Consider the following 67,931-nt stretch of genomic DNA (forward strand, 5'->3'; position numbering starts at 1 on the left):
AGCAGGCAGGGGACAGCAGGCAGGGACAGCAGGCGGGGGACAGCAGGTGGGGGACAGCAGGCAGGGACAGCAGGCAGGGGACAGCAGGCAGGGACAGCAGGCGGGGGACAGCAGGCGGGGGACAGCAGGCAGGGACAGCAGGCAGGGGACAGCAGGCAGGGACAGCAGGCGGGGGACAGCAGGCGGGGGACAGCAGGCAGGGACAGCAGGCAGGGGACAGCAGGCAGCTCTGTGTGAAGGGACAATGGCTGAAGTACTCCTCGGAACCATTGCACACATTCTGTTCTCCTGAGCAGTATGTAACGACACTGCAGTGTATCTACAAGTCTTCTGTGGGCAATGAAATGGGAGTGAGTGCAAGCCAGTGTTATGTGTTTGTGTGTGCACATATGTGCCTGTGAGTGTGTGCATGCATGTGTGTGTCCATGCATGTATGTGCATGTGTGTGTGCATGTGTGTGAGTGTATGCATGCATATGTGGGTCCATGCTTGTGTGTGCATGTGTGTATAAGTGTGTGCATGTGTGCATGTGTGTATGAGTGTGTGCATGTATGTGTGTGCATGTGTGTCCATGCTTGTGTGTGTATGTGTGTGTGCATGTATGTGTGTCTATGAGTGTATATGTGTGCATTCATGTGTGTGTCCCTGCTTGTGTGTGTCTGTGTGTGCATGTGTGTGTGCATGCATGTGTGTGTGCATGTGTGTGTATGTGTGTGTGCATGCATGTGTGTGAGTGTGTGCATGCTTGTGTGTATGAGTGTGTGTGCATGTGTGTGTGCATGCATGTATGTGAATGTGTGAGTGTGTGTATGTGCATGTGTGTGTCCGTGCTTGTGTATGTGTGCATGTGTGTCTGCATATGTGTGTGTTAGCTCACTTCCTTGTATCTGCCATTACAGCTAGCTTGGTGTGAGATGCTGGCTGCTCCATCACCCTGGACCACTGAGTATGGGTAAGACAGATGCTGAGCAAAGCTCTACCCAACCTACCATAGACTGGGACATGAATCAGAAGTCACCTGTGTTGTTTAGAATCCCTGAGATCTGGAGCTGCTACTGTAGCCTGGCATAGATGACACAAAGAGGGACCTCATCACTGAACTCTACTGCCACTTTCTCTTTTTCCCTCGGAATGCTCACCCTCACCAGGACTCTGGTGCAGTAGCTTCTATGAGTACGATTGTAAGGTCCAGCCTTCGTGAGAAGTGAGCATGCTGTTGCATAGCAATATGTTTATTATCCTTCAAGCGCGGTCACCTACTGGCTGCCTGTGAGAAGATGCTCTCTCCTGCCCTTGGACTTCAGCCCTCCTCACAAACAAGCTACTTTGGTTGAAGAACAAAAAGTGTAATTAGCACATTCAGAGGAAGCTGCCAGGCAGGACATCTTCACTGACTTGGACAGGCCTCGATGTTCACGTTGAAAGCCTTGTTCCCACACACCTGCAGAACCCCCTCTCGCCTTCCGCATCCACGCTCTGTCAGTTGTGATAGCTTCGCGATTCTTGGTTTCCAAAATTCCCATGGCATGATGTCCTTCCCTTTCTGACTCCACATCTCAAAGGCCAGTCAGCCTTTCTTCTTCCAAAACTCCAAACTCTCTGTCTCTTCTTCAATGTTTTCTAAATTTGCAGACATAGTTTGGCCTCCCTCCCCTTGTAGGGGGCCCTTCTCTGGGTTTGGTTTTTCCACTTTGTCCTATTTTAGGGTTCTGTGGTGGTACTCCTCCCCTGTGGTCACATACAAGTCTCTGTTTGAACTAGGACACTATTGACGACTGCTGCAGAGGGCCTGGTGGAGGAAAATGGGGCAGGTGTATGTGTGTGTGCGAGTGTGTGCATGAGTGTGTGAGTGTGTGCGTGTGTGTGCGAGTGTGTGAGAGTATGTAAGAGTGTGTGCATGAGTATGTGAGAGTGTGTGAGAGTGTGAGTATGTGTGAGAGTGTGTGAGAGTGTGAGTATGTGTGTGTGTGTGCATTTGGTCTGTTACACAGTATCATACACAATGGTCCACACAGATCTGGAGATAACACAAGTCACAATCTAAAGAGATAGTGGCTGCAGGTGGGATCCAGAGGTGGCACCCCAGGAGAAACTGCCCTCAGACAGAGCCTGATTGAGGTGATAGAAAACATATGGAAATGGGGTTATGCCTATTGGAGTTATGAAAAATATACACATGAGCATGCCATGGTGCCAAACGATGTTAACAAAAGGTAAAAGACACAGGGAACTGACATTCTAATACGAGTTGGCCTTTAACGAGCATTTCATATGTACCAAGCAGTGTGAGCCTGCTCTGGTGAGTTAACCCCTCCAGTGTTTGTTGTCTACAAAGTGACAATAGCCTCACACCTAGCTATGTGATGAGGAAGCAGGGGCTCAGAGGGCTTAGGCAGTTGCCCTGAGGTAGCACAGCAATTCAGAAGAGAGGCTGGACAGGCCCCAGGCAGCTCCAGTACCTCTCCTTATACCCAATATATGACTTCATGCCTTGTTCTGGCCAAGTGGCTGTCCCTGGCTTGTGCCAGTGCTTGAAATGATCCCTTGTGAAGAGTCACCAGAGCCAGATTCCTTCCACCCCACCTAGCTGGGACTTGCTTCCTGCTGTGATCCGCTACAAGGTTTCTTCTCACAATGCAAACTGGAAAACCCCATTTGAACTCTTTTGCTGCTGGCCCTGAGAGCCTGGGGAACAGCCCACAGATCCCGGGAAGGGCTTGCTGGAACCAAGGGGAGGAGAGGAAGGGAGAGAGAGTTTATAGCCCAGGCTGCAGGCATCTTGCCTGCTTGGATGGTCTTGCCTTCCTGAGTAGGGGGTGGGAACTGAATTATTATTGCATCAACTCCCTTGACTCTCTGGAAACCATAGCTTCCCTCACTCCTTCCTCTGTGGCTCTTCTCTGTAAAATAAAAAGCAGATCCCTGGCTGACCCTGGAGGCTGTGAGCGAGCTGACACTGGAGGTGTGCGGAACAAGAGTAGGCCCCCGCCATCTGTTTCTCATTGACTTCAATGGGGTGTGTTGCTCAGACAATGGAGTAGTGTGCTGACTGCTCAGGCACAGCCCTGCCCCGTGACCTGCAGCCTGCTGGCAGCAGGCTGGGAGAGGCCCTCCTCCACTGTGCAGCTGGCCAGGGGCTGGGGAGCTGCTTCCTAGAGCGTGGGGGTGGCTCTCCTCACCATCAGCTCTTCTTCCTAGAAAGATGGGCTTCAGCTGTTTCCCCAAGACTCCTGGTAACCTCCCTAAGTGTAATTTACGGTTAGTGAAGAAAACCAGGGGTAACGAGACACCCCCCCTCAACTGCTCCCTGCCACCCCCATCCCACCACTGCTCCCCCCACGCCCCAGAGTTTTAGTGTGCGCTCTGCAAGTCTTTTATAGCCTTCCTTTAAAAACACAATAACAAGCTGCAGCACAATTCTGAGTCAGGGAGGCAACTAAGTGCTGCATCAGATGACCTCAGGCTGAGCGTTCAGTATGACAAGGTAAGTGCTTTGTTTGAAGCTTTTTCATACATTAAGATGTCTCTGTTGGAAAGGCCAGAGGGACTAGGACAGGGGCAGCTGGGTGACTCCAGTTCCACAGCTGGCTCCTGCTCTGCCCACTGTGGGTGGAGCACCATGTGCTCCTGCCCTGGTTTGACACACCAGTCACCAGGCCATTGCCACGCTCTAAGAACTGCATGGGCCCTGTGAATAGGCTTACTTGAAGCTATTTAGCAAATCGCCTGACTTCTGATTGTTCCCAGTTTTGCCATGAGAATCCTGAGATTCGTTCAGTGCAAACATCCTAAAGTCCACCTCCCATGAGGTGCTGGTCGTGGAATTTCTGAGTGGTGGGCATGCACACTTGAAAGAGTAATCAACTGCCTTCTAGAGTGACTGTCCTCCAGGCACCGCTGGGCGCTGCAACTCTTTGGCCACCTTTGAGTGCTTTGAGAGAGAAGAATTTGTTCATACACTCATTGTCAATTTTCTTAACCCTCCTTAAATTCACTCTTTCTGTTCTAGCTAGGTGATTATTACATAATTCATTTAAAACTGGTTTCCAATAAGGACATTGTTCCCGTGCTCCTGTTTTGCAACAGTGTGTCTCAGTTTGCCATTTGCATTTTTGTCTTTGTTTGGCTTTTGTATTTTATGAGCTAAAGGTTTAGATTCAGTCAGTAGGAAGCAGGCTCAGTGGTGTGAACCTGGAGGTGTGCTGATCTCATTTCAGGCCACAGCCAAGTCGCTGGCCACAGCGGTGTTGCTGGCCACAGCCAAGTCGCTGGCCCACCGTCCTTCTCGTGATGCTTTCTTCTCTCACATTCTCATTCTTGTTACTTTCTTTCCATCTCTACCTGGATATTAAGCAAACATTAGTATAGTGTGTAGACATTACACTCAAAGTCAAAATTATTATCTAAGTATAACTTGAATATTATTTATGTTTAGTTTGAGTCTAGGTTTTCAAACTTAAAAGAAAACCTTAACCACTACTTATGCAATTAATGGAATTCATGGGTGTAAAAATAGAAGTGTACAATTCTCCTCATAGTTACCATCTTACGACTTTAAACATTTTCAGCAGAGGTAGAACTTGGCCTGGTATCTGATGTTTGAAGTTAAGCTATAAAGCTATACACTACAACAGAACCTAGCATCTTGGCCACACCTCGTCCTCCCAGTCTCCACCCCAGAATCCCCATGCCTTCTCTATTCTATCCCACAGGAAGAAACAGAACCTGAGAGGTAAGTAAAATCTGGACTAGATTCTGCCTTGTTGGACCTTTAAGGATAACATGATGTTGTCTGTGTTTATTGAAGGAAATTTACAAAGCAGAAAGGAGTGTGCATCCATGAACAGCCTCCAAGCTGCTGGGAATACAGGCGCTGCGGGCGGTCCAGCTGTGCCTTTCCTGGGTGCTTTCTTCTCTCTCTCTGATCTTGTTCAGAAACACACACACAGAGACACACACACATGTACACACATACACATGTACGCACACATGTATACACACATACACACACCACACACATACATACCCACACGCACACTACACACACATGCACATCCAAATGCACACTACACACACACACATACACCCCACACACCCCACACACATACATACCCCATACACATATACACACAGAGACCACAGATACATACTCCCACACACACCACACCTATATGCACACAGACACACACACATACCACACATATATACACACACATGTACACACATGTACATACACATGTACACCCATGCATACACCACACACATACATAACCATCTGCACATTACACACATACACATACATACATACACACCCATGTACACACACACTAAACTCAACCAGCAAATCAGCAACCAGAAGTGAGAAACACTGTTCCTTTTGGACTATATAGACCACAGCATCTGGGGTCACAGAACCAGGAAGACATCAGCAAGGGAGAGATCAGGGGTGAACAGGAGGTAGCAGGATAAAGAAAAACAAAGAACGTTGCTGTCCACCACCTAGAGGGAGTGCTTGTGTGCAATTCCTCGAGGACATTTTGGGCAGCCTCTCTTGCTTGTGGCTGGAGCATACCACAGTTGCTTTTTAAAGCACAGTTAACCACAATGTACTTGGAAGTCCCAAACAAAAGCCATTCTACAGGGCTCAGGCTACAGCTCCATGGGAAAGTGCTTGCCTGGCAGCATGAGGCCCTGGGGTTCATCTCAGCCTCCAGCACAAGCAAACAGAAAGCCATGTGAAAACTGGCATAATGACAAATAATTGTACCCAAATGTTTCAGTGATTGTCTTAGTCCACCCTCAGAACTCAGAGGCAGTGAGGTTTGGGGTTTGTTTCGCTTTTAAGCAGAAATTTTCTACTTGAGTTTCTTGAAAGGCAAATGATCTTGTTTTTACATTATACTCCCAGCTCTTCTTTGGCAGTTAAAATTAGGATTGTGGGTGTTGTTTCATTTTCAAACTCTCAATATGTAGCCTTGGCTGGCCTGGAGCATGCTGTGTATATCAGATTGGCTTCCAACTCAGAGAGATTCACCTAATTCTACCCTCCATCCAAGTGTGGGTAAAAGGTGTGTACAACTGTACCCCGGTCAATTACTTTTTAAAATTGTCATATCCTGGATCCAAAGATCAGGAAAAGCAAATGAGTGCTGATGTAATGCTGTGGCACCTTCCTCTGAGTCTAGGCATCACGAATCGACTCCCGTCCTTCTTGCCAGGTAGGCGAGATGTAGCTCAGAATCCTGCTGACTGTAATACTATCATATTCGGTAACTGGTACACATGGAGACCTATCACCACTTGTTTAGGTTTGTCGGTCGTTGGGAAGGGACCAACAGTTCACAGTAGTTTAGACAACATTGGTCATAGCTGGTGAGCACCCTCAACTGTGGAGAGAAAGATCTGCAACAAGAGATGCATTTCTTGGTCTTGCTGAAATATTCAAGCTACGGAACAGCTGAGAGAAACAGCAAACGTACAGTTGTGGAATTTCCGACGCAATTTAACTGGATGTCTGAACTGGGATCTCTGTGCCTTTTTGGAAGACCTTCATGTCGATAACACTCATTATCACATTCTTAAGGCTGAATACCTCAGTAACCAGAGGAAGCCTGCTCTGAGTCCTTACAAGTCTGGAGGCCATAGACTGATCTACATTCAACCTCCTCTCTTCAGAACCTAACGACACATGCATGCCGGAAGTGATGGCTCACGCCCGCAATCTCAGCCAATGGGAGGCTAAGGCTGGAGAACTGCCATGCATTTGAGACCCTGCAGATCTTCCCTATAAAGTGCCAAAGAGCAAGTCCAAAGCTAACCAAGTGGGTGTTGTTGTTATTGTTGTTGTTGTTATTGTTTTTGTTGTAGGAATAGTTTTCCTCCACAGTGATATTGGTAACTTGGTCTTGCAGTATTTTTTCAGATGTGTTTTAATGAGAGCTCTTGTGCTTCAGGTCCCCAGGGCCATCGTTTAGAAATTCACTCAATGTCTCACCAAACACAGTGTCAAGTACGCTCAGCCAAAACTCACCGTAGCTATGTCACAAGGATGTTTGTACAGGCAGCTTGAAGGCTTTCTCCTGGGACCTGTGGGCTTCCTGTGTTCTCCTTCCCACGCATGCTCAGACAAAGCTACCCTTTATCAGGAAAATGGAGTAAAGTGATGCATTTGCATATTACCACCCACTAGGGCCTCTCTACATTGGTCTTTGTCCTTGAGGTTTGATCAGGTAGGGATTCTATGTCCCAATGCTTCACGCTCTCAGAAGGAAAAACAAATGCTCAACAGTTGAGGCACTGTGACCCACCATAATTTAGGTACAGTCCTATAAAATAATAAAGAAATCCTACCAGCCAAAATCTCGGGCCCCAGAGAGCAGGCTTTGCCAGGGACGGTGGTCTCAGGCCTGGTCGGATAGCCACCTTCCAATTCACTTTATCTGGAATACTCCGCGCCATTTCAATGTGCACACCAGCAAAACTATGACATTACTCATTTGAGATTGCTTTTGTCCCAGCTTCTCAGACTCTTGCCTCTAGACGTTCTGTATCTTGAATGTGACTGGGTGGAGGATGGGAGAGGGGCCTGAGTCTCCTCCCTCTTCCTGGTACGTCACTTCCGCTCTCATCTGCTCTTTCCAAGCCTCGTGCTGGTCCTCATAGCTCACACACTTGGCTCCTTGTTGGCTGCCTAGGTATTTCTCTGCTCCCGTGAATAAAGGTGCAAAAGCAACTTAGCTGAGGAAGAGTTTATTCTGGTTCGTGGTTCGAGGGTGTAGTCTGTCATGTCAGGGAAGCCACGGCGGCAGAAGAAGAAGGCAGCTGGGGGCTTTGCGTCCATAGGCAGGAGGCGGACAGGGATGATCATCCACAGGCAGGAGGCGGACAGGGATGAAGGCAGATGCTCAGTTCACTTTCTTCTTCTCATTCTGCTCACGATGGAGCCAATAAGATGATGTCACACACAGTTAAGATGGGTCTTCCCACCTCATTTAACTGAATCTAGATACTCCCCCATGGGTGTATGATCAGAGGCTGGCCTCTAGGTAATTCATGAGCCTGTCCTCTTGACAGTACTAATCAGACATGGGCCTCCCGGGTTTCCGTTGTCGTATTTTGTTAAAACCCTCCTTTTTGTTGCAAGCCCCAGAACATTTTCAGAATTCCACCATGGTTTTTCTTCTTGCTGTACCCTTACTACCATTTACTCTCAAAGAGTTGGGGCGCTACCAAGACACGTTAATTCCCAGAGAAGTGCCTCTCCCTATGAGATGCCTCTGGAGCCATGGGTGTCTGTTAAGATCTGTTAGGTTGTGGTGGTGTACAGCTTAGAGCCCTGTTCCTGGTACCCAAAGATTTTAACTTAGTAACTGTCTATTAAACTGTTCTATCCTTTACCTCAATATCCTGTTCTGTAGTGAGCTAAAGAAAAGGTATGTTGGAGCTGGGGTCTCTCTCTCTCTCTCTCTCTCTCTCTCTCTCTCTCTCTCTCTCTCTTTCTCAGTGGAGTTTCTCACCTGGTATTTCCTTGAATACTGATTCTAATCCACAGAAATAGCTGTTAACTTCCTGCGTCATAGTCTTCGGTCTCATGAGATATACTAGGGGACCATTAATAAAGCATTATTTTAGAATCAAAGTCCTAAAGATATACTAGGGGGCCATTAATAAAGCATCATTTTAGAATCAAAGTCCTAAAGATCCTGAAGGGACTTTGGGACCATAAAGAATAACACACCTTAGGCAATCGAGGGAGATTAGAGTCCTCTAGAATCTCACTGGGGAAGGACAGACAGACATATGGATACTAACAAGGCCAGGTAGTGGTTACATAGGCTTACCGAGAATGAAGAATGCCGGGAATCAGAAGCTTGACTTCCGGGTCCTGACTCTGGGATAGACTTGCTGTGTGATCTTGGACAAAGCAGGGCTCTTGCTTTGTTTACAAATATGGGGATTGGTCTGGAAAGTTTCCAGCATGCCTCCTGCCCCAACATTCATCTTTGTTGTTGGGTGTTGTGATTCAGTGGGAATGCTTCAGAAAGAGGGCTGACCTCGGGCTGACTGATCAGCTCGGGCAGCCAAAGGAACAGAAGGAGCGCATACCTCTCAAGCCTGGCCTCGGTGCCAGGGCTGTCGCTTCTGCTGTTGTCCGGCTTCTCCAGCTCATCTCTTTGCCTCTTGGAATCCCTCAGAGCCAGAGGGCCTGTGTGCTGGTTGACCACGTAGTTTACTGAGCTTTCAGTCAGTCAGTTTATATCACTCTGTGTGTGTGTATGCACATCAGATGGAACAGGGGGGAAAAAAGCATGTCAGGCTCCCTCTGAAGTGAAGTCTGTTCTTCCTTTCAGGACTGAATCATGGCTAAGCCTCCACAGTCGGACATTGCCTCATTTTGGCAGTGAGACACCAGCCTTCTGTCAGGCCAAGTTTAGACAAGAGCTCTAAGGCACAAGTGAGTAATTTCTGATGGATCAAGGCTTGCAGTGCTTCCTCAGCCTCACCAGCCTGGCCCAAGGCCTCCCCTGCTCTTCAAGTGGATTTTTTCCCCTTGTATTCAGATTCTGAATCTACCCTCTGACAGGCAGAGGTGAGTCAGTGCCCCTGGGAGAAAGCAGGCTGGCACCCTAATGCCTCGTGGATCTGAACTCAGGTGTGAATTCCCTTTGTGCAGTGACTTGAAGATTTAAGATCTCCAAGGACTTCTGAGCCATCCCCTCTGGAGGAACAGGTGACAGGTCATTCTCCTGACCACTCTGCGGGTAGGAGGCTAGCTACCCTGTATTGTCTTCAGACATCTTTTTACTCCCAACCATGATAGGACCATGAACATATTTAGTAGATTATGAGACACCACTGAAACCAGATATTCAGGTTAATACAAAATCCCTTCTATGGGCGTAAATAATCTAATTAGCTGTTAATACACAAACAGGACGGTCACAGCTCTCAAGAGGACTGGGAGTTCTACCTCACATCCCTTTCAAGACAAGCCACCCCATCCCTCTCTGTGATAAACATCAGGAAAAGGCAAGAGTGTGGGGACCCCTGCATCATCCACGTCCTGAGATGTTTCAAGAGGGAAAGTACACATGTCTTAAAGGATTCTTGTCTGTGGCTCTTACTAACCTCACTGTCTGGACCTCTTGGGCCACCCCAAAAGGTGGTACACACAGCACAATGTGTCCTGCACAAATCTATAGGCTGACCAGACCGTTTTCCCGCATTGCCGTGTACATCTCTCTAAACTCGCAGAGCTGAAGAAGCGTATGGACTCACTACTTCCGACAGAATGGACGCTCCGTGGCCAGCTTGAATCTGGGGAAATATGTTGCATTAACCTTGCTAATGTACTCAATGGAACAGGTCTGAGGAGACAGGTCAGAGCTGTTAGCATAAACAGCCTGTGTGTTCAGTCTATGCAACTGATAAATATTTATTGGACGGTACAGGGTATGAGGTGTCCCTCTGTACACTGGAAGCATAGAGATAAGCAAGGAATAAGATGACTTCCCACAGAAGTTTACACATAGTGGGGATTACACACGTAATCAACAGACAACAAAACAAACAGTACAGCCATTCAGACATAACAATTTGACAGGGGCTGCATGGAATCTGGCTTCTTCAAAGTAAGTTCTAAATAACGAGAGAGAGAGAGAGAGAGAGAGAGAGAGAGAGAGAGAGCGAACGAGGGGGAGGGGGGGGGAGGGCATGAGTGGCTGGTGCAATGTTGGAGAGCAGCTGGGACCAGATCCCACATATGACTGTAAACGCACTGGGTGTCACTGAGGTGCTCTGGGAAGGGGCAGGGTAAAACTGTTCTTGGAGGTGTTTTAAGAAGAGCCCTTGGGTAAAACTGTTCTTGGAGGCATTTTAAGAAGAGCCCTTGGTAACCGGGCTCCGTTCTTCCTGTGTGGAGATCCCTACGTGTCCACCCGCCTGCCATATTCCAGGGAAGAGGGATGACTTTCGAAGGCATCTGGCTTGCTCAGCTGTTTGGTTGTTTGTGTGAACCTTCAGGGGAGAGAGAACTGTTCTCATAACAGAGCGGGTTCCTTGAGGAAAGAAGCCACACACTTGGCATTGACCAACTTCTCAGCCAAGAGTCTTTCAGTTGGGAGTAACAAACACAGTACAGTTAGGGGAAGTCAAAGGGCATTTGTTGGCATTGGTCATTACAGGGGTAAATCTTGCTTCAGAGACTGTCAAGACACTCTCTGTCCCTGATGCCTCCCTATTCTGAAGCCTTTGTATTGGTTTTATTCTCTCTTTTCCTAGGAGACTCTTCTCCCAAGTGGAGTCACTTGCCCTTGCCTTTGGAAGTCCCACACCATGGCTGATTATTACTGCAATCTGAACAGGGTCCCCCAAGCCAAGGCCTCAAATGAGCCGAGTCCTCACCTCTCCAGCATGGGACATCTTCGTGGGGTTCACTGCTATGCCTAGTAAGTTCTATCCAGGGTCACCCAGATGCTCTGAGGAACTTCAAGGTACACCTTTATGAGTTTTCCTGAGACCCTGGGATTCAACCTCAGCAGACTTCCAGGAAGACTGGCCTGCCGAAGGTCTCCCCGGTAGGCTGGTGTGGTGTTTCTCTCCCGGACCTCATGGACTCAGAATGGTGCTGGCATGCTAGCGCAGGATCTTCTTAGCTCCCACCTGGTAGGAAGAGCGTCAGCCCTGAGCTATACCATCTGTGGAGGCCCAGACATCACTCCCCACCTCTGAGTTCTGATTGTGTTAGGCACTATTGTCAAGTTCTGTTCTAAACTGTGCCTGGCTCCGCCAAAGGCTCCAGATCATTGCCACAGAAGGCCAACAGGCCATTCCAACTCCTGATTGACGTCCTTTCCGGCTCATGACTGATGTGCTGGCTTTGTGTCCTCATTCCAGATGGGTGACGTTCTGAATGACTGTGCTCTGGCCCCATCTCGCTCACGTGGATGAAGCTCACGGCCACTTGCCTCTTTCTGCTGGATTGTCACTTGTCTTCCCTCCCTCTGCCACCCTCACAGTGTGACAAGCCTTATAAGCTCACACTAGCTAGTTCCTTTTTAAGGAGGTGCCATTGAAAGAAACCATCCATCTACTCAGATGGACTTCAAATAACTCTGGTATTTTACTGTTGCTCCTTGAGAATTAGAAGAGGGGTCTGGGTCTATGCGCACACTCAAGCAGTTAGCTGACAGTTGTGTGCTTCAGTTTGCATGCCTCTGGAAGGCTTAACCTCTCCAAAGCGGCCCTTAACCTACGAGGCACATGGCTTGGCTTCATTTCTGCTTCTTCCTCCTAGAATTTACAGTCTGTGTTTTTGATAAAATGTAAAACCTTCCAGAAATGCATGGGTGGTAGTGCCTGGAGTATAACTTGTCTAATTTGTATGATTTTAAATACTTGACATGAAAAAGAAAAGAACTGAAGACTGGATAATATTTTTTAAAAAAAATAATTTATATTGAAGTAATATTTTAAATGTACTGGCTTCAATTAAATATATAGTTAGGACTAAATGTCACCCATTTCTTTTTTTATTTTGTGACCTGGCTGCTAAGAGTACCAGGGTGGAGCTTGGCATGTGTGATGGAGGATCCTATACCCAGCACCAGAGGGGAGGGGAGGGCAGGGGAGGGGAGGAAGGGGAGAGGAGGGGATGTCAGAGAGGAGAGAATGGGAGGAGGGGGAGGGAGGAAAACTCGCTTTTACACACAGAGCTTATAGTGTAGTTATAAGGTGTAATGCTGGCCAGGTCAGTGAAGTCGCTCTTTGCTCTGATTGATGTGATTTCCAGCTCATGAATTCCCCCTTACTCCTTCCTCTGCCGTTCTCTAACCCTGCTAGTTTTCCTTTAGAAACACAGTCGTTCTGGTCGCAGGCCTGGAAGAAATGAGACTCCTCAGGTGAGTATGTCACCAACGTGTGTCACACCACACACGTTGAGTAGCACTTGGATTAAAGTACAATATTTTAACAACTGATTTTGTCTTGGTTGAAATCACCACCATAAAGCTTTTCTACACACAAAACAAGACAGAACTGGGGTGTGGGGAGAGGGTTATTTTCTTCCCTCTGAATCTCTGGCAAGTCCAGATTTGACTCCATGGTTCTTTTTCGTTGATGAGGAAGCCCACACTCACGTCTTACTTGACACAACTCATTCGAGACCTTAGCAGTGAAGAGTGACTTCCTACCGTGTTCTCTTTGCTTTGATAAATTACGTTCCAATCCACCATCACCAACGTCCTATAATGCTCTCCCTTATCGGATAGTCTTTTGAATCTGGTGTGTGTGTGTGTGTGTGTGTGTGTGTGTGTGTGTGATCTAAAAGCCATGCATGCTGATAGCTAGCAGGAGGCAAATGTCTAAGCCGCCCCATGTGTGCACTGAACGAGTGTGTTGGAGACAGCCTGTGGTTCGTGGGCGAAGGAGGATTTTGAGATGGGTGGTCATCTTCCAAGGCTAACAGGGTTGAGATTTACTCTGGGTGTTTTCTAGTCAAAGATTTAAAAACAACGTACATCATCAACACTTGGGTTTCAATACGAGAAATGAACTTGAGAAAAGCTTCCTCCAATCTCCAGTGAAATTGGAGGACAGGAGCCCTCTCTCTCTGTGAGGACTTTCTGTCTGTAATGCCTTGCTTTGCACATGAGAACACACACTCACATGTAAGTGTGTACTAGTCTTTTCTGAAACATACTACAGCACATGCTTCGGACAATTGCTTGGTCATGTTCGCTGAGGAAGAGGAAGTAGGGTGTTGTGTAATCGAATGGAATCTTGGAAATTAATGCTGATATTTGGGAAGCTGTTTCCTCTTCTCAGTGTGTCCAATTCATGCCTTTCTGAATAAATGTCAAAACTGCAGCTCTCATCAGAAAATGTGTGCGTGTGTGTGTGTGTGTGTGTGTACATGCGCACACACGTGCGTGCACATGTTCGTATGTATGCACACCTATGTGCTTATGCATTTGGATGCCAGTATCTTTTTTTTTTTTTTTAGGTTTTTCGAGACAGGGTTTCTCTGTGTAGCCCTGGCTATCCTGGAACTCACTCTGGCCTCGGGCTGGCCTCGAACTCGGAAATCCGCCTGCCTCTGCCTCCCAAGGGCTGGGATTAAAGGTACGCGCCACCACCACCTGGCAGATGCCGAGTATCTTTATCACCCTCCTTCTTATTTTTTGATATCAATTCTCTCATTGAACCTAGAGATCCCTGAGTGGATAGACTAGTTGGCCTGAAAGCTGCAGAGATACTCCTGTCTGCCTACCTGACCCCCACCAGTGAAGGGGTTGCAGGTGTATTTTGCTATACTCAGCATTTTACCTGGATGCTGGGGATCGGAACTCAGATCCTCAGGCTTGTATGCCGAGCACCACACTGGCCAAGCCATCTCCTTAGGCTTCCTCATCAGAAATTTGAACTCGAACCATCCTCTTCTAAGTTCGTAGTTAGCATTCTTAGAGGCTTATTTTTTGAGTGAGGGATGTTCTTAATGTAGACTTGTCACCACAGCCTCATCTCTGGAATGTGTGGGCATGTGCAAACAGGTTTCTCTGTTTGGCTCAGAAAGCCCCACTTTCTTTTCTCCTTGGGACTGAAGTTTCTGTGGGAGAGTGAGGTTTGAATGGACTGGGAACTACCCAGCCCACTGGAAGCTTCTGTTGAGTTACAGACACAGCCAAAGTTAGAGGCCGTCTATAAGACAGTCTGGCTCCTGCCTGAGGCCAGCTGCACTTGCTATGGAGATCCCAGGCGCAGCCTCAGAGTGCTGGTTATCAGCCAATTGTGACACACGGCTGCATATTCTTAAAGGTCCCCCATGGGCCTCCCAACAGCTTCTGCAGCCTGTTCCAAGCCTAACGCTTGGGAGGTTGGGGGGCTTCCAATCACTTTAGATAAGCTGGCCCTGTTCTAACTGGAGCCTATGGAGTTCTGTCTGAATACTGCACACCCAGGAGAGAAGCAGAGGCCAACTCACTTCTACAAGTTAGAGATCCACTCCCATTGGCTACTGTGCTCCGGAGGAAAGTGCCTCCTCCTCCTCACACCTCTCCAGTGCCTAAGAACTGGGGCTGAGATGCTAATTAGTGAATGGATCCTACCATTCACCTACAACCCACAGGTCCCAAATCTGATCTTCAAGAATTGTCTTGAACATGATCGGTGTGGGTCCGTATGCTAACGTTGTCTTCAGGGTGGCCTGGCACGGCGGTGTTAGGAGTGGGTACCTATTGAAGGAACATGGATGCCAATGATGGTTAGGTGAGGTCCCCTCCCTGTGCTGCTTCTGATGTTAAATATCTGTGTGCTGCCTGGCTTTCTATAAGGGCAAGCAGTGAGATGATTTCCATAATGCGAAGGAAAACAGAGGCGGGCTCTGTCAGAGCCCAGACGCTAGCCTGTGTATTAAAAGGAAGCCAGGCAAAGAGCTTCCTGAGGGAGCTGCAGGCAGTAACTGGAGCGCTGGGGGTGCTTCCTTTGAAGTCTGGTGGTCAGTTTCTGCCAGTTGTGAGGAAAAAAATAAAAACTATCTTACCCCACTGAAGGGTAAAGCTATTATTTAGAAGGGAGAGGCCCACATTCTGTGTTAACTGAAACAACAGGAACTTTTATGTTGCAGGAAGGAGAGCAATTTGCCTAATGTCAGGTTTGCCTACTCCTTTTAGAACAGTGATTTTTAAAGAGCTGTGTCCCCCTCACCCCCATTAAGTCTGTGAATTGAACCCAGGGCCTGGAGCATGTAGTGAACACTCTACCATAACAGCTTTAATGAAACCAGTTAGCATGCTGAGAGGCTAACAGGCCACTTCCTGGTGGTTGTCTCCTCCTCTGCAGAGTGTCAAGGTCTGTCAGGTTCTGCCAGCCTTTCCCAGGCTTCCCAAACAGTGTTAGGTCTGCCTTCCGTCTCGATGAGGTACAGGAGGAGGGGTATCCTCGGCAGCTGCTATGTGCACAGCCGAGCATGGGAGCTTCAGAATCAGCAAGGTCAGCGGGGCTTCACTCTGTCCTTAGGGTCCCCAGTCTAGTGGGAAGGAGGCGACGGCATACGGGCCATGTGAGGAAAAAGCTAGATGTCCGTGAGGGCTCTTAAAGGGCGAGCAAGTTTGGTCCAAGATTGGGAAGGTGGAGGATCAAGGGTGGGTTGTGGGAACTGGAGGCATGAATGAGTCACTCAGCTGGGTTAGAAAGTGGGGGAGTGTTTGAGGGAAATCTAGGGCGGGGAGAGCAAAGGCCACACTGAAAGAAATCTTGCCTTAGGTGGGAAAGGGCTAGAGGCCGCCTGGTGCTCAGGGGCACTGAGATACAGCAGATACGTGGGGGTGGGGCTGCCAAGGTCTGTGGTTCTCAGCCTGGCTGCACACTAGAATCACTTGAGAACTTCCAAACCAAACCAAACCCAACCGTGCCTTCAGGCAGACAAATGATGCATGCTCTCAGGTACATATCAAAGCTAAAATATGGATCTCATGGGAACGGAGAGTAGAACTGTAGTTACCAGAAGCCAGGAGGACCAACCATGAGGAGAAAGGTTTGAGAGAGGAGGGCTAGTAGGTCCAGTGATGGAGTCGGGTGGGAGAGGTGACTTCTACTGTTCTATGACATGGCAGGGTAACTGTTAAGGATAATCTCAAAGTAGCTAGCTAGCAGGGAAGATTTCCTTTAGTGTTACCTGCTGGGCTAGTCAGATTTCGTTATTGTGACAGAATGACCTGGTATAAGCAACAAGTGAGAGAGGACTTATTTGGGATCCTGTTTTTAGGGGTCTCAGTCCAGAGCCCGTGACTGGTGATTCTGAGCCCACAATAAGGCAGAACATAGCATGTGGCAGGAACAAGAGCATGTGGCAGGGACCGACTGGAACATGTGACTGAGGCCATGCCTCGCCTCAGACAGACAAGATGCAGGAGTGGGGAAGGTACTGGGGACCAGATATAACTTTTAAAGCTTGTCTCTTAGGGCCTACTTCCTCCAGTTTGACCTCACCTCCTAAGTTCACACCACCAACTAGGGATCAACCTCTCCATGCAGGAGCCCTTGGGAGATGGGGTTCATATTCAACCCAGAACACCAACACCAAGAAATGATTTATGTTCTAGGTTCTAGATAAGGTAGCCAGCCTTGTCTATCCCATGTTGTATATGTGTCCTGAAATATCACACTGTATCCAGTAAGTGTGCTCAACTGTGCATCTGTTTGGCTCTTAAAGATTCTAGTTCAGTCAGTCCAGAGTTTGTCCAAGTGTGCAGGATATCTTGATGTTCCCAACCACAAGCGACTCTGATATGAACACAAAATGGGTCACCACACATTTATTAAGGATTCCAATTAAAAGGATAGGGTGGCTCCAGAGTGTACCAGAGATGCTACCGTCCTGGGCTGTAGACCGCTGGTGAGAAAGCCTGAGTCTGTGGCCCTGCAGCTGCTAAGTACAATCTCACTGATCTAGAGAAGACACAATGAGAAAACCTTTGGGTATGTCTTGGATGCTGGCTTCAGCGGAGAGAGGACTGTTTCAGTTATATGTGGTTCCAATACTTCAAGGACAGATGGGGACTCTAAAATAGTATACCACCCCCTGACGGGCTATAGGAAGATCTTTCAGGGCATATGTGTAGACCTTACAAGAACCAATTTCCAGATCCTCTGTGGGCATGCCTAGCGCACCCCTATTCACAGGCACATCTTCCCCCATTTCTCTTCTCACCTCAATGAAAGCAAGACTTCCCTGTAAGCAGCACGCCATAATCATTGTGCCAGAATCCCCACCGAAGACAGGGAGACAGCACGGACTCTGAGACCCATGCAAGAAGCAGACAAAGTTTGTGCCTGATTCTGTCGAAGCGGTCTCTAGTAAACATAGACTTGTCTTTCTCCCTGGACCTAGACTAAGGCAGGGAGTGACATGCTCATTTGGATTAAATTGAAGTCCTGCTGTTCTCAACCAAAGAAGTCTAGGCTAGTGTGACAGCACAGGCTGGTGGCACACTGAGATCACGCAATAGTGGCCCACATGTACCAAGCTGTGTGGACCAGTCCTTGTACTGATCCCTGTTCATGTAGCCTATCTGACCCTCCCAGCAGCCTGTAGTTCCATTATTACTTCCGATGACAGAGAACACTCACATACAAGAGAGTGATAGCTCTCCCAAGCCTGGGAAGAGATGGATTTGAAATAGAGCAGAGATCTTTTTCATAATTATATGAACCACATTTACATTTCCAATATTTTGACAAAAAAATAAAGTATGTACACATTCAATATAATGCTCTAACATTTTTAGGCAATGATTTAAATATATAATAAAAAATCTTTACATATAAGCTTTCAAATGTACAAGAAGGTCAGTCCTTTGAGGAGGTTTATAAACAATGTATTTGAAGATTGCTGACTTTGAGCCAAACGGCCCTGGCTAAGACTCTTGGCTCAGTCCCTGTGCAGGGCTGGCCAAGTCCCACCCTTTCTGAGGCTCAGCCCCTCATCTGCAAAAATAAAGACAAGTGTCTTTCAGCAAGGTCGTCAGAAAGATCTGATGAGATATCCCAAGAAGTGGCCTGGCTTGTAGCCCACTCCCCCGAACGGTAAGAAGCATTAGCATAGTTGGCATCTTGGAAACCTTCCTGGCATGGGGGGGTCCATTTAAGTGAATACCCTCCCTCTTTGCTATGAGCATTGGTTCCCAGATTTGTTCCCATGGAAATCTCATGGGGGTTGGGAACATAGTGAAGCTAGGCTCCGTGTCTCTCGCCTTCTTCCCCTTTCAAACTTTCTCAAAGAAAATCTCAAGACACCTTCCAAAGACTGTAAGCCCGGAGTGGCTTTTCCCTCTCATTATGCCAGATAGTTCATGAATAAAATGGGCTGGTGATGAATTCTGGGAATTGGGCAGGCATTCCCCTACCCTCACCAATCTGGTGATCTAGTAAGGAGGGCAGGCGTGCCACTGTTTGCCATGGTGACAGTAGACCAACAGGGCCAATGGAAGAAGGCCAGAGAAGGGCACCTCCCAGGTTATAGTCGGCAACGTGCGTGTCCTTGAGAAAGAGTTGTCTAAGCTAAACTATTGTGGGCAAGCGGAAGTCAGAATGGATTCTGAGAACAGAAGATTCTCCTAACATTAGCTGTGGAGATGCAGGTTTACTGGTCTTGACGTCACCTATTTCCCTGTCTTCCTAGACAATGACACGCAATCTGGCAAACACAGAGAATCTTCTGGTTTTGTATCTACATTCTGTTGCTTAACTATGCAGTACCACAGCTAACTGTCAGGAAGCATTTGTTGGTTGTTAAGTTTAAGAGGAAGGGAGGCCTCTTGCAAACTCTTGGGCTTTCCATGTATCTTCTCTGGGCTCAGGCAGCACGACATGGAACCCAGTCTAGCCAGACAGGAGCTACTAGTATCTTACCTGCTGGCTCATAAGGCATGAATCCATAGGAGGTAATATTCTGAAATTATATATTTACGTGTGTCTCCAAAATCAGGATTGAGTTAGTAACACTTTGCCCGCAAGAAGAATGTGTAGCCATTGATCCCTGGACTGGGGCTCTGGGCTGGTAAACATAATACGTGACTTGTCTCAGCCTGCATCTGCTGTCCCAGACCACAGAAGAGCAGAGTCATCAGTGGGGATGAGAAGGCAGGATTGTCCGTTCACACTCGCTTGGTCCTAGCAAGTCAGATCTAGTCACTCAGCTGACAGCCTTAGCTTTTCTTGCTGCCCCCAGGTGACCTTTGCCCTTTGCCAACTCCTCTCTTGTCTCCTCTTTCTCTCTGGCTCACACCCTTCAGGGTGGTCTCTTCAAAACCACAAAGTACACAGACTGAGGGAAGCAGCCCTATTCACTGACAAGTCAAAGCCAACTGGGACTGGAGATCATTCTTTTTAAGACCCAAAATGAAGAACTTCTGTGACCTTCCAGAATCTTCTATTTGTGACATGTTCCTAGAAAGCCACAAGCCGGTACTCCTTGTGTTCCTAAGAGCACAAAGCTAATTCTTATACTACCAAACCATCGGAATCTCATGGTTGGCTCCAGAGGGTTGGCGGTACCATCCTGGCCATCCAACTTCCCATTCCTCTGCTAAAGAAGGTCACACTTAACTCAAACCAGTCTGTGTGTTGTTTTTTTTTTTTTTCCAGTTTCCAGCCCTCGGTGCTGATTCTCCCTGTGGTTTATGGCAAAAGAGATTGCTCAATGACTGAGAATCCGGAGGAGACTGTGAGACCCAGGAGAGAACCCAAGGGCAACATGGGAGGCTGGGCTCAGCTAACTTGGCTTCAAGACTTTGAGCAAGGTACTCAAGGCTGACCTTGCCTCAGAGGGAGAGGTCACTTGAATCAAGCCAGATCCAACCACTTCCAGAGTATCTCTTTCATGAAAACAGGTCTAACTGTGCCTGCCAAGGCCTTTTGCGTGCCTATCTGTAGCCTCAGTCACTTGATTCCATCTCATGCATGTGGTTGACTTTTGTAAGCATCCACGCTTGGAAATAACCCTCTCTTGCTTTCTCCCTTCTGGACCACAGAACAGACAAGCATTTCATCTATAGGAAGTACAGGGTCCTGAGCTAATGGTTTCCAAGATACCATTTCTACAATAAGAGGTTTCTATCCAAAATCTAGCCTCTCCTGCAACCTTTGCTTAGGATCACATAGAAGCATTCTGTGACCTTCTTTTGAAGGAGACATATTGGGCTACAGTCTTCGTGGCTTGCTGTCATCTATTCTGAGGCCCTTGCCAGGTAAACATTCAACATGATCCAATGCCTCCAGCCAAGTGAAGCCTCTGAAATAAAAACACATGGGCCACGCTGCTGGGACCAGTAGCCGCTTGCTGCTAGCTGGGGAAAGGACTTTCATTCGTTATTGTCCCGGAGCTGACACCATGCCAATCCCCACATCTGGAATCGATTAGAAAGAGAGAGCATGAAAGCCCTGGTCTCATGACCCTGCTGCCTTCCTTTCTGTTTAACTCTCTGCTTAGAAGTGATAACTTGGGTCTCTGAAGTATAGAGACTAAAGAAAAAAAATAATTCACAGTGGCACAGCATCATTATTTGGAAAGGGGGAGCTTCAGTGAGCTTTGTATCTAACTAAACACTTGTTTGAGGTCGCACGTCTTGCTGTAGTTTAATCACCGTGCCAAGCCTTAGGGAGCCCAGCCTTGAGATCCGTGTCCTTCTCAAACTTGGCAGCCTCTGCCGCAGCGTCCCAAGGGCTCAGTAGAAGCTGCACTTGTTGGGTTTGGTCACACAGAGAGAGCCTGGTGTTTGCGGACCATAAAGACCTCCACTTGTTGCCCCACCTTGCCTCCTTGAAACTACAAGCAACCAGAAAGTTCAGCAGAAGCTTGAATACGACCAACACACGATGCTGGTTGGCGCTCCTGCAGATGGCATGAGGACCCACAATTCTTAGGACATACTTTGGGCCTTCGTGCTTTTGGAGAAGTGGTCCAAAGAAGACTGAGGTGATCTACCTTTGAGAAGACTGAATGAACATTCTAAACCATGGAGAGAAGGGTCAAAGACGATTCGATGTAAAAAGCCAGGATGACATTATTTGGCCAGTAGGAATTAGTGCATTTAAATGTGACTTCTCTGTGCTTTCCTGAGTCTCCCAAATGATCAAGTACCAACAGGAACCCGAAAGCCAGCCGAACAGTCGTCTACAGTTTCTGCCTGAGGAGTTGCAGGCTACCTTGCTGACACAGCTTCCCTCTCATTCAGATGATGAATCACCTCTTCTGGGAAGAGTCTGGGACCCCTGCCCCCCTCCCTGCCCACACCAGCTGTATGGTGTGGCGTGTGGCTGGTACTTCCCTCAGGAGCTGCTTCTGCGTAGAGCCTTATATTAGGCGCTGATTTCACCATGTGTGCATCTGGCCCTCTATGGGCTGAGTGCCTCCCGCCAGTCATGACTCAGTCCTGTCTGGAAGCGGCGTGCGGCCCACTACAGGCTAGCTATGGAGAGCTCAGACAGATGGGAGACCCCACCAAGACCTACTTTCTGGAGTGTGCTAACTTCCGAAAACTGCCAGAATATTTTTTTTTTCAAAGGACTGACTAATAAGAGGATGGACTCAGCCCCTAATGCGGCTGCTGCATTAGAAAGGAAGTGACTTTTGTTGTTGCAAGACTTTGATGTCCTGAACGTTAAACAATGCCACTAGTTTGACTAATTTGCACACATGGAACATATATTTGATCAATAATGAAACAAAGTATTTAAAGTTCTTTCTTTCAGCTACTAGTTTAAGTAATTCATGTTTAAAGTCCTTTCTTTCAATGTGCCCAGCCACCCCTTCACTGGGACTGTTCACTTCTTATTTCACGTGACTTTCTGGTGCTTTATAGAAGTGCTGACTGCTTCACGGCTATGAGTCCATCTCCAGAGGGAGCTGCACTAGGAAAACCATCTCTGCCTTGCCCCAGTCAGACAGAGGAATTGCTTCAACTGTAGAAGGTTAAGGAGGGGTCTAGACAGTCTAAGCAGAAGGACGGAAGTGAGCTGGCTGCTGCCAAAGAGTACTTAGGAATCCCTGAGGGCCAGGGAGATTGCTCCGTGGGTAAAATCACTCACCACCAGGCCTGAAGGCCTGAGTCCCACCTGACTTTCATCTTTGGAACTGACATAGTAGAAAGAGAGAAACGACTCTTGGAAGTTGTCCTCAAACCTGGACATGTACCCTGTGTGTGTCAAGCACATGTGCATACATAAGTAAGTGAGTAAATAAATAAATAAATGTTTTTAAAAAACAAAACTAAAAGAATCTCTTATAAGCTGAGGCAATAGAGTTTGGCCTGGGGCCCAGATTCCCAAAGTGAGGACTAGGAAATATCCCCTCCAAAAGGCCCCGGTATTCTGTAAGTGAGATATTAGCTGTAAGTCACCTAGGTGTCTATACAGATGCCAGGGATGTACTTCAGGCGTAAAAATGAAGGTCCTTTTGTGCTCAAATGAGTATCTGCTTCTTTGTCGCACTTCTAGGATTTGAAACCGGGCCCTTTCGCTTGCGAGACAAGCCTTCTGCCACCAGCTTGCATCTCCAACCTGCACAGTTGTGATTTTCATTTTTGTTGAAATTCTAAATGCTTCCTGAAAGTTAGCACCTAAAGTAGGGTTGTCTGGAGAGAGTCCTAGCCAGGGGACCAACAGCGTAGCTGGCTGACGGGAATCCCCTCTGGTGAACCTGCGGAGTACCACCCCAGAGAGACTCACCAAGCCATAGATAAGACCTGTTCTTCTGTGCTAGGAGTGGAGACAGTCTGCTGGTGAACTCTTTCACTTGTTTGAAACGCAGTCTCTCACTGTGTAGCCCTGCCAGGTCTGCAGCTTGCTTTGTGAGCTCCTCCTGCCTCTGAGGCTGGGCAAGCAATACTAATTCAAAGGGCCTTGACTTCGAGATACATCCGAACGTTGGCCCAGTGCCCTCTGCACTCTGGAGAAGAGATCACTGAGCTACTGCTTCCCTCACCAAAGCTACCTCTTTACCAGAGAGGATTTGGGAAGCTGGTGGTGGGAGGTGTGATGCTGACTGAATCTTTAAGCAAAGAAAAAGGTAGGGTTTTAGAACTTATGGGGCTATCCTACATGGAGAGGGGTACATCTTTGAACAATTCATTGAGGAATTGACCTGACCTGGACATTGAGGAAAGAAGAAAAGTCAAACACAGGAGAGCTGGGATCAGGTGAATGGGGCTCTCTGATGGAGAAACAGCAGTATCCTGGAATCTCGGTGTGTTTGTTGTATGCCTCCGAACACATAGGCAGGGTTATCACGTACAGTTGAAATTAGAGGCAGATTTCATTCAGGTCTGTGGGAGCCATCTCTGTAGGGGAGTGGTCTTCAGGCAGAAGCATCCGGAGAGGGAAGGCTATGGTGGGCATTTTCTATACACACTGTGAACACTCACACTTGCTTTTCTCCCCTGAGCCTCGTGGGGAGAGAGGGAGTTTCCTATTTTCCCAAGGATCCGATGCTATGGGTCCTGTCAGACATTCACTCAGGATTTCACACATTTGGGGCCTCCTCTACTCCCTACAGGCCGCGGCTCACATGGTGGTTTGGGGGACGGCAGGCTGGCAAGGAGCCGGGAAGCCACTCTCTTCTTGTACTGACTCTGCTTTACCTGTTCTGGGAATGCTCTGGTGAGTTTCTTTGAGTCTCCCAGCCTTGATTTTTGTGTGTGTGGAGTAGTGAAGAGAACAGTACTCGATCCAGAGTATTCTCTCAAGGGTGGACAGATTCATGACTTGGGCAATCCATGGACAGGTCAGCACTCCATGTGTACAAATGTGTGCCCCTTTCTGATGGTCCTTTTCTGATTCTTCCTAACATCAATCTCAAACTTGGTATCTCTACTTAACACAGCCTTGGATCCTGCCTTCCTGGCTGGCCCTTAATGGATGAGATGAACGGAGGTTTGGGAGCAGTCCAAGCTTGAAATCCTGTGGGACTAGCAAGTCACCTTTGCCCGGGTCTGTCTTTGCCTTTTCCCTTTAAAACTTTGACACAACATTGCAACTGAGGGAGTAGAGAGTTACTTCCTCTTGGTTTTGAGGACCAGCCAGAGACAGCATGTGACTTTGGGAGCACCTGCTGGGACTCTCACACCTTCATGATTGTATGGGATATTTTCAGTAGGTGCAGGATAATGTTCCTTTGAGCCCTTCCGAGTTGTAGCCTGACCAGACGCCACACAAGACTGTGTAGTCCTAGACATCCCTAGCGGCCTCTCCTCAAGAAGTCTCTCTCTAGCCTAGACCTCTGAATTGGTAAAATCAAGAATGCACCGAAAATGATTTAGATAAGGCCATTCAAAACTCAGCAGGGCAGCCCACCAGAGGACTACAAATATCAAGTTGTTTCCATGGTGTCTTATGATGAGGTATGTAAAGGGACTACCGGATAAACACACAGGGTGCCTGTCAAGACAGACTCTCACCCTCCAGGAAAGGGATCCAGATGAAAGGCCCCAGCCCAGGAAAAGTTAAGTAATTTGCCTGAGCAAAACTTGTTAAAGGGAACTGTTGGTTATGGAAGTGTCAATATGTGTGCACAAGGCAAAGAGGAGCATGGGGGAGCTGCTGGGCTGTGAGGCTGTGTGAGGAGGGGAGACAAGGAGGTGTGCCCTACAGGAGCTGCTGCCCATGGTGTACATGGGCAAGCTGATTAGGGAAGTAAAGGGAGTAATTCTGAAGGGGACTCGGGTGTCAGGTACATAAAAGTAGGGACATGTGCTATAAGGTCTTTTGCTATAGGTGCCACGGATGGATTCTCCACCTGTCTAGTCTTTTTTCCCATATTTGCCAAGCCTTTCTATAATAAATCTGAGTTTCTTTCTTTGTACATTGAAAGCAAAAAAAAAAAATCAACAGAGCAGTCTGGATTTTCTTCCATAAACTTCCTTCCATAGTAGCTGTCAGGAATGTCTAGGAGAGGTGGGTTTGGTGGGTTGGGATAGACAGGAGATACCGGGAAAGATGGATGAAGGACTAGGGTAGGAGAGGTGTTCTGGAGCTGTCTGTGGGTCGATAAGAGGAGCAACAGAAATTCGGGTGTACAAGGGTTAGAGGGGGATAAGAAACGTTGAAGGAAGATTTGGAAGAATGTTTGTGTTGGTAACGGAGGGCATATGGGAGTCAGAAGGAGAGGAGAGGCAAACCCGTATGCAGGGTGTCCAACCTTGAATGGTGCCGTCAGCAAAGATGTCAAAAAGCTGTGTGGGCCAGAGAGCTGTGTGAGTTCCTGACTTCAGAAGCACAGCCACCTGGTACTGTACACTCTCTGGGCCCTTGCCCGCCTTGGAGAAAAAAATACCCATCCAGGGAAGCAGCAGAATGATGTGGTTAAGCCTGATCCCACAAGCCAGCCAACCACCGTCCTTGGGCATCACTCTGCAGAGGTATTTGAGGTTAGGCAGTTAAAGCAACCCCAAGAATGCCCTGGGTTCTTCTCCGAGATTTCAGCTGAGCCAAATCAATGAAGCTCTCTTATGAAAAATCAATTTCTCTGGAAAACAAATTTGGGTTCTAACCAGTAAGTAGCATTTGGGAAACTCTCATGAAGAAAGCCAGTGTTTGGAGACAGGAAAACAGCAAGCCATTGAGCAGTACAAACCTGGAGCCTTGTGCTATTTGGGGCAAAATCTGGAAGCCTAGTGCTGCTTCTGGGCTGTGACAGCTGCTGTTCCCATCAGCTGGGAAGTCCAAAGCTGTGGCTTTGTCTTGAGATCCAACTGTCACAAATCTTGGTCTGTTCTAGCCTCCCATGGAGCCTTGGATGGGGTGGAAGGCAGAAGATGACTTGAGCCCAATTTTTTGTCCCTGTTCAGTGTGTAGGGGTCACTATCAACAAGAAAACCCAGAGGAAAAGCCACTTGGGGGTCGCCTTGATGGTCATCCACGTTGGGAGCTAGCCTCAACATGAGTTGAGATTTCCTGGGGTAAATATTCCAGTATATTCCTTTTGGGTCAATCATTTGACTCATACCTTACCCTCACCTGAAGGTTACCCAGCTGACATTAGCCCAGAGGTCCAGGCTTCTAGAGAACATCACTAAGGGACCCTGTCAAAATGTGGAGCCTGACTCTGGCTCTGCAGAGGGCCACATTTCTAAGGCATTATGTGGTGTGCGCGCTGCTTTCCGAAAGTCACATCTGTAGTGGCAAGGCTGTGGGAGAGCTCTGGAGAGTCAGCTCCCACCCAGATCCGTTGTCAGCCCGTAACTGCAGCAAACAGGGCTGCTGCTTCTTGCCTATGTGCCTCACATGAACGGGAACACTGCACTGCATGACAAAGGAAACATGCTCCTTTAACTTGGGAATCTCGTGCCAAGCATGCCTTCCTGTTCCTTCTAGGTTGCACATGGGGCAGGCTGGAGGGGCTGAATGTCCTCTGGAAAAGCTTTGACCATTTCCCTCGATGCTCAGGCATCACCAGGAACTCGGGGGTAGGAGGAGCACAGCCCGAGCTGGCCTGCTGCCTATGCTCTGGTCCACAAACACAGGATCCCATGCAAACAGCTCACTGGAAACACTGGCACGTCTTTTGCCGCTGAAGGGCCACAGTCTGCACAGCCTGGAGTTGTTTTCAAATAGCTCTTGGTGAGGTTGATTGTGCTACGAAACACAAAGCAGCCATTTTTCAGGTACCTGGTAAAGGGCTTGTAATTATTGTTCCAAACCAGCCCCATTTTCTTTTGTTTAGATTTTCTAACATGGAAAGAAAAAAGGGGGGGAAAGAATCCTCAAATGAAAGGTCTGTGTTCTGCCCTGGTGGGTCCAGGTCACAGGGCTGGAGGGCCTCCCCAGCCAGCAACATCACTGTCTTTGAAGCAGCAGCTACTACCATGGGGGGTATGTTTACATTACTGCCTTTTATGGTTTGGGGCAGTGAGGAGCTTGTGGTGGAATTTTTAAAAATATCTAAACAGTAACTGAAGCATTACTGTGATCTCCTTCCTGAGCTCATGGAAAAACTCAACTCATCGAATGTTAGTTTTATGGAGAGGGGAGTGAGGATGGGTGAGATCACTGACTGGCCTCGCTCAGACCCCCCTCCATCTCTCAGGAGATGGGGGTGCTGGACTGGAAGGTGGAAAGTGTGCCTCCCAGACGCTTCCCCAAGTTAACACAGACGCTTCTTCTGGCCTCGGGGGAGCCTTTCTGGGATCAGGCCTGCACTTGACTTTCTCCGGGTGTTTTCCAGCATCCCAGACCAGGCACTCGTCGGACTCAGGGACGGGGCTTGCTTTCTAGCAGAGCAGACGTTGTTTAGATGTGTTCTGTGCGCAGTCTTTCTCTCTGTTCCTCCATCAAGTCTTCCTTCCTCTCACTGCATCTCCCGTCTCCACCCACTCGGTTATCAGCATCCGTTGAGAGACCTCCCTCTGCTCGTGCCTCCCCTCCAGCAAATCATTGAATACCTCTTCACTCCATGTCCCCTTATTAAAGAACGGCTTCCAGGTCTGAATCTCCACCTTTTATCCCTCCCTCGAGCCCTGGATTGGGCTGCCTGTGGACATTCCACTGAGATGAATCATGTGTACCTCAAACTCATCAGGTCCCAAGCTACTCATCCTTCCCTGGCAAAGGACACCCATCTCCATGCCCTCCTTATGAAAAACAGCAGCAGCAGCCACCACGGTGTCCAGACTTCAAACACCTTATGCATCTTCGATGCTTCTTTGTTCCCCAGCACCTGGTGTATTAGTGGCTTTTCTCACTGCCGGGACAAGGCTTGACAACAAGCAATTCACAGAGGAAGACTTGTCTCAGCTCACAGTTCAGAGGACACAGTCTGTGTGACGAGGAAGGCAGGTTAGCAGGGGCTGCTTCCTCACATTTCTCTGGGTCACCAGTCGTGGGGATATTCACGCTCACTTTATTCTCTCCCCTCCCCCCACGTTTATTCAACCCATGACCCCATCTCATGGCATGATGTCACCACCATTGAAGACAGGTCTTTACCTCTTGGCTACTGTTTTTCCGGAAACATCATTCAGAGCTGAGGTGCACTGGTGCCCCTGGGCATTTGTCAGCCCAAGCCTGTGGGTTATCAAGGTGAACCAGCTTGTCTGTTCCCTTGAGAATGCTGTCTTCTAGACACACCTCCATCCCTTCTCCACTTCCAAGGCAGTTGCTCAAGTTCCTGCGTAGTCCCCTCCTGCTCACTCATCCCTCCTGCTGCCTGCTCAGAACACCAACTGTACCATTTGTTTGTTTCCCTAACACTGGCAGGATTCTTAGCTTGGAGCCCCGACACACTGCTGTCTTCTGCCCTATTCTCCACCAAGCATATTTTGGTTAACTGGATAGCTTGGGTACTCTCAACCCATGCTCCTCTTGCCTGGCTAAATCCTGTTCAGACTTCAGATCTAAAAGCAGCCGCTACCAGACTGTCTGGGCCAGGAGCCTACTCCAGACTCTTAAGGCCCCAGCTACCTCTCTCCAAGGCATCTTCTTTGCTAGGCCCATGTTCTTCCAGTATTGGGAGCTCATCCCTAGGGCTAGTAGAATCAGGTGAGGGGAGGGTGATTAGTAGATGCTAAGGTGAACACTCACCTCCCTACCAGGTGACCATTGGCATATTTTGAGCTCATCCGGGGCCGTTCTTAGCTGATCTGTCTCTTTGCAGGATCTACCTGGCATTCACAGATCTTTACAGAAACCAGGTGAGGGGTTCCTGAATGTCAAGGTGTGAGCCCCACCCTACCCCACTTTTCTACCTTCTGTCAACAGGAAGATTTGCTCCTGGTCTACAGTGTAACAGGAGGGCTGCTGCACCTGGACTGCAGAGGCCAGTCTGACAGGCCTAAGCTGGTGGGAGTCAGCACGGACCCTCTGGCTTCCTGCAGTCTGGCAGGGAGGTATCTTTGGGCTCCAAGCGTGAACACCTTAAGAAAGTGAAACTTGAGGACGCTCTCCTTTGGACCCGCACTTTGTGCGAAGTGGGAGGGTGTGTGTGAGCTGGGCGGTGCAGGAGGGCGCGGGTGCTTAGTAGTGGCTTGGTCTGGGAGGCGCCGGCTGCCCTTCCCCTCCCTCAGCTGCTCCCTCCCTCGGGCTACTAAACCCAGCGCGCTGCCTGGCCGCTCTCACTTCGCCAGCGCCGCCCGCCCGCCGCGACTGCTTTCATCGTGAGTCCGCGCGTGCTCCAGCTCCATGGCACTCCTCGTGCGGCTGCTGACCCTCGCTCTGGCACTGTCTCTGGGCCCCGCCGGAACCCTGGCGGGCCCCTCCAAGTCACCCTACCAGCTGGTGCTGCAGCATAGCCGGCTCCGGGGCCGCCAGCACGGGTAAGTCCCAGCCGCTCTGTAGTGGGAGGTGCAAGCACAGGACAGGTCGCTAAGCTGCCAGTGTGCTCATCTGGGGACATCATACCTGGCCAGGAGTGTGGGGGACAAAGCCCGAGGGGAAATCAGCGATTGCATAGAGAGACCAAACCTGCGTGGAGGGAGGGGCTGTGGATGGATGAGATGCAGGGACACAATTGAACGCTTTGTAGCTAGAGGGTTGGGGGCACTGGCCAGTGACCACAGAGTCAGATGAAAGTGCATGAAACATTCTAGGGGACTTTCTGGCTCCTTTCTTGACTCTAGGTAGAAGGGGGCGTTGGCAGCTTTCAACGCAGAATCACCATCATCCTGAGACGGTACCCACCATAGAGGAGAAACCTAGGCAGGTCACTGTCCAGTGATTTCAGGGGTGAGACGTACTTGGTGGCAGGACCCTAGGTGCCCACTGCTTCTGTGCACTTGGTATTGCTCTGCATTCAAATACTCAGTACCTGACAGTGCTTCTGTCCACAGCTGTGGAGTGAGAGGCTTTGCCACCCTTTGTACATGCTAGACAGATTGGGAAACTGAGTCTTGAAAGGGTACCAGCCTGCCCTGCAAGTATACCATGGAGTCAAGACTGGTATCTGTCTTAAAGCAACCGCCAGTTTTGTTGGTGCTTCGGGTATTTCTCTGAGACACTGTAGATGTGTAGGCTTTCTGAGACACACTCTGCCCAAGGCTCTGCCCTGATGAAGAGCCTGGCATGGTGTTTCCACACACAACCAGGACATGCCTGCTTCAAACACAGCCCGGCTTGGCTTCACATCCAGTCTACCTGGGTGCATCCGTATCATTTCTCCTAGAGGAAACTACATAAAAAAACAAGTGGAGTGATGACTTCCGGGGAGGCCCAGGTGCCCGTGGTCAGGCATTCACACCCCAGGCTATGCCCAACTCTCCAAGAGACTATGCAGATCTATACTCAGCTCTAAAGAAAAAAACAAACCACGTGGCTAGTGACGGTTGTCTCTGTAGACCCAGACAAAGCTGCAGTCCCCAGCAATTGGGTATGCTCTGAACTTGGGTAAAGTATGGTAATTTTAGAGAGCAGTCACCTTTCTTCTGCATGTGGCTTTCAGGTCTCTTACGGCCTCCCAGGTGCTCAGCGCTTAGGGGAAAACAAGCTGTGGGGTGCAGGACTGGCTACAGGCAGAACAGAGCCAACCGAGGCCATTCCTCAACCTCACGCCTTCCTGGAAGGAGGCAGGCAGTGGAAACGGTCCCGGGGTCATTTTAGCTTAGACTTCGCGTATGAAGGGTTGAGAAGGCAGATGGGAAAATGCAGATTTGAAACCTCCAAGCCGAGCATGGACAACCAGAGCGTCTCTCATCCCTGCCCGGTTCACCTTTGGTCCCCACTACCTTTTTTGCATGTTGAATTCAGTTCTGTCCCTACTTCCTCTTAACCACTAAGATTGTCACAGGTCACCCTGCAGTGTTGTAACCCAGAACCACAATGCCACAGCCACAGGGATAGGTCTCTAAAGATATCCTGTAAGATCCATCTCCCAGGCCAGCCTCCTTCCATTCAGAGTCTAGGACACTGATTGTCCGGAAAACTGGCTCTTTAAGAAACTTCAGATGTGGACTAGTGAGGTGGGTCAGCTAAGGCCCTGGATGCCAAGCCTGATGACCCACATGGAATAAATGAACCAACCTCTCAAAAGCTGTGGGACGCTCACTGTGGCAAGTGCTTCCAACCAATCACGAAATGAGCAAGTGATTTCCATTCACTTCTTTGAGGTATCCCCTGTGCTTCTTGCCCTGAGTTGGAAAACGTGTATAAGTCATCTGTGATAGGCTGATTGATCAAGAGATGTCGTGTGCTGAGCAGGGGGATGCATGCATACCTTTCATCCCAACTACTCCTGAGGCGAGGGCAAGGGGTGGCCAATTCAAGAAGACCCCGTCGCAAAATAAATACAAGAAAGACCACAGCAGCACCCTTCAAGGGAAATCTGGATTCCCTGGGCACACATGCCATGGCAAATGGTTACAGACATTGTTACATAGTTCCATTTACTCTGACCTAACTGTCCCTGAAAAACCACGGGACTGCCTGGCCTTGCGCACATGGGTGTGGCACCTTGTGCAGATGGATAACCTTGTTCCAGTTCCAGCCCTTTATTCAAAGTGAGAGCTGGAGAAAGGAGAAATTTGGGGAAGTGCAGGGTGTCCCCTGAGGGAGGGATCGGACACTGTCCCTAGCCCCAGGGCAGCAGTGGACAGTCATCCATCACCCTGCTGCCTTCACCTCCTCATGCCCCTGGCCCCAGCCACTGCAAAGTTCCTATTTTACAGAGGGTGAAACTGATGCTTAGGATGCAAACACAGAAAGCTGGTAGCTGGGGTAGGGGCTACTGGGTGGTCTGTTGGCTCCCAGTTGTGTCTGTGTAACAATGGGAGGGGGGAGGAGCACCAACGCAAAGCAAGTGAAAGCCGGCCACGCTTTTGCACAGCATCAAGAGAAACTGGATGGAACTTTCAGAAGTACTTGGTTTTCAGATGCAAGTCTGAAAAGACAGCAGAGTTGCCGGTCTTGGGGCAGAAGCCCAGGAATGGCCTGCCCATTTTGAGTACATTTCAGCATAGATTTCCTGTGGACACAGCTTACCTCCAGCCCCAGCTTCTGCTCCTGTCACAGGGGCAGGAGCAGTGGAAACTACACAGGCGAGGAATGCTGGAGCCAAATCCACAGAGACTCGCTGAAGAGCCTCCGGCCGCCCATGACGAGCTGCAGGGAATTTGTCCACAGTAATTACTTCCTGCTTGGTTGGACAGGAGAACTTCTGGGATCCTACAGCAGTGAGGATGATTGGGGGCTGGGGTGTGGCCCGAGAGAGCTCTGGGGGGGGGTTATTCAAGGACCTTGGGTGAAACCCGTGGATTGCTGGCTGCAGAGCCTCTAAGCACCCAGTGAGATCTAGATAAGGTCAGCTGATTAGTGTTGACCCGTTGTCTTCTGTCAAGATGCTTTCCTGATAGCTCACCTTCTCTGCTCACTGTTGTCTATTAAACAACAACAGAAAACAGACGCATGCTTCGAATGGAAAGGAAACGGGGAAAGATAAAGGGTCAGAAGGAACAACCACCCACCCAGCTGTGGACACTGCCCAAATGATGAGAGGGTAGCCAGACATCCCCCCAAACACCAGGCTTCTTATAGGGTTCTATGGACCACAGTTAGTTTGCTAGCTAGCTAGCTAGTCCAGATTAACTTTAACTCACTGTGTAGCCCAGGTAAGACTTGAACTCAGCGCAATCCTCCTGCCTCTGCATTGCATCTGTTAATGTGTCGTCGAGAATTGCTGTTGAAGAAACCACCCACATTTGAATGCACCCGAAGCTGCGTGAACATGGACTCTGAGTCCGTTTTCTTTACTTTTCTGACTTATGACTCAGTCTGAAGCCTATTGCTGTCTGCTCAGGAAGAGCCCCACCTTTGTCACCACACAGCATGGCAGCTCCCTGTCCCCAGGAGCTCCAAAGAAGTCCCCACCATCACCTGGCCTGAGCACCATTCTGAGCTCAGTAGAAAAAAAAAATTCGAATAGCATTCTCCAACTCCAGAAAAGCCTTCTCAGCAGAAACCCAGGGTGTTTGCTTCTGCTTTTCCAGACTTATTGAACATATTTTTAAACTAAATTGTTATCAACCGTTTCTAAGGAGCCTATTTCTGCCTGACTCTATCCGGACCAAGAACTCTTATCTTTATGGTTCTTGAGGGTAGCTGGAGAGAGGGAACATGGAGACATATCAGTCATAGGGTCTTTTTGGTACCCAGCACAAAGTAAGGCCTGCACCCCAGGTTAGAATAAGGAAGGAAGCGTCCTGGGGGAAGTGGGAAACAGCTCTGAGCAATGGGCCATGAGGAGTTAAGTAGAAGGGCACTCCCTGTCAGTCCTGACAGCAGCTGGCCATGCACCCTAGTTTACAGGGTGGATACTCCCAGTGTGTTGTCCCAGGAGGCAGGCAGCTGGTCTAGACACGCAGAGCATGTCTGCGGAGCTGGCTGAGAAGGGCTGGCAGTCCTCCCCTCCTGACAACAGGACCTCTGGCACACACTGGGATGCCTAATCCTCTCAGGGCGGGTACAGATAGAGGAGCTGGCAGGTCTCAGCAACACCCCTTAGGTTTTGCTCATTTTCTTAGCCTGTAACCTGGACCAAAACTTTTAAGGTCTCTTCACTTACAGTTAATACTCGCCCATGCCAGAGAAGCGTGTGAGACAAGACTAGAAGAATTTATCTGAGGAAGAGATTTTATGGGGAGGGTGTACAAAGACCCTGCCAAAGTTTACCCCAAACCACCAAAATGGCCGTCTCTCCCCTCTCAAGACCTCGGTGTGGGCTGATGCTGGTCGTCACACTAACACTGTCGCTTTTGTCTCCAGTCCCAATGTATGCGCTGTGCAGAAGGTCATCGGCACTAACAAGAAGTACTTCACCAACTGCAAGCAGTGGTACCAGAGAAAGATCTGCGGCAAGTCGACGTGAGTATCTGTGGCCACCAAAGACCTCCATCCACCGAGGAAGGCACACTGTGTGCGTGTGTGTGTGTGTGTGCATGTGTGCATGTGTGTGTGTGTATGTATGTGTGTGAGCCAGCTGCCAAGGGGCCATACTGTGTGTAAGAGAGAGAGCCAGTTGCTAAGGAGGTCACACTGTGTGTGTGTGCCAGTTGCCAAGAAAGTCACACTGTGTGTTTGTGTGTCTCTGTGTGTTTGTGTGTGTATGTGTGCATGTGTGTGTGTGTGAATTAGCTGCAATTGCCCTGAGCTAGCCAGCTCCAGAAAAGGCCAGACTGACTAAGGAGATGAGAAGACATATGGACAGACATGTCAGGGAATGGCGGGGGGCATGGCATTTTGAGAAGCTGTTTGACTTTGTTTTAGATTTTTAGGGCTGCTGACAAGACTTGGTAACGCTGATCAGGACAGTTTGGGGTGGCAGGAAGCATGCTGTATTGAGTGTTGCATGTGTGCACGACATGTGTGCATGTGTGTTACTCTCACTAAATGATACAAGTGTTCAGAGGAGCATTCTGGGAATGAAAGGCTGTTGGTGAACTTATCCCAAAGGTCACCCTTGCTCAGCAAGCGCCAAAGTAAACACTTCAGAAAGTCTGGGTGCCTAGGAATTTGCACACCAGGAAGCGCATAACAAAGTAGATGCAGGCTCAGACTCCAGCTCAGACTCTGGCTCTGCCACTTACTGGAGATGGTTCATCGTTCTGTATCCTCAGTTGCCTTGTGTGCAAAATGGGCATAGCAGGAGGCCCTGCTATCCTAATAGAGGGTGAATTGAGCAATATTCATAAGAGGAATATGGTGTCTGTGGGTTGTAACTACAACCCAGAATATCACATGTAGACCAGACATACAAAGGAAGGGCACACCCACAGAGCCTGGTGGTCACAGTAGGCCTTGGGGGTGCCTCTCTTTGTGGAGGGGGGTGCCCTCTGCCCTCACTGCCTGGCTCCCTCACTGGTGGAAGCAGTTGAATTCGAGTTCTAACCGAACTCTGGGAATCTTTATCTGCTTTAGCACTGACAGTCAACAGATGTCAGCGCTGCAAAAGGGAAGCTGTGTCAGGCAAAACCCCTGAGCCACCTGGGGCTGGGAGGTGGCCTTCCTCTTTTCTGCAAAATGAGAAGATTTCCCTGAACTTATCTCAGTGTGAGAGATTTTTTTAAGTTGTGTTCTTCAGGCTTTCAAGTAACCATCTCCCACTGAGCGGAGGGAACCACTCTTCCCTGAACACACCCATGAAAATGAACACACAGTGGGTGGCTCGGATTGTCAGGTAGTTCTTGACCCTGGTCTCAGAGAGCAGAACAGGAGTGAGACCTGCGGCTGTCTGGGAGTCTCCGCACAGTCATGGCTATAGCTCCTACCTGATGGACCGCCCAGCCTCTAAAGTTGTGTGAGCTTGGAACACCTCCCAGGTTCAGTGAACAGATAGATACTCAGCAGAAAATTTTGCTGTTTAGGACAAAAAAGAGAGAGAGAGAGAGAGAGAGATTATGCAGATTCTACATAGAACATTCTTGCTGGACACGGAGTTTTCAAAAACAACACCTCCCAGTTCTGATGGATATACTCATAGGTATACATCATCTACTCAAACGTGAATTGCTTAATTAAACACGAAGTCAGGTCAGGCCCCATGTAATTGTTTCTTGGAAGATGCCCAATGGGCTGGGGCCAAGCAGCAGAGCTTCATGTCAGAGCCTCAGGTTTTACAGAGCTTCCATGAGTAAGCTGACCTCGGGGTGGCATTTGTTGTCCTGTTTCAGATGGGCCTATGTCATAGCATTTGACTGAGGGACTCAATGGTGACTTGATGGCATTCTTGAGCATTCCCAGACACAGGACGTTGACAGTGCACTGTGTTGACTTATTGACTCCTCCATCTGCCTCTCTTCTGTGTGCCAGGCTGAGGCACAAGCCGCAGGGGTGTATGCTGACAGATAGTAGCAGATTAATTCCTCTCCTCTGACCGACCTGAGTTTGGTTTTTAAGAGCACAGTGAGGAAACAGGACAGCCCTCCCATCCCACTGAGCACCCGCGTGTGTGTTTGGGGGGGGGAGTGAGGGGCACCACCAGCTCCAGGAAGAGGAAGGTGTATGAGGTTTCGGGTGGAGGAATGTTTGTAGTAGGGTCAGTCAAGGTTAAGGCCATCCAGACTTTGACCGAGCTCACAAAGTTAAGAGGAAAAGATACTCATATCCAACTCCTGAAGGCTGAATATAGTGACTGCTCTGGGAAGCCAAAAAAAAAAAAAAAAAAAAAAAAAAGGAAGCAAGCAGAAGAAAACACAAGTCGATAAAACAATTTATGATCCCCGATGGAACACCCTGTGTGGCCTTGGCCTCGGGAAGGAGGAACTGACTTGGAAGAGACCCAGGGGGCAAAGAGGGGAAAGAGATGGAGTTCATCTCTCTTGTCCTTAAGGACTAAAGCTTCATAGGACAGCGGTGTGCGGGGGGGGGGGGGGGGGGGGGGGGGGTGTCTCCAAGGGAGCCACCTTCTAACCACAGTTAAGTGCTAGGTAGGGGGCGTGCTGGAATTAATGTTATCCTGGGAGACTGGGTCCCTAGAGGTGCCTTGTTGGCTGCAGGCTGGGGCTAGCATGTGGTGGCTGGAGCAGAGGACTGTCTTGACAAGCCAGCATGGGCTCTGGAATTTTCTCAGGGAGATGTCAGGGGAGCTGTATCGGAAGTATGCACCGGGATGAGAGCAAGTGGGTCCTCAAGGGACCTGAGGCCAGAGGGAAATTTTGATTCTGAAAATAGGTGATGAACACCAAACATGGAGGTAAAGATCATGTCATGTGAGATCACCAGAGAGATGGGACAAACCTATGCCACACTCAGCATAGTCCTTAGCAGTGAGGCCACTGGGTCTTCCAACAGTAGCTCTCTGTGTTCCCAGGGAGAGAAGAATCTAGGACTCTGGTGCTGTGCGCCCAAGCACCAAACTGTGTCTTGATGATTTACTGTAGGACATGGTTGGCAGACGACCCCTGCTGGGTGGCTTGCAGGACACTGTTGGCAGAGGAACCCTGTTGGGTGGGTTGAATGAATTCTATGATGACTTAGAAAGTCACTTCAGTTTTTACTTCAGGGCTGTAGAGCACCCCAGCAACACAATAGCTAGTCAGACAAAGAGACTTGTGAATGACAAGAGACAGCAGCTCACTCTGTGATTTTAGGCCCTGGTTTGGTAGGGAACCGTAAAGTTTTATGTATGACCTAAGAGAGAAACTTGAGGCTGCTTCTCTGCAGGCCTCTTAGGGGAGGATCGGGGGAAGTGGAGATCTGTTCATCATCCATGTTGAAGCTGACATTACTGAGATGTCACAGCCATGGCTGGAGCTACAGCATCCTGAAGGTAGTCAGAGGGCCAGTGTGGAAGCTAGCACAGTGTGATAGCAGTCCATCCCAACCTCTTTACATTGTTCCCCTGGCAACATGATTCACAGGTGAGAGGCCATTTTCTTGATCCAAGATGAACTGACCCGAAACTCCTGTTTCTCCAGCAGCTGGCATTGCTTTGCCCTTCAGTTACATAGCAGGAGTTCCTGAGCGCTGTTGTGTTTTATAGAAAAGAAAAGAAAAAAGAGGAAGGAATATATTTGGTGTAGGCGTGGTATGGTGTGGGGAAGGGGGTGCCTCTGCGAGCCCATGCTGAGCTATCCCTTCCCCCTGAGGGACCAGCTGCATGACAGGTATAGTATAGAATAGAGTTTATTTAGGGCATGGGGAGGGGGGTTAAGGAGGTAGTAGAAACAGGAAAAGGCAGAGAGAGAGAGAGAGAGAGAATGAAAGTAGAGGGCTGGCTGTCCATAAACATGTGGAGAGAGGAGGGAGGGGAATGGGGAGAGAAGGGGCAGAGAGAGAAGGGAGTAAGGAGGGGGCAAGCCGCCCCTTTTATAGTGAGTCAGGCATACCTGGCTGTTGCCAGGTAACTGTGGAGCGGAGCTTAGAAGAAATGCTGGGGCATGCTGGTACTGCCCCATCAGCTTGAAGGCCTACCTCTCATTCTAGCACAAAGATGGAAGCCACCCGTTTCCTCCTTCCCATGTATCCCACTTGGTCCCAGTAGAAGGTGGTCAGAGTTGTCTGCACTGTTCTCAGACAACACCTGAGCGTATGACCCGTCCCCCTCCATAACCTGCGCTAAGATTACTGAGCATACACCAAATTTCAGGCAGCGCTTTCTAAAATTCTAGCTCTAGACCATTCTGTAAACTAGGAGCCTGCTTAGCTCGTGGGGAACTTGGTTCTGTGGAGAATATTCATGAGCTCATGATGTATGGTGTAATGATCCCCTAAAAGTCCCCATATCCTAGTCTGAAACCCTTATATCACAGAAGTGGCTAAGGTGTCAACCTGAGGTGAGTCTGATAGCATCCTAAGGGTCCTTGTAAAAGGGGGTATAGTAGAGTTAGAATCAGAGAGAAAGGGGTGTGCTTCTCAAATCCGAAGCTGTGATGAAGCCACCACAGGCTGAAGAATCTGGCAGCCGCCAGAAGCTGAAGGGTGGGGAGGGGATTATCCTTACAGCTTCCAAACGGAACACAGCTTTGATAGCAAGCCCATGAGGCCGATTTCTGACTCAAACCTTCAGAATTGTAACACAATAAATTTGTAATATTTTAAGCCACCGAGTTTGAGGCAATCTGTCACAGCAAGCCATCGGAAACTAGTAGCTGCGTTTATAGCTGTCGTGAGGGGATTGGATCAGGGGTCTCATGTTAGAATTTTGCTTTTGATGAAGTTATGTTTGTTAGATTAGATGATAATTGAACTTCATTTGTTTTAGAAGTTCCAAACTGAGTACTGAATGTATCCATCCCACATTGAAGTACTTCCTGTTTGTTTACCAGTTCAGTCCCCATAGTCATCCTCTGACAAAGCAGTGCGGGTTTTTTTTTTATTTAAGCTATTTGCAGATGGTAATATTGAGGCTCTAGAAGGCTGCACATCCTACTGAGAGTCAGCCACTGAGAAATGGAGAGGTCTGCCCACTCTGTGCTTTCCCCCAGGAGAAATGCCTGGCAGTTAGGGCCAACAATGCCACTGGTACCCAAGGGAGCAAGCCACAGTCTGGGTGGACTGTCCCAGGTCTCTCCTTTCAGCCCAGATCTGTAGCCAGGGTCCTAGAAACAAATCTTGGAATCAGAGACACCCTTGGGGGCCAGAGTCACCATCACCTCCTGGTGGCTTACTCCAAGTCTGGTGGTCATTGCAAAGACAGTGTGATGCTAAGCACCTGAAACCCTCGTCAGATAATGGTCATGGGATCTGGGGGACATGGCCAGCATGCAGGAGCCACCAAAATACACTCCTATCCCTAGGGAAAACACCATAAACCCATGTTCTGAAGTTACCTCATGCCACATAGTTGGTTAGGAAAAGCCCTGATTTTCTACTGAAGATTTCAAAAATCAGCTTAGCCTCTGTCCAAGGAAAGGCATGCAGAAAATGAGCCACTCGAGGCTGGGGCATGCCAATGTCTATGTGCTGTGAGTATGTGATTTGCCTCAGGCAGCGTAACACAATGAGAGTCCCCTATCTCAGGAGACTAAGCTCAGTCCCCACTCCTTACTGTGCCTCCTCCCAGAGTCTCATTAGCCTCCTGCCTCAGCCAGAACAGCAGCCAGACCTGGGCTGTGCAATTGGGAGAGTTAACGTTTTAAGTTTATATTAACTTAGTGGAAAATAAATTTGAGAAGTCTGTGAAATTTTTCCCCATCCAATCCGGGTGAAAACATCCAATCGATGTTGGGAAGAGCATCCCAGCACCCCCACACTTTGACCTTATGTTAACATTATCTTTTTACATCCTTTCTGTAAATCAGGCACCTTCCCTCATTTCAGGGAACAAGGTAATTAGTAATTCATTCCTTTGGAGTGTGTGCTTTATTCCGGCCTGGGGTTTTTACATCCTGCACTGTGTGTGGCCAAGCCAAAGCCGGGAGCCTTTAATCAGAATCTAGCTGATGAGACAAGCTGCAGAAATCAGGAGGCTGGTCCTCTCTGTGAAGGGGCATTTGATAATTTCAGGCATGCAAGGAGAGGTACCTTTAGATTCTATTCTTCTCTGCTGGGTCCTAACGAGGTGGTACCAGACTTACGTTCTGTGCTTTCAAAGCCTGTATGTTCTCCAGAAAGCCTGTGTAGAATGGAGCATGGCATAAGAAGGGTAGGAGAGCCCACTGTGAAGACCAGTAACTTAAAAAGTCCTCATCAACACTGTCCCTGGAAGCTGCTTTTTCTGTCTGCAATCTTCAACTGTCCTCTGTTACCTTGGGCTGGAGCAGGCTGGTTCTAAGAAGGTTACACTGTCTAGCTAGGAGCTCTGTCAACCACAGAGCCATCTCAGCTGATGCCTTCAAATGGAAGGTGTGGCCTATAGCTATACTCCTAGAGAGATACCTAAGAGAGGTCTCCAGAGCAAGAGGATTCGAAAAGGCTTTCCAGCAAAGAGCTATGCTTGGTCACTCAGCAAAAATACTCTGGCTGGGGAAGGTTTACTGCCCTGGAGACTGAAGTCTGCAGTGAGGGTGGTATAGAAGCCATCCATGCATGACAGAGGGTACTGTCAAGCCCCTGTGAGGGCCAGGCACAGGGAGCCCACTGGAAACTCATTGCCTTGAGCATACAGGAGACAACACCAAATCTGTCTGCTTCCTCCAGATGTGTGAATGGTCAAGGGCAGTGATCAAAGAACTGTCTTTGATGAGACTGGGAGAAAGTCCTAGGGATGCCCCACCTACCTAGGCTCTCACGGACTCCTTGGCCCATCAGACCCCAACAGCTGTCTGTCTGACTCCATGCTAAGTTGCTCTGTCTTTCTGAGCCTTTTCTGATTGGATCTGTTTCTCATCATTCTCCCAGCTTTCCAGTTCTCCACATGCCCGGCTCTGTCCTCCTATGCATACATACACATGCACACACATACACACATGTATACATACATGATGTACACATACACACACGTGTACATACATGTACACATACACACACATGTACACACTTACACATACATTGTAGGGAGTTTTCTTTCATCTTCACTGAAATCCCAGTGAGGCTACCTAAGCTGCTCCATTGTCCTTTAGTTTGGGGGGAAATGGACCTCAGAAACTAATATTTAGGGGAGCAAAGTCTTTGGGAAGTGTAGCTGGGAACTCCAAGCCATGGAAACACTAAGCAGCCATGTATGCAAAGAAGCCCAGGAAGAACCTGGTGGGCAGGACAGTTTTTCCAAATGTGTCTGTAACACCATGGAACTCCACTCCGGCACTTTGGGAAAGGAGGAAATTGGTGTGAAGTTTTTACCTCATTCCACCTCCCCAGCTCCAGCCGTAGACCCTGCTAATGTTTCTTTTACATTTGTTTACTTATTTACTTATTTATTGTGTGTGCAGGTGCTCATGCAAGTGCGTGCATGCATGTGTGTGTACACACACACACACATGTGCTTGTTTATACATGTGCAAGTATTCATGCAGAGATCAGAGGGCAGCCCATGGGCATCTGTTCTCTCCTCCATATAAGCCGTGAGGATTGAACTCAGGTCGTCAGGCTTGACAGCATGTGCCTGTTGAGCCATCTTGCCAACCAGGCTTGGTATTTATCAGAGAAAGCCTGGAATCCTGTGTATGTGTATGTATGTGTGTGTGTGTGTGTGTGTGTGTGTGTGTGTGTGTGTGTATGTATGGAGCGGCAGTGAGGGTTGGTCCGGGTGCTCTAGGCTAGGCTTGAGGCTTGGGGAGCTCCCTAGGCTTAGCTGAGGTGGCAGTTGGCAGTCTCTGCTTTCCTTCGAGCATGTTTCTTTGCCCTTTGGTGTCCTTCAGTTGACTGGAAGGCTGAAGGAGAATCATAGACCAGCTGGTTTAGTCATGTTTTACTCTGTGGGCCAGAAAACGCAGACCACAAAGAGAAGTAGGTTCCCCGGGGTACCCCTGTAGACACCGAGGGATCCCAAGGTGACTCTCCTCAGATGGACTGCACCTCCTAATCACTCTGCCTGGGCAGGTTCCTCAGCAGCAGAGATGACATGATGACACAGTAAGGTCATCTTACTGCCTGGTGGGTTGGTGAGTGTCAGCCCTGACCAACACAGCCTGTTTAGTTCTTTAAGTTCTGGGGTTTGAGATAAGAAGGGGCAGACGGGAGGAGGTACCCTGCAGATGAGGAAGCCAGGTGAAGAAAGCAGAGCACAGAAGACTGTAAAGCCTGTTGTTCCTCCATCTTGGGTGGTGGGGGGCATGTCTAGCCATGTGACCCCTGTACTTCCCTGGCGGTCTGAGAACCTGAGGCATCAGCATCCCCTAGGTACCAGACAGACGAACCAAGCTTCATCTACTCTTAACTAAGTTTTTCCTGAACCAATTCCAAAAGAATTCACAAGCCCCAGACATGTTCCTGTACAGCCCCCAGCCTCCTCAGCACCCCTACCCCAGGGCCACATTTCTTCCCCGGCTGCCTGCCTCTTTTCTGATGATGTCATCCCAGCAAGAGCAAGACTGCAAATCTCATGTATGAGAAAGGGGGAGACTGGGTTGTTTGCATCTGGCTCCAGGCCTTGGGGGAGGGGGGAGGGTGGGAGGACTGTGCACACCTGTGGGCAGCCTTCAGCGCAGGCTCACGGACCCTTTTGCTGTAATGTTATTTGAAACTCCTGACTCTGAGGCTTCTACTGTGTACCAGGCTGACTGAAGCTTGTATTGTGATGTCCACGCAGTGTCCCTTGATGGGCTCCTTGGAGGAAGGAGGGCAGACAACCTTTAGTTTTCTCAACAAAGGATTTTAAAGGGTCCTGCACATCTTGTGTTTACCCAAATTCAGAGGCTCTTACAGATGGGTGGCATTGGCTGTCCCCTGGAGGGACCATGGAAAGGTTGAAGATGAGGGAGGATGGGGGGGGAATACTTTGTAAATAACCACTAAGATAATTTAAGTTTGAAATAATAAACGTGTTTTCAGTAAGTTTTTAATGTGAATAAATAGCAAAACAGGTATCTCCATCAAGAGGTAATCAGTTCTCATTTGAAATCCGATTTGTAAAAACTGAGAGAACACAATGATTGCCCATACTCTGACTTTCGGGTTCTTAAATCAAAGACTGAACCAGCAGGAGAGAGACAGAGAGAGCCTCTGCCCTGCTTGCGAGCATTTTACATAGGGGGTTGTGGAGACCCAGAGAAGGGGTGTAGTCACAGGGGTGAGTTAAGCTCAGAGCTGGAAGCCACACAGGACTCTCTAGTTTCCCATCCCCACCCCCGTTCCTTTCCTGCAACACCATCCACTGGGTTTCCTGTGCATGGTTATTGGAGATGGGCTCTGGGGAGTTAGTATCTGACTGTGCTATTGAGGGTGCTGCCTCCACCTGGTTTCCCAGTCGGTTGGCTAGTGGTGGTGGCAACCATCAAGAAACCTTCTACAAGGCTGGGAAGTGAGAAGCTGCTGACCACTGATCAGTACAGTCATGACGGAGCACATGCTTCCTGGGGAAGGATGCTATGCCTGATGCCCGCCTTCTGTCTGCCTGGTGGCCTTTCTGCCGGGAGAGCATTGGAAAGGAAGAGTGGAGTGCTGTCTGACATCTCCTTGTCTCTCTTTACAGAGTCATCAGCTATGAGTGCTGTCCTGGATATGAAAAGGTCCCAGGAGAGAAAGGCTGCCCAGCAGGTGAGTGAGCCCAGTGCTACCTGTGGGTGAGATAGAAGAGCAAGAGGAGGAGGAGGAGCAGGAGGAGCAGGAGGAGCAGGAGGAGGAGGAACAGGAGGAGGAAGAAGAGGAAGAGGAGGAGGAAGAAGAAGAAAAAGAAGAAGGAGAAGGAGAAGAAGAAGAAGAAAGAGGGAGGAGGAAGAGAAGAAAAGGGATAGAGTCACAGCCTGGTGGGGAGCATGAGGTTGAGTTATCCTTCCCATGTGCTCACTGGAGCCATGAGGTAGCAGAGGATGGAAGATGGAGGAGTCCCTCTCCTATGTTACTCATGACCCTCATTTAACAGTAGAGAAAAGCCCATGCCAGTCTGCCTGGCCTCTTCCCAGTAGCTGTAGGCTCTGGCCTTGTCATCACTTCTGCTGGTGATTCTCAGAGCACTCAACAAGTCTAGCCTATTAGCCTGTCAAGTTGCCCTTAGCCCTGCTGGGGCTCAGACAGGAGAACGTGGTCACTGGCCTCTGGAGTACAGCCCAAAGAGAGCAGCAGGCTAGATGGGCTTACCCACAGGCAACTAAGAACCCACAAATGGCCACACTGGTCCAAAGACAGCATGATACCTGTGAATTTTACCAGCACCTCAGGGCTGCACACTGTTAAGCAGGCTTTATGTTTTGTTTTAGCTTTGAAAGTCAAGGTAGTTTTAGGATTCAGATAGGAACAGAAATTTAAATGACAAAGCAATTTGATTTAGTGTTGAGATTATGACAACATGGTTACCATTGCCAGGGCAATGGTGTTGCAGACCCAAGCAGAAGGACAGGTGACTAAAGTGGGATAGGACATTGGCCTCGAATGGGGACTTAACTCTGAGGTGACAGTTTCGGGTTACTTAAATACAAACGTTAGTCTGTGTATGGTGGCCCATGTCTGTTATCCCAGCTCTCAGGGAGCTGAGTCAGGAGGATCACCAGGAGCTGAAGGCAGCCTGGGGCTACATAGGGAGTCTGTCTTTGAAAGCCCTTAAGGTTACCATCTAAGAGGTTAGATCCTGGAAAATACACAAAGATCTAGAAGACTCCCAGCTCTTTGGGTCTAGCAAAGCTGTTAGGAAATCTTTACAAGGGTTTGTAATCTCCCACCTGTCTCCACCCACTTTATCTAAATGTACAGAAGCAAATCGATCTCCTCTGCTGCTTAAAGCAATTAGATATTTAGAGATTACCCATCAGGCTGCTCCACAAGGGGAGGCGTTTGACTCCTGCTGTTTTAAGTGTGAGTTTTAAGCAAATCCATCAACAGATGTCTGGGTTTCCACCCGCTTCCCCCACCTTTCTCAGCAGTTGTGCCCACTGTCATTCCTGACAAAGAATTGAAGGCAGGCGTGTGTCTGGGATGGATTCACGCCTGTCCCTCTGTCCTCTGCCTCCACAGCTCTTCCACTCTCAAATCTGTACGAGACCATGGGCGTCGTGGGATCGACCACTACTCAACTGTACACAGACCGCACCGAAAAGCTGAGGCCTGAGATGGAGGGACCCGGCAGCTTCACCATCTTCGCCCCTAGCAACGAGGCCTGGGCTGCCTTGCCTGCGGTGAGAGGAGCCTTCTGCCCCTGGGATTGCTGGGAACAACTGAGGCCTGGGCACACAGTGCAATTCTGTAGTGACCTTCTGCTGTGTTGGACATTCTTTCCCATAACGTGCCCCCCTCCCCAGGGAAAGCGAAAGCAGGCCTCCCTAGGCCTCAACCTCCCACAGATGCTAACTAAAGGAAGACTCCTTCATAGAAAAGGGATGAGGGACCTGGGTCCATTTGGGGCAGGGACTTCTCCCTTGAGCACAGGGCTGCTGCCTCTTACCTGCCATGTCCTTTCTTTCTAGGAAGTGCTGGACTCCCTGGTGAGCAACGTCAACATTGAACTGCTCAATGCGCTCCGCTACCACATGGTGGACAGACGGGTCCTGACCGATGAGCTCAAGCATGGCATGTCTCTCACCTCTATGTACCAGAATTCCAACATCCAGATCCATCACTATCCCAACGGGGTAGGGGCATCCCCAGTTACCCAGCACGGTCCTCCAGCTACAGCAAGCCCAACTCTGGCCCATCTGGGGTATTGCTTTCTAGGGTTCTGTCCTGTGATTTGATGAAGTATAGGCCAGCCCTTGCCTCCTGTTCTGTACAGACATTCTGCTCCTAGCTGTGTACCCTCTGTCCCCCCTCCTGGAAACCTCTTGTCTTACCCGCTCAACCTTGCTTCTCCTCTGGCAGATTGTCACTGTTAACTGTGCCCGGCTGCTGAAGGCCGACCACCATGCGACCAATGGCGTGGTACATCTCATTGATAAGGTCATTTCCACCGTTACCAACAACATCCAGCAGATCATTGAGATCGAGGACACCTTTGAGACACTTCGGGTAAGGGACTGTTTTTGAATAGAGGCTCAGGCTGGGGATACATGGCCTCCCGGAAGGTGCCTGCCAGGGTGTCTTCAGCAGAAGGACATGAGGATGTCCCAAGTGTGGTTATCTGGAGAAGACTCTAAAGAGCACCAGGCTGGAAGACCCTGAGAAATGCCCGTTATAAAGTTTTCCTTGGCTTTTCTGGATAATCCAGCAGTCTCCAATCAGAGACAGTCTGATGAGCCTTGGGGCTAAACTGTGAAGTCCAGTAGTGTGAGGGCCTCCTTTCTGATGTTCCTTCCCACAAAGAACACTATAACAATGGCTTGTCAGCCAGCACGGTGCTTCTAAGATCGCAGGTCCTTATACCCATGTTTCCTTGGGACATAGACCTAGCAGAGAAGCTGTCTGTGTAGACTTGGGAGTGTAGGCTCTGACTCTGTAGCTGGATGCTGACTGTCCTCAGACCAAAGGCGTATGTCCAACGACTGGAAAGTCAAGTGGTTCCTGTTGGCACTGGCTACACAGGAGGAAGTGGGCACAGGCTGCCCTGTCAGGGTTTTGTCTGATTCCTAACCACAAAGTACACAAGTGGGAGTGAACAGCCCCACCCTGGAGATCTCCAACACAGAGACAAACACTCGGGCATGGGCACAGAGGGGCCTTGGCATTTGGGGAGTGCTCTTAGCTGGCTCAGCCCCCCCCCCCAGGGAGTCTGGCTTTTGAGGTGCTTTTCCCTGCCTTTCTCTGGGTCTGGAAGGGAATGTTACCCCAAAGCTGACAGCACAGACTTTCATTTTCAGCACAAAGTCCTATTGAGGAACTTCCCCTTACAGTTGAAATTGATAGGAGAAAATTTTCCTCTTCTTGATTCTGCTTTGGCACTTCCTAATACCCATTTTTTTCCCTCCCGACTCGCTTCTTAAACCCTGTCACTCCCAAAGTCTAGGTGCCAGAAGTCAGAATGAACAAAGTGGCTACCATTCTTTCTGGGGAGACAGATGAGAGTTGAGCAAGGCAGGACAGCAAGATGAGCTTGGGGGAGTGAGCAAAAGAATGGCGGCCAGTGTAGTGCAAGAGGATGGCCAGCGTAGCCAAGGAGGGATGACCAGGGAACACTTCTTTGGAAAAGATGCTTTGAGTTGAGAGGCCTGAAAGAAGAGCCCGCATTGCTCCACCCCCCTGCAGAAGCTCTGCTTACTGCAGGAAGCAGGCCTTCTAACCAGGAGGAGCCTCTCTATCGGGGAGCAATGAAAAGCACCTTGGGCTGTTAGGGTATTGTTCTAGAGGCTGTGTAGCCTTGAGGCACGTGACGTCTACACTGTATAATCATTCATAAGGGTTCTCTGCTAACCGTGGGATTACAGCTGGCAGACATGACAGTCAGGGTGACTTTCATCTGGGGACCTGTGCCAAGAGGAGTGGCATTTCGGTCAAGGTTTGAAGGAACAGGAGTCCAAGAAGAAAAGAAAGAGGAAGAGAGGCAGGAGGAGCTACAAGGATAGAGGTCCAGAGTCAGGGAGGAGTGAAATCATCCACACTTGAAAGACGGCCAGCTCTGCTAGAGCACAGGCCAGGGCCCGTGGAGTCCATGGTGAGACAGACCTTCAGCCAGGCTTCTATCTCACCTGAGATTCCTCTAAGTGTCTCGAGTCCCCAGGGGAGGCATAGCCAGGATGTGGGCATCTCGCCAGGTGAGCCTAGGAAGGTTTATCCTCAATTCTCTACACAGGCCGCCGTGGCTGCCTCAGGACTCAATACCGTGCTGGAGGGTGATGGCCAGTTCACACTCTTGGCTCCAACCAATGAGGCCTTTGAGAAGATTCCTGCTGAGACCTTGAACCGGATCCTGGGTGACCCGGAGGCCTTGAGAGGTAAGCACCCTCAGCTCCTTACTGTCTTCTCGGAGCAGCCCACGTGAGCACTGGCCTACGCTAATGCCACAATGTCCACTACGACCCTGGTTTGTGTTACACCCAATGGCCATCTCTCTGTAGAAGCCAAGCAGAGCCAGTATTAGGAGTTCCCAGCTGACCCTGGTCAAATTAAGGAAACAAGACTGGAGTGGCCAAAACGGTCAGATGGATGTAGGATGCTTAAAGAGCTTAGATGAATCAGTGGGTGGCTGGTGATGGCGTCCTTCAAGAGAAATCTTTCTGGTGACCTTTTATATCTTCCTATGTCTGGCCAGAGGCCTCATGGCTAACCAAAAAAATAGGAATCAATGGTCAGTTGATTTCCATTGCTGGTTCCGTCTTTCACCTCAGCTCCTAAGTTAAGCCTGGAAGGTAGATTAGGAGGGGGGCCCATCTTTCTTTCACCTCACCCTCTTTAATTCTAGGACTTCTGAAGGATTGCTAGTACCAGCTGCCTAATGAACCCCTAGACCCTGTAGAGTGCACCCCACTTACATTCTTCCTCTAGGTGTGACTAGGTGTGACTTCATTTAAACCTACATTGGCAGTGCGCCATGTAAGATGCCTGATGGGTTACAGAGACCTTTCCCAGACATGGGAAGAAAGAGACACTTCAGAAAGCACAGACGGCATATTTGCCTAGACAAGAAAGGTCCTTCAAAAATGCCTGTTCCAGGCTGGGAGCCGGGGCCCAGTGTGTCTTGAGGAAGTTAGAGCCTGGTGGGCAGCAGGCTTCAAACAGGCAGTTGAGATGATCCAGTGGGGTCAGTGATGAGGTGGGCAGGGTTGGGGTTCGTAGCCTCAAGGGCTAGGAAGCTTCCTGGAAGAGGTGTGGGCTGCATCCCAGCACATGTGCCGGAGATAACCAGATTAGGAAGAGAAAAGTTTTCTTTTGGCTCACGGTCTCAGACATGTTATTTCATGATCACCTTAGACGTGGTATCTCTTGGCCCCATGGCTTTCAAACCTGTGGCTTGGGGGGAATTGGACACTAAATGACGTGAAGGCCTCACACCGGTTCTACCTTTTAACACTGTCACCACCTCCCAATAGCCCCACCTTGGGGCCAAGCCTTTAACATACAACATCCAAACTACAACATGCATTAAAAGACCTTTTGTACAGGGCCCATTTTTTATATTCATTGATATCAGAACTCATTACGAGAAGGCCGTTTGATTATCTGCTTCTTCTAAGCAGTGACCAGTTTGCTCACAGCAGGAGAGCACCTTCTGCTGCTATAGCGACCGTCCGTCCTGAAGGAAGCCTGTTGGGGTCTATACCAACAGTGCCCTGTTTTGTCTCTAGGTGGTCGGCAGACAGACAGGAAGCAGCCCTGGGCTGCCATATCTCATTCGAAGCCTGGATTCAGGTCCTGTCCTTCTCGCCCCAATACACCCTAGGAGTTCAGTTTATTTTCTCTAAGAAGCAAGATCCCCCAAAGGCCTCATTCCTATCAGGTCATCTTGTTGTTTTAAGACAGAGCACACTATGTAGTCCAGGCTAGCCTCAAATTCAAGGACATTTTGCCTCTGAGTGCTGGGATTACAAGCATACCACCATGCTTGCTCCATGGTCTACTCATCCTCTACTGACTGAGTTAGGTCAGTACTGGCTTTTAGAGTCTTTCCAGCATCCTGAGGCCTCTGCCAGCCTCAGAGCTTCCTCCTAATGGTGACAGGGCAGTTTTGGTTCCCACACTCAATGATATGGTGAAGCTGAGACAAAGGACCTTGTCGACGTCTGAGAGCAGCAGTCTGAGAACCTGTGAGCTCAGGGTGGGGGCGGGGGCGTGTCCTTGACTGGACCTTGCTCTTTCCTCTGTACAGAGGTCACAAATACCTGAGAACCTGCTAGGGTGTGGTGGGGAGGCTTCAGCTTCTGAGTGCCCCAGTACACACCTCCACAGTAGCCCCCAGACACACGAGAGAGCAGCGTTCACTCAGGCCCTGAGACAGATCCAACAAGACATCTAAGTGTGTTTGATGGAGAGACCTCAACCTTCTCCCTTCAAGTCTGTAGCTATGGCAGCACAGGGCAGGCTCCTGCTTTGAGCAAAAAGGATTGTACAGCTATCCTTCAGGGTAATTTATATTATTTCCTGCTTCATTCCGTGTCTTACAAAGGCCTAAGACTTCAAAGACCCACAGTGGGTCTACTGGAGATTTCTCCTTCTCCTTGACCTATTAGGAGAATTCACTCTGAAGCCCAGTCATGAGCTAATGGCTAGAGTGTCTCTGTTGAGGAGAGGTTTGCATTTCCAGTCAAGGAGGCTAAGCGGCTGGCCCAGGATCCCACAGTTGGTCAGCAGTCATGGGGTTCAAACTCGGGCAGTCTGACCACAGAGTCCCAATGGTTTTAGGTGATGGTAGGCAAGAGATGGGGACGTGGGTCCTGTGGTACTCCAGCAAAATTCTCAGCCATGAGCAGACTGGGGGCTGTCCATGTGTCTGTCCCCTGTGTCAGACCACAGCAGGCTCTAGACCTGTATCCTCTTTTGCCACAGACCTTCTAAACAACCATATCCTGAAGTCAGCCATGTGTGCTGAGGCCATCGTTGCTGGAATGTCCATGGAGACCCTGGAGGGTACCACGCTGGAGGTGGGCTGCAGTGGGGACATGCTCACCATCAACGGGAAGGCGGTCATCTCTAACAAAGACATCCTGGCCACCAACGGTGTCATTCATTTTATTGATGAGCTGCTTATCCCAGATTCAGGTAGGTTGACCTAGAGGGACCTCTATCCTTCCCAGCTTCCTCTCCCTTCTGGAACCCCGGTGACAGGGCCAACGGTATTCAGCAATCTTTTGGGCCACTTCCTGTCCTTGGTGTGGCACACAGCCCTGTGCCTTCTGTGAACCCGAAGGATGTGAAGTCTTACATTTCCAATAGAGGGTCTAGGCACGGGTCTCTGTCTTGAGGTAATCAGGAAACATCATCTTAGAGCCCTTTCCGGTTTTTCATGCTGTGGTTGGACACAAAGAGCCATTGCTGATGTCAGAGCATTTGCTTTCCTTAGGCCACCCAAGGCCACCAACCCAGGAAAGATGACAGGATGGACTTTAGTTTCCATTCAGCCTGAGAGTAGGAATCTCCCAGGAAAGAGAACAATCTCTTCATATGGAAGTATCTTCAGAAACATCCACACAGGCCATGCTGCCTCCTCCCCAGAGTCAAACAGGTCCTGGACAAGCCACCCTGAGGCCAGAGGACAGTGCTTCCAACAGCCAAGTGACTGTCACCTACCTCCCTGCAGGTTAGGTTTTCTGATGACAGGGACATGCTTGGCTCCTTTTGTGTTTAGAAGGCTGGTGACTAACAAGATGAAGTTTGTGCAGATGTCCATCCCACTCTGGACCATGATATACTCACACTGCTCATTACCTTCTGAACTCTATTTCTTCTTCCTGTAGCCAAGACACTGCTTGAGCTGGCTGCGGAATCTGATGTCTCCACTGCTGTTGACCTCCTCAGACAAGCTGGCCTCAGCTCGCATCTCTCTGGAAAAGAACAGTTGACCTTCCTGGCCCCTCTGAATTCTGTGTTCAAAGGTAACATGGAGAAAGCACCCTGCTGTTCTGTTGCCTCTGGGACAGCTGCCCCAACTGTACAGCCCTGCCCTGATTTACAACAGCCTTGGAACCTTCCGCCTACCATAGTCCAAAGCAGATGTGATTCTATCAGAAACTTTGGACTACCCCGTTGTTTATCTGAAACAGCCAAGAGTGTACTGGGGGATCTTTACTTCAGAGCTCAATACTTTGCCTCTGCCAGGAGAGTGGAGCAGGTCTTGGCTTTTTGTTTGCAGGGTCAACACTGGTGTATATGGGCAGGGGTCAGCTGAGGTGCTGTCATGGGGACAGCGAGAAAGACTCTTTCCTCTGAGGGCAAAATGACAAGCCTGCTCAATAGCTGTGCATACTTTTTTTTCTCTAACACATGCTGAGTGTTAAGGGATTTTGACAGCCACCCTTACTTTCTGTCTTCATTTCCAAACCACGGAGGGATGAGCGCCCTTCCACGTGTGTCTCTCATCACACGCCTTATCTCAGGAGCCTAGCTCTCTGGATCTGTCCATTCCTTTGCTTGCAGATGGTGTCCCTCGAATCGATGCCCAAATGAAGACTTTGCTTCTGAACCACATGGTCAAAGAACAGTTGGCCTCCAAGAATTTGTACTCTGGACAGACACTGGACACGCTGGGTGGCAAAAAACTGAGAGTCTTTGTTTATCGAAATGTAAGTTTTTAGGTCCTGATTCACACCCCATCTTTGGCGTGTGTTGTTAAAAAAAAAAAAAAGTCCTCAAGAGCCAGGAGCTTATGTAAGAACTGGCTTTCAATAAAGGGGAAGCAGTTTCTGGAGAGTATGCAGGGTGCCGGGTGACACTTCCTTTCCTGCAGGTTGGAGACTAAGGCCCAGCCTTAACTCAGTTGCTGAGCAGAGAGGCTGCCTGGGACTCAGCAGGATGAACAGGGGGAGTGGGGCAGAAATGTGGAGTCTTTCTAGGCTTGCCCCTGTGAAGCTTAGCTCTCCTTGGTCCAAGACCTTCCCATATCAAATAGGATGGTCAACATGGTATTGCTTTTGGTCTGTGACTAAACAGGACCATCTGGCCAAAGATGTCCTGTGGCTGATACAATTAACCACTCGTGGGTTAAATCAACCAGCCAACTGTTTCTAGTCTGTCTATTGGAACTCTGTCAATGAACCTCTTGTGATGCTGACCTCAACACAGAGCCCCTGTGTAATTTTATCAGAGCCCCTCTGCCTACCCTGAGGAAACCTCTGTGTGTGATGTCATCACCACTGGCTCCAAACAAGTCTGGAGACCCCTGCCTGAGGGGATAACCATCTCTCTTTCTTTGTCCCTCTTTTGTGCAGAGCCTGTGCATTGAAAACAGCTGCATTGCTGCTCATGACAAGAAGGGACGGTATGGGACCCTGTTCACCATGGACCGGATGCTGACACCCCCAATGGGGACTGTTATGGATGTCCTAAAGGGGGACAATCGTTTTAGGTAACCAATCTTACCCCGGGGCCAAGCTTCTGCCAGGTAGTCATGCTGGACCTCAGCTGTTTTATCCTACTTCCCAGGAGGTGACCTAATGCCCTAATGCTAGTGACACACTGATGTGACCATCCGTGGTTGGGTATGGAGAGGATGAGGGGGGTCCTTGATGCCTTAAGTTAGGAAGCAGGTCTCCTGCTAGTGATACAATCCTTACACCCATGGGAAGGGGGAGGAAGCATCATAATCCACTAAAACACAAGGATATCGCTCACAGCAGAAAGTCCCCAGGGAGCTAAGAGGCTCTAAGGACTCACCATGTCTTTGTCTTTCTGAATCAACTGAAGTCACAAGGTCACTTTGCTTTCTTACCCTGATCCCTCTACTTCCCGCTTGCTAGTTCTCCAGTGAGTGCTGTCAAGCCAAGTGTTTCCCTAGCACTGACACCCATGGACTGGGAGGTTGGACCTCTGCCTCCCAGGATCTCGTGCTCTGCAGGCACTGACTCCGCCAGTCTCTGGATCGACCATACCCAATTCTCACCTTTTCTCTCCCTTCATCCCCTCTGGCCATTTGTCCTGCATATGCCATTCATGCCCAGCGAAGAGATGACAACAGACCTTCCTTCTGTGTGGAGAGGGCATGGAGAGCAAACTGTCATTTTCTTTGTGTTTGTCTACAGCATGCTGGTGGCCGCTATCCAGTCTGCAGGACTGATGGAGACCCTCAACCGGGAAGGGGTCTATACTGTGTTTGCTCCCACAAATGAAGCCTTCCAAGCCATGCCTCCAGAAGAACTGAACAAACTCTTGGGTAAAGAGCAAGTTGAGCAGATATCCCCACTGTTCTGAAAAAGCAGTCTCTCCAGGCCGTCGCAGGAGACGATGTGATGTCTTACAAAGGGACTTGGGGTCGAGGCCGTACTGTAGACGTGTGGGCTGGATTAAGGGGACAGCAAATGGTGACAACGGCAGAAAATGGGGTGGAGTGAGGGCAGGAACCAGGGATATTTTGGACCAAGGACACAGAAAACAGCCAGAGCCATTTACAGTCATAGTAGGTCCATGGCAAAGGGGGCCCTGAGTATCATAACCTACCTACCTTCCTTCCTTCCTTCCTTCCTTCCTTCCTTCCTTCCTTCCTTCCTTCCTTCCTTGGCCCAGTTGACTTTCACCTGGCTCTAAGAGGGCAGAGGTGATTCCTTGGGCACGGTGCCAGGCAAATAGAAATCAGGCCAGTGGCAATCAGGCCAGTCCCTGTGGTGTGCTTTCCACTGGGGATCTGTGATAATGAAACCACTCATTTGCATTAAATGGCCTCAGAGACTTAAAATAATAAGCCTTCCCTGGGGAACTTAGCTGATGGTAGTGGCTAAGAATGTGAGTGAGCTCTGGTTGAGCTGCTGGGCCTCAGTTTCCCCATTTAAAAAAAATGAGGTCGGCGAGAGTCTCTGGCTCACTGCGATGCAAATAGAATGTTCACACAGGACAAAACACACACATGCTCCCTCAATAGTGGTAATGACAGTGGAGTGGGGTGGGGGATGGGCTTTAGCTCTGATGTGTGTGCACCCTCCCAGAAGGGCGAGCTAGGGGAGGAAGAAAGGAGCAGCGTGGAGGAAGCGGTGTAGCCAGCCTTGAAGCAAACATGGTTTATGCATCCTTTCCAGCAGAATAGAAAGCTCAGGTTGCAGTCAGCAAGGAGCTAAATTTGTGTCCTGTTTAATTTTCTTTATTGCCAAGCAAATGCCTGTGTCTGTGGTGCTGACGCAGGTTCCTGAGAAGAGGGGAGAAGTTCACGCTGAGCATAAACTTCCCTTCCTCTCTCAGCCCTGTAAGAATAGAATATTCCCCAGGTGGCTTGTGCCTGCTCAGATTCCCTCCTTTTCAGTTGTGTGAGAGTGGAGGAGGGGTATGGAGAAAGTTACCCAAACAGCCCAAAGTCCCCATGGATAGACAAAATGGCACCTGGGGGAGGAAGGATAATCCTGATGTTGAAGACCTGGACAGGAGGCCCTGGACCCAGGGGATTGGCTTCTCTTTGCACCATGCTCTGGGCCATATTTTTGAGGGAAGAGATCTCTTACCAGCTTCCGTGTAGATGCCAGGAAGTTCCTTAGTATCAGTGCCTCTGTCCCTTAACTCTCTATAGATGTGTCGATAACCAGATGGACTCTCTAACGTGCTTTCAATTTTCCTCCGAGTTTCATGGTCTTGGGAATAGCACTTAAGCCCTGGGGAAATAAGCTTTTGGCTGGCTCAGGAAGGATCAGAAACCAGGGGGTAGCTGGCAGGTTTAGGTACCGCCTCTCATGTAACTCAGGAAAGGCATTGATGCTTGCCCCAGTTGGCAGAGAAATGGATGTGGACTGGAAGGAACGTTGTGGTGTGCATACAGGAAGGTGTGTGGAGGAGGGGCTCTGCGTGGGGAACTGCCTCAGCCCTGACCTCATCGGCTCCACGGCTCTTCCAAAGCACAGCTGCTCAATCTTTCAAGTTCTCCCTCAAGGAAATAGCTATCTCCAGCTGAAAATGCACTTGAGGGCATAACGTATAAATATTTTACTGCTGTGTTATAGTCGGCAGGAGTCACGTCAAACGCTGAAGGGTCCCAGATGCTGATGCTGGAAAGGTCCCCGGCTTTCCAGGCAAACATTTAGCTCATGGAAACATGACTCATACGCTGAGAGGAGTATGGATTAACTCCTTCTTAGCCACCACAGAGCCCTGCTTAACCCACCCACCTGCTGGCTACAGGGCCATGTCACAGCTCTGGTCGTCTGGTAGGTCCTAGGCTGTATACACAGTAGGTACTTGTGAGCGCTTCTGCTTGTTTCAGCGAGTCATCCTGTTCTGGAGAAACCACGGGTGTCTTCTCTTGTTCTATAACCTCACCAGTACCGCTCTTGTGCTTAACAGCGTCTCCTCCTTCTACAATCTTACAGCAAACGCCAAGGAACTTACCAACATCTTGAAGTATCACATTGGTGATGAAATCCTGGTTAGCGGAGGCATTGGGGCTCTGGTGCGGCTGAAGTCTCTCCAAGGGGACAAACTGGAAGTCAGCTCGGTGAGTGATATGGATCGTGTAGAAGCCCTTTAGAAAGTGGGAAGTAGTTACTCATCTCCAGGGAGCAGTCCCTTATCTTGTCCCCCAGCTTCAGTCCCAAACTCAGGCACTCACTGAGCTGTTGCGTGTGCTGCATCTTAAGAGGTCTTCCCATGCTGACTTAGAAGGTCCTCCCATGCTGACTTGAGAGATCCTCCCATGCTGACTTGAGAGGTCCTCCCATGCTGACTTAGGAGGTCCTCCCATGCTGACTTGAGAGGTCCTTCCATGCTAACTTAAGAGGTCCTCCCATGCTGACTTAAAAGAGGTCCTCCCATGCTGACTAGAGAGGTCCTCTCATGCTGACGCTGCTCTGGAAGCATGTCTCACTGGGTGACACTCAGCTTTAGAGCTCTGTTCAGAGCGGTCCTACCTAGAAAGAGCCAGACTGACTCAGCAGGGCCCCCTGTGGATAGGAGTGGGCTGGGCCTCTCTGTTTCTGTCTCTTTGTGTCTTTGGTGTCCCCTGCTCACCCAGGGGAGTGTGGGAAGACATATGGGAGGAAGACTGGGAGAGATCTGTTTAACTTAAGGTTATTGAAGGTCTCTCAGGACTGTGTTTCAGGTATGGAGATACTGTCTGTCACAGGCACACGGGCTGTTCAAGAAAGCATTCACCTGAGGGCTCCTTCCCACCTGTGTGTAGCTTCAAGGGGTTGTGTGGCCTCTCTTGTCCCTCAGCTCCTATTTTTGTACTCTCCCTCCTTGCCGCCCATTGCGGTGGGGGTAAGAATCCTGCTAAGTCCACTGTGCTGAGCCTATGTGAGGCAGGAGAAGTCTGTGGAGGGCAAGGGCAGCTGCTCACTGGAGAAGCCCTGCCACTTTCTCCCCGAATGGGTGCATGGTCAGCGGATGCCCGCTGAGCAAATGGAGCCATGGGTTCCGCATTTAACAACGGTTGTCTCTTCTCTTAGAAAAACAACGCAGTGAGTGTCAATAAGGAACCTGTTGCCGAAACCGACATCATGGCCACAAATGGTGTGGTCTATGCCATCAACACTGTTCTGCAGCCGCCAGGTGAGGTCCTACTGTGTGGTCCTAACCGAATGGTGCCCATGAGTGTGACTCCCAATCGCTGACTGAAAAGTGAAATCAGGAACTGTGGTTTTAAGATGATACGCTACAGAACTTGAGGTGTACTTCTTACTGAGTTGCCTGCTGTCTTACCCCAACTCTGACATTACCAAGTACAAATATTTGTGTGGATGTTGGTGGCAGAAAAGGCCTAGATGGTATGTGTATACTTGGGGACACTTGGGGGTAGCAGACAGTGCATGGCTGTGTGTCCATTGAGATGCTGATGGCAGACCCTGTGTTTTCCTTTCTCTCTAGCCAACCGACCACAAGAACGAGGAGATGAGCTGGCGGACTCTGCCCTGGAAATCTTCAAACAGGCATCAGCATATTCCAGGGTACGTGTCCCCCACCACCACCACCACCAGTGAGCCACAGCTGAGGAAAGTAGCCCTGGGATCCACCTTGCCAATGGGGGCAGCTCCCTGAGTCCATGCTGTAGCCACCTGGCTTTCCTGTCTGTTTGAATTAGCCTTCCATTTCCCAAGGCTAACCTATCTTCTGCAATGTGTGGTTACTTCCTGTTAGAACTTACTAGAGCTTTGATTTCTGGAGAAGTGGTTCCAGGGTAGAGTCCTGACCCCTGAGGCCAGAGAGCTAACACAGGCAATCCGCTTTTGAACAGAGATCTCCTCCAGAATAGCTGAACTCACACTCTTGGGAGACACTTCAACTGACACCCAGCTCTAAGCTCTGGTCTCAGTGGAGAAGCTTAGCTTAGGGTCCCCCAGGGATATCTACATTTTACATAAGTCCTCATTTGAAAGGGAGCTTGTACAGCCAAGGGCCACTCTTAGGAGCCTGTGGGTTCAAGTTTTCCCCCTTCTCTCCTCCACCTCAGCATTTGTTTTAAGTGGGTGTGGTAAAGTGCAAAGCCCTTCCATATGCAGGTTCTGGGACAATATGTATGTACTAAGAAACCTGACACCTCAGGCAGGCATAACACACCTACAGTCCCACTTGGGATGACTGCCACAAGTTTCAGACCAGCTTGGTCTTCATGTCAAGTTCCAGACAAGCCAGGGGGAAGGGAAGGAGAAAGGGAGAGACAGAGGAGGAGGGAAGAAAAACAAAAGAAATCCTGACCTGTTTTTGTGTTTTTTGTTCCTTAGGCTGCCCAGAGGTCTGTGCGACTTGGTAAGTGTCTCAGGGTTTTACAGTCCCATCAGGGTTAGTGAGTCCCCATCCGTCCCCGAGCCTGAAATCTGTTGTGTACAGATCAAAACATGGCGCACAGTAAAACAAGCCTGGCCTCCAGGTCAGAGTAGCAGGGTAAACTGGAGGTCAGACACAGAAAATCTGGTTTCCCTTTCTGTAACATGGAAATAGTAGAGTAACAGCCTACTCTACTCAGGGTGGGTGTGACTTTGGGCTCAGGGAGCCTGGGAAGACTGCACAGGGCTTGGCACGCACCCACACTGAGGATATCACGCCAAGCTGTAAGATGAGGAATTGTACAAGCCTCAAAAGCCCCTGCTGTGTCCATGAGCAGGAGAACATGGCAGGGGCAGGCCACGTGGCTTCTGTCCATGAGGTTCTGAAGCTGGGCCTGAGGGTACACAATCCCAACTCGTTGGGGATCAGAGGCAGGAGGATTGCAAGTTGGAGGCCTAGATAGGCTACGGGATGTGTTCAAAGCTGATCAATCTAGTGAGACCTCATAAATAAGAAGTGGAAAAGGGGCGTGGCTATTGCCTTGACCTGGCATGCACGCTGCTCTGGGTTCATTTCCCTAGTACCAAGACAAAAAGACTAAGTAAGCATCCCAGACGGACAATGGGACCCCTGCACCTCACCATCTTTCATGCGTCTCATTTTTCAGCCCCTGTCTATCAGCGGTTACTGGAGAGGATGAAGCATTAGCAGGAAGGACCAGGGAAGAGCGCCCTGCAGCAGCTTCCTGCCAGTTTCTCTCAGTTTGCCAGAGAGACCATTGAATGTTTTTGAAATCAAATATCACACTTCAACATACATGGGCTGCACCATATTGAGATCTGAGCCTTGGACGGGTAGGGAAAGGGTTAAGGGGAGAAAGGTTCTTTTTAGCTTTTGATCCCTCCAAATGTGGCTGTTAACCCACTGAGTACACAGATCTGGCCGTCATAAACTGACTTCCAGAAAGGACCTCTCCAAAGCATGGAATTCCCCGACTTTTCAAGGGCCCTGAAAAAGGGAGCTACGGCATGTTGGAGGTTACAAATGTGAATCAAGCAGTCCGGCATTCTGGAAAGCTCTGGCACGGTTCTGTAAAGCTCTGGTACCGCTGGAGAAATGGCATCACTATAAGCTACGAGTTGAACTGTCTCTGTCAAATATGTCTTGTATCCACACATGGTTTGGATGCTTCTATATGACCCTGCCCAGGGAGAAAGGAAAGGGTATGAAGAACATGTAGAATCCAGATTCCCCGAGTGTGCTGGAGCCAAGGTGCATTTGTAATAATAAAACCAAAGAAACAAATGCCCGCGTGCTCGCTGTGAACTGGGGATGGGTTCTGCTCCTTGGTGCTTGCCTGCAAGCTGATTTATCCCCAAAGTTTTCCCGAGAGCCGTTCAGCAAGCACCCCTGAAGGGGTATTATTTGGAATAGTTCCAGCAAGTGGACCTTCGATGCTCACACAACTTATGACGGACGGTGTGAACCTAAGCCCTGGTCGGACATGTTTTCACCTAGTCCCGAGTCCTCGGTTTTCACATCACCCAACACTGTACCCTCTTATTACCCTGAAACTCCTTCCTTCCAGGATGAGACTCCATCTTGGGTTAGTCTTAGTCTTGCCAACACAGACTGTCAAGGGATGAGAGGGACATTCAAGGAAGGGAGAATATTGGTAACAACAACAACCAACCAACCAACCAAACAAACAAACAAAAGCCAAACTGAGGCTGGGGTCCATCTCTGGGCTCCCAGAGACCAACGCCTGTCAAGAAAGCTAGTCTTCCCAGGCTTTGCTTCCTAGGCCAAGCCATATGCAAAATCTCTGTCCTGTTCCCTCAACCTATGGCGTTTAGACTGTACTCAGCACTCTGCGGTCAGTGCTGTGTGACCGTGGTAGTGAGTTAATGTCAAAGGCCTTCTATGTAACAAGTGGTGGCTTGCTTCCTGGGTGTTTGTGGATACCAGGGTGAGGTAAGACATATTCTGTAAAGTTCTGTACAGTGTTACGTACTTGTCATCATGTCTTCTAGGATATCCACGATCCTTCATCCATCCTTCACTCGGGTCTTTCCTGAAGGCAACCCGTTTCCCTGGAGAATGGGACAGTTCCTTCCATCCACACCCTGCTCTGCTGAGGCAGCTCAGTCCATCCAGTGGAGCCCATTCTACTTCATGGATACAATACACACAGACACACACACACACACACACACACACACACACAGAGAGAGAGAGAGAGAGAGAGAGAGAGAGAGAGAGAGAGAGTGTTAAGCATAGCACCAGCACCAGTCAATTCTGGGACTAGAGTGATGGATGAGGTGGGAAGCCTCTTTACATAGCTTTGAGTCTAGAGGAAGATAGGTATTATATCAGTCAGTTAAAATTGATCACCTGGGGGATGGGTAAATGGCTCTGCTGAGAAGGGCGTGCTGCTCTTGCAAAGAACCCAAGTTAGGCTCCCAGCACCCATGTCCTGCAGTTCACAACCACCCATAACTGCAGCTCCAGGGGGCCCGTGCCCTCTTCTGTCCTCAGTGGGCACATATATATACCCCTACAAACATGCACACAATTAAAATAAATCCCCTTTTCAAAAAAAAGCCCACTCATTCCTCATGTGCACAGGCATCTTTTGAGGGTCACACACACTCATCTTAGGTCCTGGGTAACAGGTGTATCTTGGTTGCCAAGGACCTTCCCTGTCGGTGGAGAAGAGAATCGTCACTCAGCTAATGGCACTAGTAGTGACAAATGGGAACACCAAAGCTCAGCACTGTACCTCTGTGTCTGGTAACAAAGGAACCTGAGAAAGTGGAGGTGTCTTAGTTAGGGTTTTACTGCTGTGAACAGACACCATGACTAAGGCAACTCTTATAAGGACAGGATTTAATTGGGCTGGCTTACAGGTTCAGAGGTTCAGTCCATTGTCATCAAGGTGGGAACATGGCAGCATCCAGGCAGGCATGGTGCAGGCAGAGCTGAGAGTTCTGTATCTTCTTCTGAAGTTGACTAGTGGAAGACTGGCTTCTAGGCAGCTAGGATGAGGGTCTTAAAGCCCACAGTCACAGTGACACACTTCCTCCAGCAAGGCCACACCTACTCCAACAGGGCCACACCTTCTAATACTGCCACTCCCTGGGCCAAGAATATACAAACCATCTCAGGGGGTAAGAGGAATTGATAATTTAGAACAACCACTACATCCAGAAGTGGGAGGTCCCAAGAGGAGTTGAGATGACAGACTGCAGAGTGAAGGTTGGGGCTCAGGGGCTGGGGAGACAGTGTGTTAAGAAGTGACACACAGCCTCGCGTGTGCATCCAGTCCCGCTGCTTTGCCTGATGAGCTCAGGCTGCTCGTCTGGTGCCTGGGAAGTCCTCTGGTCTGGCACTGTGATGGCTTTGCTCCTGTTGGATGTAAGGCTGCTGTGCTTCACTCTCAGTGCACACAATGCCCAAGACTCCAGCAGAACCAAAAGGGAGGACTCCCAACTCTTAAAACCCCTTCAATTTTAAATAAAGCTCTGTGCTGAAGAGGTGGATACTAGTGCTCTTATAGAGGACCTAGTTTGGGTTTCCAACTCCTATGTGGTGGCTCGCAACCGTCTGTAACTCCAGTTCCATGGGGAATCTGGTGCCCTCTTCTGACCTCCATGGGCTCCAGGGACACATGTGGTACACATACGTACACGCAGGCAAAAAAACACTTACACACAGAAAATAATAAAACAAATCTCTTAAAAACATTTAAAAGAAAACCTCCCACAGGAGGATTCCTTAAAAATACTAATTGCCAACCCGGGTTTAAGACTTTCCCCCATCTTTTTTTCTATTTACCTTCTCCACATCTCTGCCTCAATCCTTCCAATGAGGGATTTCACTCTTCTCTAACTCTCCCTGGAGTCTTCCTGTGGCTCAAAACCACAGGCAGCCTCCTCCTCAGCCCTCTGTGGAGATCTTTGATGGTGCCCTCTCAGCCTGACACCCACATGCTGGTTCTCCTAAAGGCTTGGGCTAAGCTTTAACGTGTGCTGCCATCTGGAGGTCTCCTGGGGCTGAGAAGTCTCCCTCTGGGGCTTTCCTGGGGTTGTGCCCCATCTAAGACCAAGAGCAGCCCAAATAGGTTAGCGGTTGCCCAGGTCTCACCTGAGTCCTCTCTCCTGAGCCTTAATCAAGGGAGAATAGAGGATGAAGAGGAAGGCAGCTCTCCTGCCTGTTGCTTGCTCCTGGGAGCACAGGACTTTCTGGGATTACAGAGAGGAATGCAAAAGCCCTCACCATCTGAGGCCAGAAACTTCCAATGGTCAGAGACTGCCTAAACCTGGCTCTTTGGCCAACAGAGCAGACGGCCTTTCTGTTGGCTGAAGAGGGTCCATGATGCTGAGCTGAAGACTTGCATGCATTAGCTTTCTTCCGCGAGGCTGTGTATAGAGAGCTGCAATGGGGATTTTCACCCACTGCTACAGAAATGGAAGATGAGAAGGAGAAACTAGTATCCCACATCACCCTGGGTAGCTAGCTCCAAAGCCCACACTGTAGTTGTCTCTGCTTTCTCTGCCCACTGCATCAGGGCCAAATGAAGCATGAGAGTCAGCCCTGAACACGCAAGACACAGACAAAGGGGACCCATTCTCCTGAGAGCATCCTTCCCCAGAGGGTTAGGTCTCTGCCACACATCCTTGACTATAGTTTCCTGCCACACCACTGAGGGTCTGGGACTGGTGAGCAGCCACAGCCACGGCACCTAGCAACATACCAATGCCATAGGAGACGGAGGGAGGCACCGCTGTGCTGGCACTGTAATCCAACACTGGGCTTTGAGGAGCTGCATGGAACAGTGTGCTCAGGATCGTTTCAGAGCCAGGAAAGAAGGCCCTGGAATGAAGGGTGGGCCCAGCGCCCCACCCACAGAAGTCAAACGGGGCCGATTCAGGCCATCTGTGGCTGGCAAGGGCAGAGAGTTGCTCATGCCAGAAAGCCAATATAAAGACCAAATTGGGAGGGGCCCTGGGATCATACACACACACACACGCACACACACGCACACACACACACATGCATGAATGCATGTTGGTATATACAGAGAGAGAGACACACAGACACACACACGTGCACACACCAGTGCACACATGCAAGCACGCACGCACACAGACACGTGCACACACAGATATATACATACATGCATGCTCGCAGACACATGAACATACCAGCCCATGCATGCATGCACACACACATGCACACACACACTCTCCTCTCACACCCATGCTCCACTAGGGCCCAAGAGGCCTGAAACAGAACTTCAGACCTGAACAACCATCATCGGCGATGTAAGTGACCATCCTGTGACCATCATGGAGTAGAAATGAACAAAACAAGGCAGGAACCCTAGGTCTGTGGTAAGGAGCCTATTAACACTCCACAGGAAGGGAAAGCATCCCAGGACAGCCACCTGGAGTTCAGCACTGCTCCCTCCTGCCCCCACCTCTGTCTGCACATGCTCTTGAGAGGTGCTGCTGTATATGAGAGGCAAGGGTTAACCAAAGGTGGGGTTCCATGATGCACTTCTCAATGATACCACTATTTAATCATCCCCCTTCCTGCTCTTGTAAGGGATACCCCAACATCCACCCTGCTAGATCTCTGGGGGTAATTTGACTTTCTAACACTGGAGGGGGGGTAGTTACCTACTTGAAGGGTTTTCACACATTCCCAGAACCCTCCCTGTCTTGCTTCCCACCCTCACCCCTGAGTTTTATTTGCAGGAAGTTCTGAGATTTGGGAGCCACAGAGAGGAAGGGCTTCTGATTAAACGCCCTCATTTGGGCAGAAATGAGGTTTTGCACGAACATATGGGAAACCCCTCTTCCTTCCAGTCAGTGGTGCTTGTGGGTCCCCACAGCTTCTTGAGATCAGCACTGAACTGATTGTGGTTCAAGGAAGCCGAGTGGGTGTGTGTGCAGCATCCCTGAGCTTTCGGGATGCAGGATGAGGGCAAAGCCCTACTGTTTCCGGCTGAGCAGAAGTACAGCTACTGTCCTGATGGAGAAGGAGAGAAATAAAGGATGCTGGGTGCTGGGTAAATCTCCTTGGTGCTGAGATTACAGTTGTGTGCCTCCATTCTCAGCTTCAATGTGTTTCATATCGGCTTGAATTCTATAGACCACTCACTCACACACTTCCCAAGTGGTGAGCAAGCTTAGCTGCTGTACACAGTGGGCATGCACAAACACAGGCAAGGAGCACATCACAACCCAGCATCTTCCTCTGCAGCAGGAAAGAGACGCTACCTTCATCCTCAGATGAGGTCATGGTGTTAGTAAGATAACCTGAGGGACCCTGCAGATGCCAGCAACGTGGAAGACCTCGTCTGAGAACTCGGGACTATTTTGAAGTACACCAATGGGGAATCTTGGACAACTAGGTGATGTGAGGTCATGTTCTAAGTGGCTTGTCTGTCACATAGTTGAGACTATTCTCCCACCAGAGAGTATATTCATCAATAGCCAACTGCCTTTCGTGGAGATCACAGAATTTATACCAGTGAATGATGTAAAGTAACATCCCGTTTGTAATCTTTCTAAGCCAGATGTTTAACTTCAGAAAAATACTTTAGGGGCTGGGGAAAATGACATGAAAAACAATGATCCTTACTTCAAAATAAGAGTGCTGGAGGCTTAGCATATTGGAAGCAATACAGACCTATTTAGCTTCCACAGAATTCAGGGCAAGAGGCAAAACGGTCGTTACCATGATTTGGTGCCAAACAGAGGTTTTTATATATTCCCAACTGCATTTTCCTGCCCCTCAAATACCTTACTGGCTGGGCCCTTCAGAGAGGTCTACATATGATCTTTCCCTCTTGTCTAGCACAGTCCCAACCCCAAATTCTCCACTGTGCAGGCTCAAGCTCTCCTGATACAAGAGTTGAAATTATGTAGCTGATGGTCTGTAACTTTTCCACCCTAAGATAAACTAAAAAGTATCTTGGCTAGCAAGCACCAGCTGCCAACTAAGGAGACAGCAGCCTGGTGCCTCCTGCTTACCTGTAATTCAGCCCTGAGCTCTGAGTGCCCATCCTACTGAAAACAGACCACAGTGAGGGTTTGGTTTGTTTTTTTTTTCCACAATAGCTCAGTGGGTAAAGCACTTCCTAGCCAGTCTTGAGGACCTGAGTTTGAATCCCCAGAGCCGGGATGAAAGTTATGACACAGCTGTCAATAACCTGGAGCTCCAAGGTGAGCAGAGAGAGGGTGAAGACATCAAATGCTTGCATGCTGGTTAACCCAGCTATGCAGCCGAAAAACAAAAACAGACAAACCAAAACCACAGGCGCCCTGTTCTGACACGGTGAAAGGTGAGAACCACTCCCCCGAGCTGCTCTCTGACTTCAGTACCCGTCCTGTGGCCCATGTGCCACATTCAAATACAAATGTGTGCACACACGTGTATATAGGTCGTCTGGGGGAAGGCACGAGTACTTTTAGTTATAGAAGTACATAAAACAGTGCGCCTGTTGTTTGCGTTTTCACTCGGCTTCCATCTGAGTTTGTTCTTCTGCTGTGGGAGACAGAGAGTCTCAGGGAGTTCATTCTACCTTGAATTATTTCTTTGTGCCCAAAAAGTCATCGCCAGCTCCCCACCCTCTGCCGTCTTACCTCTCACTAGCAGCCTGTCTCCCTGCCCCTCTGATCTGCGTAGCTGTGGGTACATCTATAGCACACCACTTAAATTGGTGTTAATTTCGCATCTTTGAAAACATCGTATAGAGTTAGATCTCGTTGGAGCCTTTTCTTTTTGAAGATAAGTTGTTTTTTTTTCCTCTCTCTCTTTACCAACTTTACACTTTCTTCTTGTAAACGTGTTGGAAAACATAGGAAGCAGAGAGAAAAAGTGAAATCATCTATCATCCTACGAGTGGTAGCCATGATTAAATGATGTTAGGATCTCCTTCTAAATTTGGGTTTTAAGGAGAATGTGTCTATGTATAACATATTGTGCACCCATGCTAGGAATCAGAAACTCAGGCCTCTGTGCAAGACGAACACACAGTGCACTACTAAGCTATGTCCCCAATGTCATCTTTCATTACAGTGCTCAGTTATGTTTCACTATAAAAATAAAAGTCATTAAATAGGAAGAACTTGTGGCTGTTAATGATAGAGCCCTGATGGCACCAGGGGGATCATCCCACTGGACTAGATATTGTGACCCACATGTAGACATTTGCTCCAGTTGGTGACATCAGAATGAACTCTGAAAATGTTTCCATGCCAAGTCGCTGTGGAGGGTCATAAGGGAGCGAATGGACGTGGGTAGCCTGGAGTGAGAGCTAGCAGACCCCATCTGACAGCCACTGAGGACACTGACCCCCTGACCAATACCAACAAAGGGACTGGTTCTGCCACCAAGGCCAATGCCCCTTGACAGGAACTGCTCATTCCAGTAAGAGTCCTGTTGTCACTGTGGTCCATCTGAGAGACAGACTTTAAGTAGAGAACACAACCAGCTCCTTCCTGGAGAATGTCTACTTTACAGAGGGGCGAGAGAAGGAACAGGCCTTCTCTGAAGTAACCAGTACAACTTCTCCTGGAGATTTTACTGTACAGAACCATGATTCTCTAATACGGCACTGGAGGAACCTTGTTACAAGTACAGATTTCTAGGTTCCCTCCCGTCCTATTATGTTCCAGATTCATTTGTGTGAAGAAGCCTAAAGAAGAAGGAGGAGGAAGAGGAGGAGGAGGAGGAGGAGGAGGAGGAAGAGGAGGAAGAGGAGGAAGAGGAGGAGGAAGAGGAGGAGGAAGAAGAAGAGGAGAAGGATGAGGAGGAAGAGGAAGAGGAGGAGGAAGAAGAGAAGGAGGAAAAGGAGGAGAAGGAGGAGGAAGAGGAAGGAGAGAAGGAGAAGGAGGAGGAGCAGGAGGAAGAGAAAGAGGAGGAAGAGGAGGAGGAGGAGAAAGAGGAGGAGGAAGAAGAAGAAACAAGGAAGAAAAAGCCTGATGGTGATGGCAAACGCCTTTAATCCCAGCACTCTGGAGGCAGAGGCATACTTCTGAGTTCCAGGTCAGCCTGGTCTACAGGTAGGCTACACAGAGAAACCTTGTCACAAACAAACAAACAAACAAACAAACAAATGAAGCCAAATCAAAAGACAAACTAGAAGCAAAACAAACAACAGACAATCAAAAGTCAAATAACAAAACCAAAAAAGTACCAAAGCTAAAACCAACCAACCACCAAAC

General features: G+C 49.2%; 1 protein-coding gene across 2 annotated transcripts; it reads left to right on the top strand.

Moving 5' to 3' along the window:
* The first annotated feature begins 29,599 nt into the window (after window positions 1-29,599).
* Window positions 29,600-59,997, top strand: Tgfbi (transforming growth factor beta induced). 2 transcript variants are annotated; one of them, XM_028772142.1, is made up of 17 exons: window positions 29,600-29,801; window positions 34,237-34,335; window positions 43,982-44,046; window positions 45,457-45,617; window positions 45,906-46,070; window positions 46,297-46,443; window positions 48,161-48,302; window positions 50,851-51,063; window positions 51,759-51,896; window positions 52,438-52,583; window positions 53,229-53,365; window positions 54,039-54,169; window positions 56,301-56,425; window positions 57,378-57,480; window positions 57,796-57,875; window positions 58,650-58,674; window positions 59,360-59,997. In XM_028772142.1, the coding sequence occupies exons 1-17, from the start codon at window positions 29,668-29,670 to the stop codon at window positions 59,398-59,400; spliced, it is 2,052 nt and encodes a 683-aa protein (XP_028627975.1). In that variant the 5' UTR covers window positions 29,600-29,667; the 3' UTR covers window positions 59,401-59,997. The 2 variants fall into 2 exon arrangements, with proteins under 2 accessions (XP_028627975.1, XP_028627976.1); XM_028772143.1 differs by lacking the exon at window positions 29,600-29,801 and adding an exon at window positions 33,865-33,956.
* Window positions 59,998-67,931: the final 7,934 nt, after the last annotated feature.

This window comes from Grammomys surdaster, unplaced genomic scaffold, assembly GCF_004785775.1.
Source record: "Grammomys surdaster isolate TR1022 unplaced genomic scaffold, NIH_TR_1.0 211, whole genome shotgun sequence".
Lineage (NCBI taxonomy): Eukaryota > Metazoa > Chordata > Mammalia > Rodentia > Muridae > Grammomys > Grammomys surdaster.

Coding starts and splice junctions, on each gene's coding strand:
- Tgfbi (XM_028772142.1), top strand. CDS start 29,668: ATGGCACTCCTCGTGCGGCTGCTGACCCTCGCTCTGGCACTGTCTCTG. Junction 29,802..34,236: donor CTCCGGGGCCGCCAGCACGG/GTAAGTCCCAGC, acceptor TTTTGTCTCCAG/TCCCAATGTATGCGCTGTGC. Junction 46,444..48,160: donor ACACCTTTGAGACACTTCGG/GTAAGGGACTGT, acceptor TTCTCTACACAG/GCCGCCGTGGCTGCCTCAGG.